The sequence below is a fragment of the Prenolepis imparis genome, unplaced genomic scaffold, assembly GCF_030444845.1.
Source record: "Prenolepis imparis isolate NDT839.2.m4 unplaced genomic scaffold, iyPreImpa1.0 SCAF_199, whole genome shotgun sequence".
NCBI lineage: Eukaryota > Metazoa > Arthropoda > Insecta > Hymenoptera > Formicidae > Prenolepis > Prenolepis imparis.
The window spans coordinates 1-66,712 of NW_028141357.1; the positions used below are offsets into that span (position 1 = coordinate 1).

The 66,712-nt window shown below is 40.2% G+C and overlaps 6 protein-coding genes and 1 pseudogene across 6 annotated transcripts; 6 read left to right on the forward strand and 1 right to left on the reverse strand.

Annotated features, from left to right (window-relative positions):
• The first annotated feature begins 7,430 nt into the window (after window positions 1-7,430).
• Window positions 7,431-8,852, forward strand: LOC145947971 (uncharacterized). Its single transcript, XM_083057737.1, has one exon. It carries the CDS (start codon window positions 7,431-7,433, stop codon window positions 8,850-8,852), a length of 1,422 nt encoding a protein of 473 aa, XP_082913863.1.
• Window positions 8,853-16,284: 7,432 nt separating this feature from the next.
• Window positions 16,285-17,169, forward strand: LOC145947972 (uncharacterized). The gene has a single exon (XM_083057738.1). The coding sequence runs from the start codon at window positions 16,285-16,287 to the stop codon at window positions 17,167-17,169; it is 885 nt and encodes a 294-aa protein (XP_082913864.1).
• A 356-nt stretch (window positions 17,170-17,525) lies between these two features.
• LOC145947973 (uncharacterized) lies at window positions 17,526-20,564 on the forward strand. Its single transcript, XM_083057739.1, has one exon. The coding sequence runs from the start codon at window positions 17,526-17,528 to the stop codon at window positions 20,562-20,564; it is 3,039 nt and encodes a 1,012-aa protein (XP_082913865.1).
• Window positions 20,565-22,800: 2,236 nt separating this feature from the next.
• Window positions 22,801-26,790, reverse strand: LOC145947974 (uncharacterized; annotated as a pseudogene).
• Window positions 26,791-37,952: 11,162 nt separating this feature from the next.
• Window positions 37,953-39,272, forward strand: LOC145947975 (uncharacterized). Its single transcript, XM_083057740.1, has one exon. It carries the CDS (start codon window positions 37,953-37,955, stop codon window positions 39,270-39,272), a length of 1,320 nt encoding a protein of 439 aa, XP_082913866.1.
• Window positions 39,273-40,855: 1,583 nt separating this feature from the next.
• Window positions 40,856-41,885, forward strand: LOC145947976 (myb/SANT-like DNA-binding domain-containing protein 3). Its single transcript, XM_083057742.1, has 4 exons — window positions 40,856-41,026; window positions 41,310-41,523; window positions 41,604-41,819; window positions 41,875-41,885. The coding sequence occupies exons 1-4, from the start codon at window positions 40,856-40,858 to the stop codon at window positions 41,883-41,885; spliced, it is 612 nt and encodes a 203-aa protein (XP_082913868.1).
• A 13,347-nt stretch (window positions 41,886-55,232) lies between these two features.
• On the forward strand, window positions 55,233-56,606 carry LOC145947977 (uncharacterized; the record flags this gene model as incomplete). Its single annotated transcript, XM_083057743.1, has 2 exons — window positions 55,233-55,991; window positions 56,436-56,606. Coding segments are annotated over exons 1-2 (930 nt in total), but the record flags the coding sequence as incomplete, so codon positions are not given.
• Between the last annotated feature and the right edge of the window lie 10,106 nt (window positions 56,607-66,712).

Here is a 66,712-nt window from a genome sequence, read left to right on the forward strand (position 1 = left end):
AAGCAGTGGTATCAACGCAGAGTACTCTCTCTCTCTCTCTCTCTCTCTCTCTCTCTCTCTCTCTCTCTCTCTCTCCTTCGCAGTGTCACCGTGAAGTGATCTCTCGCTCTCAACTGCATTCGCAGCTCTCTCAATCGTTATATCAGTGCAACCGTTAAACATTTAAGTTTGAACATAGTGCTTGTGACCTTCTTCGGAACGTTCTTCTTCAAAATGTCAACATTCGCAGGAGTTGTGGAAAAACAACATCATCTTTTCGGCGTTATTGTTGGTGCCTTTGACAACGCGAAGAAACTGGGCGCGGACAAATTCAACAAATTTGCCATTGAAGCTCGACTGCAAATTCTTGAGGCGAATTGAGATAAATTCCAGTTCAACCACGATAAAATCATCGGCAGTCTCACCGAAGAAATGCGTAAGCATGCATATTTCATAGACGATCTGTACTCAAAATGTGAGGAAAGTACTGGACTCAAAGTCATGTCTAATGCAAGCTCGAGAACAATTTCTCGACCATAAAGACGCAAATGACTCTATGAAGTCTCAAAGCTCACATTCAAGCGCAAGTCGCTCGCTGCCAAAAATAAGTTTGCCAAAGTTCACTGGCAATTATCATGAGTGGCCATCATTCCGCGATCTCTTTCATTCAATGGTCGGATCGAACCGAGATATCTCGTGCGTCGAAAAGCTGCACTATCTAAAATCTCAGACCACCGGAGAAGCAGCTCGATATCTCGCCAACATTTCGGTAACAGCAGAGAACTTTTCGCGCGCCTGGCAAGCGCTTACTTCACGTTATGAGAATCGGCGCATCCTCGTGTCGACTTATCTGGATCGAATCTTCGAGTTGAAGCCGCTAACGCAAAAATCCAGCTCCGATCTCAAGACGCTCTTGTCAACGGTAAAGGAATCGCTTGGCGCTTTGCAGTCTCTCGGTGCACCTACCGAGTATTAGGACATCATCATCGTGTACATTGTCTCGCGGCGACTCGACACGCATACGTTGGAAGCGTGGGAGCTTGAACGCGGAAATTCCAAGGAACTCGCGACCTTCGAGCAACTCGAACTCCTCGAAGGACGCATACGGGCGTTGGAAACAGTGCAATCTCGGTCTTCCAAATTTTCATCCACAGGATCAAACCCGACGTCGAAGAACAAGCCAGCCGCTCGTACGCACACAGTCGCAAGCTCAACCAAGTGTTCGTATTGCAGCGCATCTCACTACATCGCGTCGTGCTCAGACTTCGCTGCGAAATCTCTCGGTGAGCGACAAGAATTCGTTAACCATAAGAATCTTTGTTTCAATTGTCTCGGAGCTCACCGTCTCAATGAATGCCGAACGTTGAAGAGGTGTCGACATTGCAGAGGTCAGCATCACACGCTGCTTTATCGCGACTTCGGATCGTCAACCGTCGCAACCATCTCAGCGACTATCACGACGACGTCCAACGCAAAGCCATCAGGAATATCCGCCGTCAACACAAATCAATCGCACCACGCCGCCGTATCATTCGAGCGTCCGCAGGTCTTACTAGCCACCGCTTGCATGACTCTCGTGGCTGCACACGGTGAGACTATCAACATTCGAGCATTGCTGGATCAAGACTCTGAAGTCTCACTCATCCAGGAATCCTTGGTCAGTCACTTCGTCTGTCTCATTGTCGTGCGTCAGTTCCCATCATCGGTGCCGATGCTCAAACTGTTGGCTCCATTCGCGGCGTCCATTCTCGCTAAGACTTCGCTCATGTATCGATCCTTCGATCGAAATCAATGTCGCAGCATTCATTCTACCTCGAGTCACTGGTCGCGTTCCAGCGCAAGCTGTAGTGACGTCAACCTGGACGCATCTCGCCGGGCTGCCATTAGCTGATCCAAAATTCGCAGTCCCCGGTGCAATCGATCTCATTTTGGGCGCAGACGTTTATGGCGCTCTTCTGTGCGGCTCAATCAAGCGAGGACCTGCGAACTCTCCTGTTGCCCAGGAAACAACTTTCGGATGGATTGTATCGGGACTTGCGACCTCGTCTTCGGAAACTCCATACGCGACTTCGTTCTCCATCCATTCGTCCAAGGACATCGATCTCCATGAAGAACTGCAACGATTCTAGACTCAAGAGGAAATCGCCTCATCACCATCTAGTCATCTCAATCCAGACGAGCTTGAGTGCGAACAGCATTTTCTTGAAACACATTCTCGAGATCAAAACGGGCGATACATCGTTCGCCTGCCTTTTCGATCAACCAAAAGGTCCTTAGGAGAATCGCGATCGTCAGCTGTTCGTCTGCTTGAACGGATACGTCATCGCATCCAACGCGATTCAGATTTCGGCAAGCTCTACGTCAATTTCATGAAGGAGTACGAAAACTTAGGACATATGCAGCGAATCTCGCTTCCTCAAGCTCATATAATTCCAGTTTATCTTCAGCATCATGGCGTTCTTCGTGAATCAAGCTCCACGACAAAGCTGAGAGTCGTGTTCAATGGCTCATCTCGTACGTCAACCGGAGTCTCGCTCAATGAATGTCTTCATGCAAGACCCAAATTGCAGCTGGATCTCGATGCCGTTCTTCTCCGCTGGCGAACTCACGCGTTCGTCTTCGCTGCTGACATTGAGAAGATGTATCGGCAGATTGTGATACATCCTGACGATCGAGATTATCAACGCATTCTCTGGGGTGAAGCAGAATCTCCGCAAGACTTTCAACTCTGTACGGTGACTTAAGCCGGGATTACGATGAACTTAACGTAACGGAACGTAACAGAACGCGACGGAACGTGAAGTAACGTAAAACCTAAAACACATTGTTTTATATGAAGCTAATTACGATCAACTTTATGTAACGTAACGTGAAGTATCAAAACTTAACGTAACGTGAAAGCTTGCCAATGTCAAACGTTTGCGTTCACGGAACGCCTTTCACGTGACGACTCAACACTTTTTCGACTCTTGTGCACGCTGCACTTGAGAAATTTACATTGAAAATTTTGTTGAAATTAAAGAAAAATTTATTGAAAGTTTTATTTAATTAATTAATTTATTTATTATTGAATAATTATTTTATTATTATTATTTAATAATAATTATTTAATTAATCAATTTTATTATTTATTTTATTTAATTTAAATATTTTACATTAAAAATGTTTTAATGTTTTTTTACTTTCCGTTGTTTTTTCTTGCGCGCGCTGCACTCGAGTTTGACATTTGACATTATGTTGCGCATTCTGAGCACGTTGTAGAAGATGTCGATCAATGACACTTTATTGATAGAGTGTGTGCGGGCACATCCCGAAATATACGATAAAGGACATGCAGGATTCAAAAATGCCGGAATAAAAGACTCCGCATGGAAGATTGTCGCCGAAACAGTAAATGGTAGGTTATATTGCATATATGTTTTTTATTGTTTATATACATTTTCTATATCTTTTATGTCATGATTTCAGCATCAGTGACAGATTGTACGGCCAGGTGGCATACCCTTCGCGATAGATTTGCTAAGCAAAAGCGTATTTTTGAACAAGAAGGAAGGTCTGGAGCAGCGGCTTCAACCCGTCCAGAATGGTCCCTATATAGTGTGATGTCATTTCTGACACCTCACATTAGGAAAAGAAAGTAAGTTTAATATATGATGGTTTGTTCTACGTATTTTCGAATGATTGCGGTAAAATTCTTTCAATTATTTCTGGTTGCAGATCTGTGGACAATTTTCCACCAAAGACGTTGGTGCCTGCACCCACACCTTCACCAACATTATCATCAACAGATGAAGAAGTGTTTCTGTCAGTATCTCCATCAGGCAGCACAGAAATGATATCGGACGAGCAGACTTTGAATGATAATAGCGCTCTATTTAAAGTTATTGCTACCTATCCTCCCATCTCGTCGCCTTCACCTGAGTGCAGCTCATCATCAGCTGCAAGTATGCCCTACTTAGGGCCTACGAGTCGATGTAAGAAGCCAAAGATGGACGAAACGGCTGAGATGTTTAAAGAGACTCTTGCCAATCTAAATAAATCCATAGCTGCATCCAGTGTTCCTGTTCAACCACTATCACCACCACCACCATCACTTTCAATTGACATTAATGATTCAGACGTCTTGATTGGTAAAAATGTTGAGTCTTGCCTCAAGAGTCTAACAAATATGGCACTAAAATTGAAGTACAGGAGAAAATTTAGATCGATCATTCCAGATTGTGAGGAGGAGACTGAAGGTTTAAAAGTATCTGATTAATTACGTGTTAAAGTATTTCGTTGTTACTAGTATTTCGTTGTTACATATTATCTGTGTTGATTTGAAAATAAAAACGTTTTATTCATGTTATATACTTTGATTTAATTCATTTTAAAACTATCTATAGAAATTAATTGTTGCATAGAAAGAAGCTATAACTATTGGTAGTTATCGTAGATCTTGAGGGGGGATAATTCCTTGCCGGATTCTCACTATAATATCTTGATGGCGTATAGCCCCAGGTCCATTCACGAATTCTTTTAGTGCATCTCTCTGTTGTAAAATTCGAAGAGCAGCATTTCTTGCACCCATCCGTGGACCATTAATAATAGCTCCATTCTTTCCAGCGATAATGTCATGCCATTCTCCCTCTATCAATTCGCCAGTTGGCAATTCAAAATCAATTAAAGAAGGGGGGCAGTACTCCAGGTTGAGTTTTCTGTCGCCTGTCTTGCGGATGAAATTGTGGAGGCAAACAGCACATTCAATAATAGTTTCCACATTGTTTTCTGAAGCAATAATAGGGTGACGGGAAATTCTCCAACGAGCTGCTAAAATTCCAAAGGCATTCTCAATAACTCTTCTTGCTCTGCTCAACCTGAAGTTATAAACAAACTTATCATGGGATACGTTGCGTTCGCCATAGGGTTTCATGAGGAAAGGCTTCAGAGGGAAAGCTGCATCTCCGACAAGGAAGTAGGGTATGTCAATGTCAGTTCCTGGTAGATTACTTGATTTTGATAAATTAATGGAGCCATCATTCAATCGTCGACCCATTACAGACGATTGAAAAACTCCGCCATCACTTTGTGAGCCTTCTGCTCCTACATCCAGCATAATAAAATTGTAATATGCATCACAAACTGCCAGTAAAATCATACTAAATGTCTTCTTGTAATTAAAGAAAACACTTTGTGAAGCTTATGGGGCCTGCATTTGAACGTGCTTCCCATCGATGGCGCCCACACAATGGGGAAACTGCCATTCTTCCCAAAATCCAGCAGCCACCTCACGCCATTCCGCTTCATTTGCTGGAGGCTTCACATATACATTCTTTAAAACACTCACAAGTGCTCGAGTGGTTTCAGCCAAAATCTTAGAGACAGTGCTCTGGCTACATCGATAAGAAAAGCTCAGAGTACCCTGACTGTCTCCTGCTGCCAAAAATCTACAAATCAAACTTACAAATTGAATTGACTCTGAGAAATTGATAAAGAGTTAAATAAAGTAAACATTGGTCATCTTACCTTAATGTCATAGCAAGCCTCTGAGCGGATAAAAGAGCAGTATACATATCTCGTTTTTTTAACAGAGGACCAACTAAGCTCAAAAGGTACTCGAATCTAAGAAAGCAAACATATAATTTGTAAAAATAAACTCTGTGCCAAAAAATCATTAATCTTTGCGCTTCTTTATTAATAGACCTAGCGAGATCAAGAGGTACCAGCATGTAGGAAAGCAGACATATTAATTTGTAAAAATGATTATATTTTGTGCCAGATAATCATTAAATCTTACCTTTCGACATTCATCCTTGTGTAAATAAAAAAAAAAGTGGGGATCACTGAAACGGAGTTCTTCTAATAAATTATGTCCATCACCAAACTGGATTCTTCTCCGAAAAAACTCCCTCACACCAACGGTTCGCACTCGTTTTCTTTTCCGCAGTTGCATATATAAATATACAGCCGAAATTAAATAACAAAATTGATAATTCCTTATGTTAGAATTCATTTTTGAATTGTCTAACAGAAACTATCAACGAGAATGACAATAAGAAAATATTTATATGAGAAAATTTTGACACTACGCCTTTACAACGCTATTAAACAACTTTTTTATACGGCACGTTATGGCGATCGTAATTTCACAGATAAGTTCAACCGATACGTTCACGTAACGTCACTTCACGTCCCGTCGCGTCCCGTTACGTTAAGTTCATCGTAATCCCGGCTTTACGGCCTTACATGTGCTCCGTATCTGGCGCTTCGCGTCATCAAACAGCTCGCTTCCGACGAAGAACATCGATTTCCGCAAGCTGCAGTCATTTTACGGAAAGAAACGTACGTCGATGATATTCTTTCCGGCGCTGATACACCAGAGGATGCTCGAAGCAAAACAGCTCAATTAAATCAGCTTCTCATGGCGGGCGGCTTCCGCCTTCAAAAGTGGGCATCGAACGAAGACAGCATCCTCACAGGCATCTCCACATCGCACGAGCAATCATCTTCTCGAGATCTTCCAACCGAAGCTCGAACCCTCGGTCTCACGTGGCATCCGGTAACCAATACCTTTCATTTTCAGCTCAGTCAATTCAATCATTCTCACACGCTTACGAAGCGATCAGCGCTGTCTCGAATCGCTCAGATCTTTGACCCGCTCGGATGGCTCTCTCCAGTTACCATAATCGGCAAGGTCTTCGTTTAACGACTCTGGAGATCTCAACTTGACTGGGATGATCCACTGCCTCCAGCTCTCGCCAACGATTGGGTCAACTTCGAATCAAGTCTCAAGGACGTGCCACAAATTGTAATCCCTCGTTGGATAGGCACTTCGTCATCTGCCCGAGGCGTCGAAATTCACGGATTCTCGGACGCTTCTCAAGATGCCCTCGGAGCAGTGATCTACATCCGGATTTTAAACGATTACGTCGACGTCAAGATCTCTCTTCTCGCATCAAAAAGCAAGGTCGCTCCTGTTAAGCGACAGACAATTCCTCGTTTAGCTGCTGCTGTCGTGTTAGCTCGTCTAACCTGCCGAATTCGAAGTCTGCTCGATCTTTAGCATGTTCCTGTCCACCTGTGGACGGACTCCAGCGTCACCCTCGCGTGGATCAGAGGGCATCCTTCACGATGGAAGGAATTCGTGTCAAACCGAGTAGCCGCTATCCAAGAGCTGATTCCTGATGCACATTGGCGTCACGCTGGAGTGGAGAATCCGGCTGATTGCCTGTCGCGTGGCCTCTCTCCGCTTCAACTCCATCACCATCACCTTTGGTGGCAAGGACCAGCATGGCTTCAAGGCCCTTCCGTTGGCTGGCCCTTAGGAGTTCCTCCGATCGACCACGCAATCGATCTTAAAGAGCGTCAGCAGAAGCTTGCACTAGTTTCCATTGTACTAACCACCTGACTCATGGGAATTAATCGATCGGTTTTCGCAGCTCTATCGGCTCCTCCGTATCACGGCTTGGATCATGCATGCCACATCTCGATTTCAAGGACTCAAGTGTTCGGACTCCTTGGGACTAACAGCCGAAGAGGTTCATCGAGCTCGTTTATTCTGGCTTAAAGAAACGCAGAGAAATCACTTCTCCAGCGAACTGGATATCTGCTCTCAACGAGCTACTCTTCCTCCCTCTCATCCACTTCTTAAGCTCTCGCCTTTCGTGGACTCCGACGGCATTCTTCGGGTCGGCAGCCGTCTGAAAAATTCATCGCTTGACGCTGACAGTAAACATCCAGCAATATTGCCCCGCGACTCTTCGTTCTCACGCCTTGTTATTTCAAATCTTCACCAACAGACGCTTCACGGTGGAGTTCAGGTCGTGCTGGCAACGTTGCGTCAGCAGTATTGGATCCTCGGCGGTCGCGCTCCAGTAAGCGCCTTCATTCGTCGATGCGTCAAATGCATTCGACATCGCGCTGTCACCGCCAGCGAAATGATGGGCTCTCTCCTGAAGTCCCGCGTCACACCAACGTGCCCATTTTTCAACTCAGGTGTGGACTATGCAAACCCATTCAACCTTCGCACCTGGCGTGGACGCGCTGCTCGCACTTATAAGGGCTATCTAGTGCTCTTCGTCTGCTTCAACACCTCAGCGGTCCACCTCGAGCTGGCCACGGACTACTCGACTCAAGGCTTCATCGCCGCGTATCGCCGCTTTATCAGTCGACGCGGTCGATGCAATTCGCTGACGAGCGATTGCGGCACCAACCTTGTCGGCGCCGACGCGGAACTCCGTCGCCTCTTTAATTCCGCGTCGAAAGAAGTCGCCGAACTGTCGCACCTTCTCACTACCGACGGGACGAAATGGCAGTTCAACCCTCCTTCCGCTCCACACTTCGGTGGAAAATGGGAAGCCGCGGTGAAATCGACAAAGTTTCACCTTCGACGTGTTCTCGGCGAATCCGTCTTCACGTATGAGGAATTCACTACGCTTCTCGTACAAATCGAGGCCGTTCTAAATTCGCGACCAATCTCCGAGCTCTCGGATGATCCCGCCGACGTCACCGCGCTAACACCCGCGCACTTTCTAGTCGGCGAATCTCTTATCGTACTTCCTGAGCCGTCGTTAGCCGAAACGCCGATCTCGCGGTTGTCACGGTGGCAACTTCTTCGCCACACGGTCGAACGATTCTGGTATCGCTGGTCCACCGAATACCTCCAGCATCTGCAGACCAGAAATAAGTGGCAACAATCGTCAAATGCAATCTCGATCGGCTCTCTCGTGCTAATTCTCGATGAACGATATCCACCTTCCAAGTGGCCGCTCGCGCGAATAACCGCAATTCATCCGGGATCTGACGGTCGAACACGCGTCGTGACTGTACGCACTGCGACGTCAGAATTAAAAAGGCCTATAGTCAAATTGTGTCCACTGCCGATCGAAACGTGAGTTGCGCATCACATCGACATCACCATTTGCTTGTAAAAACCGCCTCTAAATCAATTGTAACTCGCATCATTATCAGTTAAGTTTCGTACTTCGAATGTATTTCGCCTTATTGTTACACTCATTCGCATTCATTCTCGTTAAAATTCTTTATTTCCATTTAAATATATATCACGTCTGTATGTCTATTTTCGTATCGCAGCTGATCGATGTATTGCCGAGACATATTTATGTTTTTTCCGCGTCTCGAGCGTCTCGCCGCGACTCTCTCGCGTCTCACCGCGCGCCTCGTCGCACCATGCTGTTGTCAAATCAGCTGGTCGACGATCATAATATGTGAGACCTTCACCGATATCTTTTCCCGAACAAAGGGCCAGAGTCAACGTTCGCTTGTCAGTGAATACATCGTAACGCTTTTCGCTCTCGCTGTTCTCTCGCAATTACTCGCAATTAAATTGGTTCATTATTACTAATCTGGTACTCAGAATAAAACTCTGTTACGTTCAATTCAGTGTTCTTTCAATCATTCTCTGATCTCAAGTCTCTCGCGATTATTTCTTAACAATAACAAATGACAAAAACGGATCTTTTCAGCATTTCCAATGAATCGTGCACATAATTAATTATTAATAATTGTATTCACATGATAATTATTAGCAAAGATACGATCATTTTGAAACGAATTGTTCATCTTGATCAACGCAGGAATTTTTTAAAGGACAATTTGATATAAGAACTCAATTTCATTATCTTACAGCACAAATAATAAACGGTTAAGAATGTATTAATAATAATATAATAATTAAAATACTTTTGAGTCGCTAGTCGAAGAAAAAATATAAGGTAAGAAAATTAGTCGACCAAACTAGCAAAAAATGTATTTATTTAAAAATCACGACGTTTCGACCATGTGGTTGTGGTTCTTTTCAAGTGACAATAAATTTCGTGTAGAATATAAGCTCACAAATCAATAATCATAAATGTCCATTATTAAAAGACTTAATTTGTCAAATTTGAAAGAGAGAAAACTGTCATATTGTTTCAACATATTCGTCAATACTGGTATTCTTACCTTATATTAATAATAATATTATACAAAGATTAAATATCGCGTAACAGTTAATTCGGACCAATATAATAATCTATATTTATGTAAATTAATTACTTAACATTTTATAATATAAATTCTTACATATAAAAGTATTTTAAAATATAAATTTACATTGAACATTTTTGAACAGGTATTTTATATTTCAAATTAATTTTTTCGATGGACCACCGTCACATATAAATCTAATCGTTTATTAAAAGAATAATATGATAATATATATTGTAAACAGTCTGAATTATAATAAAAGAAGTATATTAAACATTTAATAATTATTTTAAATATTGCAATTTTAAACAACACATCTTGTTCAAGAAAGTAGTCGTTAAAATCTGTTATATTATACATAGTTTATCTTCTCGAATATTTCTAACAGCAAAACTCTCCGTTTGAACAACAAGGCAATAGCTTTCTTTGTAGTTTTTCTGGTTAACGTTCTATAGCAAACAGCCAAATTAGTGACAAACAATTTGGTGATTTCGTGATTCATTCAAGATTACACAATCGTAAAAATTATTTTTTCTTTGAAAATCTCTACTTTCTCTGCTTTGAAATTCTGTACTTTTTATTGCCATTTACTCTATTGTATGAAATAAATATACAATAGTTGAAAAGAATTTGTTCGTTTATAGCTCGAAATAATCCTTGAGAAAATATGACCCGCGTATTGCAGATTATAAACACTTTTTTCTTTGTTTATGTTGAAATCTCACATAACAATTCATTTTTTATATTATAAACATTTAAGAAAATTTAAGAATAGTAAAATCAATTTTTCAAAATTTTAATATATTTCCTATATATTTCCTTAGATGTGATGTTATCTGTGATTTATCATGACAGCAATCACTCGGCATAAGAAATCATATAAAAATAAGTAAATAGGAAAAAAATATAAAAATCTTTTTCCAATTATTGTGATTTGTTCGGATACAAAATTAGATTCCTTATAAGTATCAACTATTTCAATGTTTTTTATTTTATATGCTTATGATAATTATAATATTTACTTATAAAGAAGGATACATATTCAATATGTTACATATGCTAAAAAGCAACTTAACACTATTGATTTTGATATGTTATTAATGACGTAAGAATGTTTTAAAAAATTTAGCCATTGTTTGGCCTTTATTAAAATGTTATCGCGTTTAACATACGATTAAATATTCATTTATATACTCTCTATTTATATTTATATTTATATTTTATATTTATAATAAAATAAAAAAATATAAAATTAATCCCTTTTTAAAAAGTACATGTTAAGTCGATTCTCGAAAGTCTCGAAGTATTGTTGCCTCTTTTTCGCGTTGCCAATTGGTTTTGTAATTGCTCTTATTTCGTGAACGGCATTGCATATTTTGATAGTTGTGTGCATAGAGGGGTTAATAGTGTATTAGAAGTTATGTGTATCAAGGGATTTTGTATATAATTGCAATTAACGAATAAATTGTTAAAATCTGAAGAAGACGTATTTATTAATTTTGCGATTGAGTAGTTTCGATTACAGTTTCTCAATTAGAAAAGAAAAAACATGTAATAACTATACTTTGTAAAATGGAGTAAAATTGAAAAGGATTGTTTAGTATCTCAATGCAGTTATCTGAGAATTTTATTAGAGATAATAGATTGCTTTGGACTTGAAGAAATATATTGGAACTTTGAGTGATTTATATATTGAGTAATTTATTTATAATTGTTGCAATAACAATTATCTATCACTAAACCAATGTAAGCAAGAAAATGTTATAAAGTATTTTACAGTATTTTATATATATTTAAATATATGAGATGTATATAAATATTAATCATTTTCAGTAGAAAATTGAAAGTTAAAATTGCCAGTTTAATTCCTATGACACCTTTCAATTTTCTACTGAAAATGATTTAATATTTATTATATCTCATATATTTAAATATATATAAAATACTGTAAAATACTTTATAACATCTTCTTGCTTGCATTGGTTTGATGATAGATAATTGCTATTGCAACAATATAAATAAATCACTCAAAGTTCAAGTCAAATATATTTCTTCAAGTCCAAAGCAATCTATTTTCTATAATAAAATTCTCAAATAATTGCATTGCAATATTAAACAATCATTTTCAATTTTATTCCATTTCACAAAGTATAGTTATAATATTGCATGTTTTTTCCTTTCTAACTGAAAAACTGTAATCGAAACCAATCAATCCCAAAATAAATAAACACGTATTCTTAAGATTTTAACAATTTACTCGCTAATTACAATTATATATACACAAAATGTTGATACACATAACTTTCAATACACCATTAACTCCTCGATGCACACAATTGTCAAAATAATGACAGCCGCTTACGAAATAAGCGAAACAACAGAACCAATCGGCAACGCGGAAAAGAGGCAACAATACATTTCAAGATTTTTGAGAGAACTTCGATACTTTCAAAAATCAATAATATGCCTTTTTCAGAGAGGGACTAAAGAAAAACATAAGCGCGCGCTACGAGCGCGTCATTCTGCGATCTTATATTAAAAAGAAAAATAATATAAAGTTTATTAAAACTCGATTAATATTTTTTGACATAAATCAGCTAATTAAAGCGTTAATTTGCTAATTAAACTTTAAAATAAAAATATGTTATAGAAATTAAAATAATAATGTAAAATAATAATGTAGTAAATAATATATTATAATATTATAAACTCGAATAATGTTTTTTGATAGAAATCAGTTGATAACTGTCAAAAATATTAATCGAATTTAAAGTATTATAACATATATTATTTAAAACATATTATTTCATTTAATTTTATTTTAAACAAACTGTCCAACTATTAACTTTCGCGATGACAGCCTCTCGATGCTACAAATATAACGCACAATGCGAATCGAGACAGTCAATCAGCATCGCGAAAAAGATGCAACAATACTTGTGAGAATCGACTTAACATGCTTTTTTTAGAAAGGAATATTATAAGAAATATTATAATTTTTTTCAACTCGATCGAAATACACAAATTCTCACTCACCAATACGTGCATGCAATAGCAGAGTTGTAGTATACAGCACACACAATGATCTGAAAACAACATATGGTAATTATTCAGTTTAGCTGCCTCACGAGATATATCAATAAATTTGCACTCATTCGACGCGTTTTTGCTTAAAATGAAAGAATCTGGCAGAAAAAAGCGTCGCTCTGTCCCGCAAAGCGAAATATTAACAGTTAAAGTTGACTACTTTTGGGTTAGGAAATCTGTCATATCGACATGATGAGTACTCTCTACGGTCACATGCGCATGCTCTGTGGTATAGTAGAACAGCTTACACCACACACACACACACACACACACACACACACACACACACACACACACACACACACACACACACACACACACACACACACACGCGCGCGCGCGCGCGCGCGCGCGCGCGGGGTCCGAAGGACCCCCTTGCGCCCCCCCCCGTGTGTGTGTGTGTGTGTGGTGTGTAAGCTGTTCTACTATATGCATGATGTACATACGCGCCTACAACAATAACTATTATTGTAGACGCATATATACATCATGCATTGTTGCGTTTAAATTTCGTGCACTGTAGCAAAGAGTAACCAAAACGCATGCGCATGTGGTCACAGAGCATGCGCATGTGACCGTAGAGAGTACTCATCATGTCGATATGACAGATTTCCTAACCCAAAAGTAGTCAACTTTAACTGTTAATGCTTTGCGGGACAGAGCAACGCTTTTTTCTGCCAGATTCTTTCATTTTAAGCAAAAACGCGTCGAATGAGTGCAAATTTATTGATATATCTCTGAGGCAGCTAAACTGAATAATTACCCAAAATATTCAAATTATGTATTTACATGTGTGTGTGTGGGAGAGGGGGAGGGGGGTCTATGTGTGTGTACAGGTGTTTTCAAAAGTCTGAAACGGTCGAATATCTCAATATAGTTTAGAAAAAAATATATTTAGATATTTTGCATACCTCACAGTTGCCCCGCTGTCGCCCGATGCCACTACGGGGCTCCTCCTCCTCTCTTGGTCCATGGTAGCACTCACGACACTCGCGAAAACACGAATAATTACAATCGCCCGACACTTTACACGGCACTTCCGACACGCGAAACTTCACACGGCACTCCCGACACGCGAAACTTTACACGACACTCCCGACGCGACGCGTGAATCGCACGCGTATTTCGCATACATTGCACAATGAGAAGAAATATTTCGAAAACTATAATCGCACGAATCAACGTCCGATCGACACTCGAGAATCTCGCAGTCAAGCGCGCAGCTTATCAGCAATGCTATCTGTAACAAATAAAATACAAAAAAATATCATAAAAGATACCCATCCAGGTAGGCTAGAGCCCTCCCACCACGTCAAGGTGTACCCATTGGGAGGGGGGTATTATTGACGATAATCCCCTCGACAAGTGAGAATAACATATGTTACATTCATGTGAACGTATGTCTCTGTCAAATCGTGAATAAGAGTCGAAACTCAAAATCACGAGACTCGAGGACGTTTGATCATAATAAATAATTCGCCCCAGTGCTACTGCTGGAATAATAGTTACTGATACTGTTGCGGATTAGAGAGAAAGAGAGATAGAGAGAGAGATAGAGAGATAAAGAGAGAGAAGGAGAGGGTGTGCTCATATGTGTGTGTGTAAGGTGCAACGCGGATGCGCGTTCTCTTAGCAACGAGCGCGCATCCGGTTGCGACAATTAACGCGCTCATATTTGGCGCGGCGACACGCGCTTTCCGCCCGTGCGCCAATGGCACCACGGCGCGCCCCGCTATATCGCGTCGCAGCGCGCGGTTCGCGCGCTAAATATCACCGCCGTTTAATCGCTCACGAGTAACCGTTCCGTGGGCGAAAACAATAACGACGAAAACAAACGGCTTTGTCCTCCGACTTTCGAGAAGATTCGATATCTTTATATTACAAAATCACAAATACTGTGATTTTGTCTCAGAATCTTCTCGAAGGTCAGCGGGATAAAGACCGTTTGTTCGGCGCCTTTTACTCGCACTCGTCTTGTCGATTTCTACACGCACAGACCGAGATTAGTACGCTTTTGCTTTTCTTACGCTTTTTCACAAGCACTTTCGATCGTCCTATCGATTGCACTTCTTGCAATCGTCGTGCGCTTTTCTGTCGCTACCTTCGAACAATATTAAACGCACTTTTGTATATAGTGGACTGTAAATATATTCTCGTCGTGTGAAATTTATCTTCTTCCTTTTTTTGTGCCGTGCTGTGCCGTCTCCTTTGTCTAACTCGCTCGCGCACTGACCGCGCTCCACTTGCCGCGATATTGCACATTTGCTGGTCCTTCGAGCCGGATCTCCGCGTCTTCGTCGCGTCCGGCACCTTTTGAACTTCGCCGTCGGAGTGAGTGCGTGTTCCGTAACCAGGTGCGTGTCCAGTGACCTGTGACAGAAAATGGAGATGGATCAGATGATCGACGCGCAGCACGATCTTCACGCGCGAATCCTGCGCAGTATCGAAAACCTGAAGAAGATCGGGGCGGCCAAGATAACCGTTCACGTCGTCCGCACCGCGATTCGCGTCCTGGACGATAAGTGGGCGAAGTTCGTGGAGCAGCATGAAGAGCTCCGAGCCGCCTTCTGGAAGCAGCTCAAGGAGGACGACTACACGACGGACGACCTGCCGAGTAAGGTAGAGTCAGCATATTACTCGCAGCGCTCTGAATTGTGCGAGCTCGAGGAAAAACTCACCAAGCCGAGGGAAACTGAGCTCGCCGAACGGGCCCGAGACACCGCGCCGTCGCGCAGGGCCTTGCCGCGGATCAACCTGCCTCAGTTCAGCGGCAAGTTCGAGGACTGGCCAGCCTTCCGGGATCTGTTCCGCTCGATGGTTCTTGAGGAGCCATCCTTGTCCAAAATTGAGAGGCTCCACTACCTAAAGACAAGCGTCAAGGGCGATGCTGAGCAACTAATCAGGAACCTGCCGTCCATGGAGGAGAACCTGGAACAAGCGTGGGACCTGTTGAGCACCTATTTTGAGAACAAGCGCCTTCTAGTCAGATCTTACCTGACAGCGTTTACCTCGTTGCCGCGGTTGAAGACTCCGTCAGCCGACGGACTACGCCGACTCTTTCACGGCGTACTCTCGACAGTCGGCGCTCTCAAGGGCATTGGGCGTCCAATCTCCGATTGCACCGACCTTTTCGTGCACCTGGTCATCGAGCTGCTAGATGTCGAAACTCGTCGGGAATGGGAGAGCTCCCTCGGCAAGTCGTCCGAGCCGCCTTCGTATGACAAGCTCCGAGAGTTCCTACAGGAGCAGCTCATGACGTGGGAGGTCCTCCAGGCCGTGAAGTCCGGGTCGTCAACCAAGTCTCCGGAGAAGACTAGTCGCGCCTCTCGCAGCAGTCACGTGGGTACCAAAGGGTCAGATCCAGGCCGCAGCTGCCCACTCTGTAAAAAGGACCACTTCATTGCATACTGCGAGCTCTACAAGAAGAAGACCGTGCAGGAAAAACGAGAGGCCGTTTACACTCACCAGAGGTGCTGGAACTGCCTGGGTCGACACCTGCTTGCCGACTGCAAGTCGTCCAAGGCCTGTGCCACGTGCTCCGGGAAACATCACACCACACTGCATGACGCCTTCACAGCCGAGGCCCTTCCTGCTGCCGGGTCATCTTCATCGGTGACGGTCCACGTTGCGCGACGGCAGCCAGTGGAGTGCGGACCAGCGCTGCTAGCTACCGCGCGCGTGCTAGTAGCCGATCGCGCGGGCACTCGTCACGCGGCCCGCGCCCTGATCGACCCGGGTTCGGAAACGTCTTTGATCGCGGAATCTTTGGCGCAGCGGCTTCGCTTGCCGCGGACACCATCCTCAGTGGCCATCTTCGGAGTGGGTGGCGTCCAGACGGGAGCCTCTCGCGGTCGAGTGGCAGTCAACGTCTTTTCTCGCGACGAGCGCTTCGCACTCGCCGTCTCGCCGCTCGTGTTGCCGCGCCTCACCATATATGGCGGTACTTCAGAGGGTGAGGCTCGTTCGTGGCCTCACCTTGATGATCTCGACCTCGCTGATCCTGAATTCCACCGCCAGGATCCTGTGGAGCTGCTACTCGGGGCCGACGTCTACCTGGACCTCGCCTTGCCGGAAGGTCTTCGCCGAGGAGGCCCTCGAGAACCAGGTGCCCAGCTGACTCGCTTCGGCTATTACTAGGCTTAGTCGGAGCCTGCCACGTCGCGACTCCCGTGTCATCGCTTCAGTGCTCCACCGCAGATGACCTCGCTGACCTCGTACGCCGCTTTTGGGAGGCAGAGGAGCCTCCCCGTGCCGTCCTTCCGCTGACCGCTGACGAGCAGGAGTGCGAGGACCACTTCGTGCGCACGCACGAACGGCTTCCAGGCGGTCGCTACCAGGTGCGACTTCCGCTTCGCCAGGGGCTGCCGGACCTTAGCTCCACACGCCGAGCCGCATCTCGCCTCCTCGACGTCATGCAACGTCGCTTCGACCGCGATCGGGACTTCGGGATGCTGTACCGCGCCTTTATGAGCGAGTACATCACACTCGGACATATGTCGCCAATCGCCGCCGCGCTGTCATCACCAAGGGACCGAATCAGCTTCCTGCCGCATCACGGGGTGCTCCGGAGTTCAAGTGCCGGCTCTAAGATTCGCGTGGTCTTCAACGGCTCCACACGCACGGGCGCCGGAGCGTCACTCAACGGTCACCTACTCATCGGACCTAACCTGCTGCCATCGCTTGCTGACACGTTGACTCGATGGCGGCGGCATCGCTACATGTTCGCTGCCGATATCCAAATGATGTATCGGCAGATCCAGCTTCATCCAGATGACCGGGACCTGCAGCGGATCCTGTGGGGAGAAGAGGGTCAGATCCGCGAATACCAGCTCAACACAGTGACGTACGGCCTAGCGAGCGCGCCGTATCTCGCCGTCCGCGTGCTGCGTCAGCTCGCGAGCGACGAGGCTGACCGCTTCCCGGGCGCCGACGTACTGCAGCATGACGTATATGTGGACGATATACTCACCGGAGCGGCCAGTCTGGAAGCCACGTGCAGCTTGCTAGACCAGGTGGTCGCCCTCTGCACGGCGGGCGGCTTTCCACTAAGGAAATGGGCCGCCAACGACGATCGCCTCTTGGAGAAGATCCCTCGCGAGCACCAACTGGGCACCACGACGGGCGCCCGACTGCCGACGGACGAACACTCGGTGCTGGGCCTCCGCTGGAACCCGAGGGATGACGCCTTCTCGCTGTCCGTGCGGCTGACATCGACCGTTCTACCCACGAAGAGATCCGTGCTCTCGCAAACCGCACGTCTCTTTGACCCGCTTGGCTGGCTGGCGCCGATCGTCGTGCGTGCGAAGCTGCTGATCCAGTCTGCCTGGTTGCAGCAGCTAGACTGGGACGCACCATTGGCCGGGGAGGACGCCGCCTTGTGGACCAGACTCGAAGAGGAGCTGCCAGTGCTCGAAGACATCAGGTTGCCTCGCTGGTTGCACCACGACACTCCGCACAGTTCCTTGGAACTTCACGGGTTTTCTGACGCCTCCGAACGTGCCTTCGCCGCCGTGGTTTACATCAGGGCCGAGACTAACGGAAGGCCGAGCGTGAGCTTGGTGGTCGCGAAAAGCAAGGTCGCACCATTGAAGCGTGTATCGCTTCCCCGCCTGGAACTCTGCGGGGCGGCCCTCTTAGCCAAACTAGCCGAACATGTCCGCGTCTCCCTGGGCCTGGAGAAGTCAGCGGTCCACCTGTGGACGGACTCCACAGTCGCGCTTGGCTGGATTCGAGGACACCCTGCAAGATGGACAACATATGTAGCGAATCGAGTCGCAGAGATCCACCGCGAAAACCAGGAGGCGCGATGGCGGCACATACCTGGTCTGGAGAACCCGGCAGACTGCGCCTCCCGAGGGATATCGCCCAGAGAGCTGGTGCGTCATCCGCTGTGGTGGCGGGGACCTGATTTCCTCTGCAGCCACCCGGACACTTGGCCGAGGGGCGTCGGCCTATCAGATGAGACGAATCTCCCGGAGCAGCGACCTTCAACATGCCACGTGGTCGCCGAGGTGCGGGAACCTGCGGAGCTTTGCCGTTTCTCTGATCTGCGTCGTCTACTTCGCGTGTCGGCCTGGATCTGGCGCTGGAGGAGTCGGCAACGTCGCGCGGCAAGCGGCAAGGTTGCGCCTACGCTTCTGGAACCGGAGGAGCTGACGATGGCACTATCCCGCTGGATCCGAGTGGCCCAAGCCTTGGGCTTCCCTTCAGAGCTGCGGGACATCCATGCCGGAAAGCCATTGTCTGCCAGGAGCCCGCTTCGCAAACTGGCTCCCATGTGCGACAAAGAGGACATCCTGCGGGTTGGCGGGCGGCTGAAACATGCTGTTTTAGACTTCGACCAACGACATCCGATGATTCTGCCGCCGGAATCTCATGTCACTAACCTGATAATCGACGCCGCCCACAAACGCACTCTTCATGGAGGAGTCCAGGCGACCGTGAGCGACATCAGGCAGCGATTTTGGATCCCGCGAGCCCGCCAGCTGGTTCGCCGCCATATCCACCGCTGTCTTCCCTGCTTGCGATGGCGGGCGGCCACTCCGCAGCCGGTGATGGGCGATTTGCCGAGGACGCGCGTCACGCCGAGCCGACCATTTGAGCATACCGGCGTGGATCTGGCAGGACCTGTCTGGCTCAGGACAACAAAGGGCCGCGGTCACAAAGCCTACAAAGGCTTCCTTGTTGTTTTTGTGTGTTTTAGCTCCCGCGCTGTACACCTGGAGGCCGTCAGCGATTACTCCGCTGAGGCCTTCCTCGCCGCCTTCCGCCGGTTCATATCACGACGGGGGCTGTGCACGGTCGTCCACAGCGATTGCGGCACGAACTTCGTGGGAGCGGACCGGCAGCTCAGGGACCTCTTCAAGGCGAACAGCCGCGAGGCCCAATCCATAATCGGACGACTCGCAGATGAAGGAGTCCGGTGGCGATTTAATCCGCCGTCGGCTCCTCACTTCGGCGGCCTGTGGGAAGCGGCCGTCAAGGCCGTCAAGCACCACCTGCGGCGCACCATCGGCGAGGCCCGGCTCACCTTTGAGGAACTTTCCACGTTCCTCGCACAGGTCGAGGCATGCCTAAACTCAAGGCCACTCGGGGCCTTGTCCGATGATCCGGACGACATGGGCGCTCTAACGCCCGGGCACTTCCTGGTGGGAGGCCCTCTCACCGCCATCCCGGAGCCATCACTTTTGGAGGCACCTTCCAACCGTCTCACCCGGTGGCGACTTCTCCAACAGATGCGGGATCACCTCTGGCAGCGATGGACCCGCGAGTACCTACAGGGGCTCACTCCGCGGCCCAAATGGTGGGCCACCCGGGGAGCCATCCGCAAAGGCCAGCTGTGCCTCGTGAAAGGCGAGAGCACCCCGCCATGCCGGTGGCCGCTCGCCCGAATCACGCGTTTACACCCGGGAGAGGACGGGCAAGTACGCGTGGTGGACATCCGCACCTCCGTCGGCGAGCTGACCCGGCCAGTGGTTAAAATCGTACCACTGCCGACGGCAGCCGCCACGGATGCAGGGCCACCCGCGTAGACCGCGTATCGCGAGTCCCATCGCGCCTGTAAATAATGTACATTATTGTAAATAGTTTTAACTCATATTTTTCTACATTGCGTCCTCGCGTACTCACCTGTCTCGAGAAATCTCGTCCTCCGGCGTATCTCCATGCTCTCAGCACGCTGCACACGGGGTTCCTAACCTCGCCTGTCAACTCGCGAGCGCGCGCGCGACCCCCCCGGTTCGCGGCCGCGATAACGCACTATCAGATTTATTCCCCAGTAAACCCTAGACTCTTTCGTCGTTCGCATCCCGACGAGGCGGGCGGGATGTTGCGGATTAGAGAGAGAGAGAGAGATAGAGATAGAGATAGAGAGATAGAGAGAGAGAAGGAGAGGGTGTGCTCATATGTGTGTGTGTAAGGTGCAACGCGGATGCGCGTTCTCTTAGCAACGAGCGCGCATCCGGTTGCGACAATTAACGCAAATCATATTTGGCGCGGCGACACGCGCTTTCCGCCCGTGCGCCAATGGCACCACGGCGCGCCCCGCTATATCGCGTCGCAGCGCGCGGTTCGCGCGCTAAATATCACCGCCGTTTAATCGCTCACGAGTAACCGTTCCGTGGGCGAAAACAATAACGACGAAAACAAACGGCTTTGTCCTCCGACTTTCGAGAAGATTCGATATCTTTATATTACAAAATCACAAATACTGTGATTTTGTCTCAGAATCTTCTCGAAGGTCAGCGGGATAAAGACCGTTTGTTCGGCGCCTTTTACTCGCACTCGTCTTGTCGATTTCTACACGCACAGACCGAGATTAGTACGCTTTTGCTTTTCTTACGCTTTTTCACAAGCACTTTCGATCGTCCTATCGATTGCACTTCTTGCAATCGTCGTGCGCTTTTCTGTCGCTACCTTCGAACAATATTAAACGCACTTTTGTATATAGTGGACTGTAAATATATTCTCGTCGTGTGAAATTTATCTTCTTCCTTTTTTTGTGCCGTGCTGTGCCGTCTCCTTTGTCTAACTCGCTCGCGCACTGACCGCGCTCCACTTGCCGCGATATTGCACAGATACAGTAAAACTATCTATAAAAAGCAAATTTATATTATGTGCATACGTCTACCTTCAATTGTCGATATAAAAGGCAAATTTATATTATGTGCATACGTCTACCCCCTTTCTGTCGACATCACGTGAGATTCTGGCAGACACCACGACGACGCGAATGCCGATCCGCGAAAATGCGTTGACTAACACGCGCGATACTTTTATTCATGACGACGCGAATTCCGATCCGCGAAAGTGCGTTGCTTAATATGCGCGATACTTTTACCGGCGTTCCCGAATTTTACGATCGGAGCCCGTTTTACGCGAGAATCACACATGGATTTAACAAATCGGGATAACATACGAACGTATGTCTCAGTCAGTCGTGGAGAGCCTAAACTCAAAACCACGAGACTCGAGAACGTTGCATCATAATATATATTTCACCCCGGCGATACTGCCGGAACAGTAATTAGCTATAAGGTGAAATATTTATTATGGGCATATGTTTACCCCTTTCTGTTGATATCTCGTGTGATTCTAGAAGACACGACAACGCGAATGCCGATCCGCGAAAGTTTATTCACTAATATGAGTCATAATTTTAACGTAACATCTGCTCTTAAAAATGCGATTATAAAGGTGTTTCAGACCACCCGTACCACCCATTTAAAAACTAGAGAAGTGGTTATTTCAAAAAAGTAAAAACATTTTCTTTATAAATCGGGTGCGCTCTATCGAATGGTGATATTTTCAACTTCTGGTTCCGGCCGGAAATAGGCGATTCAGACCGGAAGTGCATTTTTTAAAATGGAACATGGTATTTTTTATTGCAGATTCGGATTCTATGCGAAAAAATATGAAACTTTTGTACCAAACATTTTTTCGAAAAATGTCATTTATGTCCTTCACACAACCTTCAAAATGTGTGTTGGCGAAAATAACGTTTTTGCATTATCTGCTCTCGGCATAATCCAGGATCTACGACGAGGACGTGGCAGATATCAGATCCCGTGTGTAGGTGTGTGTGTTTGTGTGTGGGTGTGGGTGTGTGGGTGTGTGCGTGCGCGCGCGCACCCCGTAGGGATAAGGACCCTGTGGTTCGTCGCTTCCACAGTAGTTAACGACTCCAAACCCTCCCTACGGTGCATGTGTGTGTGTTTTTGTGTGTTGTGTATGTGGGGGGGGGGGGTGCGCTGATATGGCTAGATGTGATTAGGCCTGATGTTCGAAATGTCCACCGTTTGCTTCAATGCAATTAAGTACTCTCTTTTCGAAATCATTTGTAACATGAAAAATTTCATCAGCATCTAGAGAACCAATAGCGTCACGTATTCTACGAATCATATTGTTACGTCCGGCGGACTCCACGATTCTTTTCTTTCCCACGACCAAGGAAAAGGTTGTTGTTAGGTAAATAAAAAAGGAAGAAAAGAGATAATAATAATCTAAGCGGCACGTATATAATAAAACGTGTCCAGCGAAACGGACAGCTGCAGATATCGTGAGCGACCGATAAATATTACAAAATCGGTAAATAAAAAAAGACCAGGCGGAAAGATGCCGAAAGCGGATTCTTGCCGACACCCTCGCGAATAATAAGTTAAAATCACATATCGGCAAAACACAAAGACGGCGAGAGCGGGCCGAAAGCGAGCCCACCTTTGAGGGGAAAACTAGAACAACAAATTGATAAAATTAAACGTGCCAAGCGCAGCGGAAACTCTCGCGAGAAACCGACAAACATTGTAAATCGGGAAAACACAACGACGGCGGGAACGCACCGAAAGCAAATCCTTCCCTGGTAAGATTAGGGGAAAACAAATAATGAAAACGAAAGTGTGGAAAATAAGATAGCACACCTGCGGGTATTTTCGCGAGGAAGCGGCGAAAAATATAAAGATTAAAAAGATGCCACACGCATTGCCTCTCAGCAAACAAGCTCTAAGCCGCACGTGAGGGCAATAAACCGAGAACCCGCCGATAAAAGCGGCACTAACAATCGCCAAATATCGCGATATAGGAAAAACTAACAACAAACACCGCCGCCGATATCGAAATCTCGAGACATCCCCGTTTTTGGGAAAGCGAGCTCCGATTCGCAGACGCCTGCACTAAACTTTTGATTCGTCGATCCTTGCAACGCTCCCCATAGAAAGGGAAAGTAAAAATATTAAAAACGCGATTATGAATTTCTATTCGCAGGATTTTGTCAAAAGGCGGAACGGAGGGCGTGAATAAAAAACCGGGATATAAACGCGAACTTCTCTGCGGAGCGTCACTTATCGTTCTTCGTCGAACATCCACAGTTTTCCTTGCGTTTTCACCGCAACACTTAGTGCGCGAAAGAATTCTCAGTGCGAATTCTCAGTGTGAGATCAGCGTGAACACTCAGTGAGAAACTCTGTGAACTTCCGGCATAACAACAATCGGATATACCAGCCAGACCTAGAGGCCCACTGATCCTAAAACGGGCCGATCTTGAACCGAACATTTTATCGACGCACGCCATAAATAGTAAGTGACCCTCTTAAATTCCTAATTTTATTTTTTTTTTATTTTTAATTTCTTTATTTTAAAAGGAATAACTCTCGGATCTTTCAATTATTCATTTATCTAATTTTTAGCGCAATCATTTACTTCTCTGAAAATTATCTTAGAATCCCATTAACTCTATAAATAATAATAATGGAATATAGTGAAAGGCCAACTAACGAGCAAATAAATAGATATAATATAATATAATAAATTCATTTAATCATGCTCTTAAAATTAATAACATGTAAATTCTTAACTTGTAGACGTTTCGACTTACTTAGTCTTCCTCAGTACAAATTCTAACTTAAACAAACGCTTATTAACTCTCCCCCATTAACTCTCCTCTTTTTATAAATCACTCAGGATTCTTTGTGTTAGCAAAGTAATCCGTGATTTTTCCTCTTTCTCAAAATCACTCAGGATTCTTTGTGTTAGCGAAGTAATCTGTGATTTTTCCTCTTTCTCAAAATCACTCAGGATTCTTTGCTTTAGTAAAGTAATCCGTAAGTTCTTTTCCCCACCTCGCTTCTTTTCAACTTTATTTAATTTAAAGAACAGAGAAATAAATGAGGAAACATTTATATAAAAATATTTTACATTATCCCTTGATCTAAGAATTTCCGAGAAATATTCTTGATAAATCCCCCTTATCAGTTATTCCTTATTTCGTTCGTTCCCATAGTGAACGAACTCCGCAAACGATCCTCGCGAGCGGCAGCTAAATCAGCGCGAAACCGTCGAAACCGTCGGTTGAGGCGAGAATTGGCTCGGGCTACTGCGGGATTGCGCGACGATCTCCATCTAACTCGCGAGACACTAGAAAGATGGAGTCAGGAGCACACTAGCATATCCAATAACTTTTCGAATACCACATTTAATATATACACACCCATATCTCCCTATCAACCTAACACCTCCTCCATTTCCAATCCGGAAATCCAAGGAACTCCACGAATCCCCTCCCCCTCCCCACTCGAACTAACAGAAGGAGATTCCCGATTTTCGTTCCCTTCTTATTCTCCCGAACCACCCGCTAAATTTCAGCGCATTCCTTCCCTCTTTTTCCAAGATCCACCTGAGTCCCCCGCTGAGTTTCAGCGGAGTCCCTCTCCCTTCTTTCGCGATTCACCCGAGTCACCCGACGAATCTCAGCGGATCTCATCCCCGCTCCCCCCTTGTTTCTCCGAACCACCGAGGTCCCTTTTCTCAGCTCCTTCCACTATCATCCTCGGGGATTCTCCTCCTCCCTCCCCTACTTCCTTCGAACCTTAGGAAGAAACCAAAGAACTCACGGAAGAAGAATTCCGAGACTGGTTAATTGACCAGTTACCAGAATTAGCAGATGTCCCCGAGGATTCTTTCGTAATCGGACCGGGCCCAGTAGAACATGAGGCCCTGCGTCTTGCTTTAATCGACGCACCTATAGATAGGATAATCCCTTGGTATTTTCCTGGGCTCAAACGTCCACTAGGGGTCCCCGTTCAGCTCCTATTAAGGTTCTATCCCCGCTCCACTATCGAATTCCTCTCGTAAAATCCGTGGAACACATATATACACACACACACATGCATATGTACACATAGATATCCATGTTAGATAAAAATAATTGTATCAGCCAATCGAGACCTTAGAATAGTCAACACAAAACACTTTCCCTCGTTGTCTCGATTGACGCCTTCCGTACTAATGTATCACCCGCGACCCATACACATACACTCACACTTTCATTAGAGAACATCTCTGATTATCATTAATATTATCATTATGTATAGAATTTCGTTTGTTGCGTTATTTAAAATAAAGGTATAATTGTAACGTAAATGGTTTCTGTTAATTTATAAACCGTTCCCACTTATTTCCCGTAAACCGAGATCGCACAAGGTCCCATCCTGCGCAAAAGAGATTAAATTCTCTTGCCGAAAAGGGACCACCGAGCGAACGGCCCTTTAAATAGAGTAAGAGCGACCCTTGCGGTCGTTGATCTATTTGGGCCCAGACGTTCGTTCGGCTCGAACAAACGCACTACCTGGCGTTGTTCGACTTAGGTAGTTACATCCTTCCTTTCGACTCTTCCTTCCTTGAGTCTGAACGTAACAATATCATCTCTTGTCGTAGGGCGTTCGCGGTATACCAGATCTTTTACTCTTCCCCACAAATAGTAGTCGAGAACAGTTAGATCCGGTGATCGTGGTGGCCAATTATGTGGGCCATATTTGTCCATTTATCTGGAAACATGTCGTTTAGTCGTTCACGGGCAACTCTAGATGTATGCGCTGGGCACCCATCTTGCTGAAAAAACATGTTTAGGCGTAATTGTAGAGGAATATCTTCAAGTAAAGGTGGAAGATCATTTTCGAGGAAATTAGTGTACCGAAAACCGTTTAGATTTCCTTCAAAGAAAAACGGTCCAACAATATGTTTTTCAACAATTCCGCACCAAACGTTGATTTTCCAAATATGTTGATGGTCTATTTCTCGAAACCAATGAGGATTCTCTTGTGTCCAGTAACGACAGTTCCAAGTATTTACAGAGCCGTCACTCGTAAATGTGCTTTTATCAGAAAATAATATTTTCTGATGAAAGTTTCGCGGTTGTTGGCGTATCCAGTTGCAAAATTCGAGTCTGTTTCAAAAATCGGCAATCGTCAATGCTTGATGCAGAGTCATTCTGTACGAATGCAGCTTGTTTTCATGATAAATTCGCCAAATTGTACTACGACTAACACCAGATTCTTGTTCTACACGCTTTAAGGATTCATGGGGATGCAATTGAGCGAATGCAAGAATCTCTGGCGTCCTTTCGTCCCTAACTTGACGTCGAATTTGTCTACCTTTATTATGATCAGGTTGAATAATACCTTTATTAGTAATTCGCTTAGACAAACGAGAAAAAACATTGTGCGAATGGGGAGTGCGATCTGGGTATCGTTCTTGCCACAACCTCGCAGCTGCTCTAAATTGACCACCACATTCACCTAAAATAAGCATCATATCTAAAGCTTCTGCGTTTGAATAGGACATGGTTGGTCAATGAGAATTTTGTTACACTATTTATTTTCTGATGAAAGTTTCGCGGTTGTTGACGTATCCAATTTTACTTTTACACTTTACGTGGCAGTATCTGACGTAAAAAACATATCATACAGGACAAGACAAAGTATGAGTATGTATGAAATACTTGTCACGTAATCCAATTAGCAACCTTGTGGTGCGTGTCGGGTAATACTAATGCTGGCGGTAAATGGAAAAAATGTATGGGTAACTTTCATATGTAATAACTCCGCGAAAAAAAATCGTACGAACTTTGCTTTTTTTTTAATTTGTAGTAAAAAGTCCACATTTTACGATAGTTATGATAAGATTTGCGAAAAAAATTTATTCCACTCCGTGGAGTGCGTCAAAGTACGCAATTTTTTAGAGACAAAACACGTCCTTACTTTTGAAGCAGTAGCGTACGGGGGAGGAGGATAAATTAAAAATCTGACGAATGGTTTTTAAAGTAGAAACTTCAAGCTTGACAGTGAAAAAAAATTTTTTCAAATCCGATCATTTTTAGCGGAGTTATGCTTATTTGAAATTATGCGAAATTTTGACTTAAAATACATATGCGTTAATTTTGTTGACGAGTGTATAATGCAAATTTATTTCTGAGTTAATCTCAAAAATCAATTTATATCCTAAACAATATTATATTATTATTATATTAGCGATTTTTATATGCTGGCTAATATATATTTCAAGTAAATGGCGATGATATAAATTCGATGATAGGTATAATTAGTTAAATGAAATCAATTTACTCACCGATCGTTGAAACGCGGTTATATTCTCGTTGATTGTTGCGTCGCTTCGGAAAGTCGTTCCTATAAATAATATTATATTATTATTATATGAGCGATTTTCATATGCTAGCTATATATTTCAGGTAAATGACGATGATATAATCAGGTAAATAAAGTCAATTTGCTCACCAGTCGTTGAAATGCTGCCATATTCTCGTTGATTGTTGCGTCGCTGTGGAAATCGTTCGCCGAGATGCATTTTCATCGACCAGGCATTACTGATTTCGATTTCCCGCATTAAATAATACGATAGAACAATCGCCCGTTACTTTGTACGGCATTCTCGACACCGATTGCACGCACTACGCACCGGATTGCATAAATAACAACGGATAAATAACGACGATATATAACCATCCGCCACTTTTCGCGATATGTAGTGAAGTAGTACGCTGTGAAGTAGTATGTCGTGACGTAATGCAACAAATTGTGCGGCGCGAACTTCGCGTGGTTCGCGCGCGACACAATCATCTGAAAACGATAAATTATGTATTAATTAAATATCTCACATCCAAAATATAGTTTTCCCAAAGCACAAAAGCTTGAACGCGATGCGATTCGTACAAATAAATGACGCGAAATGATACATACCTCTTAATAAACAGAATGTTCAATGAGATCGATCGATTCGGTGAAAAAGCGGCAAAGCGGCGTAGTCCGGCGGTTGCAGACTGTTGTAGGTTGATTAACCGTGATCGCACGAGTTAATTAATACTTCCTATGCTAATTGCCCGTGGCACGATTCAATACTTCCGACATTCGTTTGTACGCGGAATTCATTCTTAACGGGAAAAACGCGTGAAAAATGCGGAGCCGATTGAGCGCGATACCATGACTAGCGGGAGGACGCGAGGGACGAAAGACGTGACGTAGTAAATACGTCAGTCAACACTCAGCGCGCCGCGCGCCAAATTCAAAAACCATTATAGGCTGTAACTTTTGTACTTGAACCATTGTCTAAATTATTACTGTGTATTTAAATTTATATTATATACGATTCAATATTTCGATTTCGTAATCACTGCGATTGTAATTTCAAGTGTGTTATTTATACGTGTGTGTACGGAAACTTGACATACATACATATTAATTTCAAATTTCGAAAGACTGATTAAAGATTAATCGCGATTGCATGTATTAAGTAATATTCCAATGATCGTCCATCAATATTTCTTGCAATTATGAATATCGCTTATTCAAGTTTAACATCGCGTAATAAAATAACATAATGTATCATGCTCGTTAGCAATTAAACAGATTGAACTTATACTTAATATCGTATTTATCATTCAATTAATTAAATTTGATTAATATTTTGTTGCATTTATGATATTTGACAATCATTTTAAGCCGCGAATCCCATACGGCGCACAATTATATTACGTATATTATATCAAAAAGTTTGTAGGCTGGTATGTTGATGGTACCATCATAATGTGCAGATAATGTACAGTTAAAATATATAAAAGATTAATTTTTGGCGCGTTTTAAAATATTCAAAATTAAAATTTTTTGCCGCAAATCTCATACGGCGCACAATTATATTACGTATATTATATCAAAAAGTTTGTAGGCTGGTATGCTGATAATACCAACATAATGTGCAGACAACTTACTGTTTAAATATATAAAAGATTAATTTTTGGCGCGTTTTAAAATATTGAAAATTAAAATTTTTAAGCCGCGAATCCCGTACGGCGCACAATTCTATTACGTATATTATATCAAAAAGTTTGTAGACTGGTATACTGATAGTACCATCATAATGTGCAGACAATGTACTATTGAAATATATAAAAGATTAATTTTTGGCTCTGTTTAATATATTAGAAATCGATACTTTGTAGCCGCGAACTTTTTAAAACTCAGATTCATATTATGTGTATTAAATGAAAAAATTTGTAGGCTCTATTTGGTATAGAAATAATCTGCATATAATGTACTATTAAAAAAAAACAATCAATTTTTGGCTTTTTTAAAAATATTGAAAATCGATACTTTATAACCGCGGATCCTATATAAAGCAGAATTATATTATGTGTATTAAACGAAAAAATTTGTACGCTTGAATCTGTTTGGTATTAGAGAAATCTGTATAAAATGTACTATTAAAAAAAACATTCGATTAATTTTTGGCTTTTTCTAGAATATGTAAAGATAAAACTTTGTAGCGCGAACCTTACACTGCGCAGACTTATATTATGTATATTACATATATAATAATTTGCATGCTCGTATTTATTTAATATAAAGAGCAAATAATTTATCGCTTGTTTTTTTCAATAGTACGTTGTTTGCAGATTATTTTTATACCAAATAGAGATACAAGCGTGTAACTTCTTTTATTTGTACATAATAAAAGTTTGCGCCATATAGGATCCGCTGCTACAAAGTATCGATTTTTGATATTCGAAGAATAGCCAAAAATTTATTGCTTGTATATTTCGATAGTACATATTTTATATATAAAAGTTATCTGCAAACAATGAAATATATTTTTTGAGTTTTAAGTAGTAAACATATTATTTGTAGTATTATTTATAACATTTTCAATTTTTATAACAAATTTTTATTTTAAAATTTAATTAGCAAATTAACGCTTAAATTATCTGATTTCTGTGAAAAAATGTTAATCAAATTTAAACAAACATTATATAGAAATATCATTTTTATAATATCATTCTTTTTAATATAAAATTGAAGAATGGCGCGCGCGTAGCGCGCGTTTGTATTGTTCTAGTAAAAAGAAAAAAGAATATGACTGCGAATATTTCACCTCACTTCAAATTGCAAGTTGACGGATGACATTTGAAGATACTTTCTTCAGTTGACACTGAATGACATCTCCTCTCATCTCACACACACTTAATAATAATTGTTATTAAGAAATTAAAATATCAAATATTGCAACACTAACAATAAGTAAAGAATGATCATGAATGAAGAGAAGATAGACAAATTTACAGTCGAGATGGAAGCGAGGATGTACGCTTCTTTAGAGTGGGATATGCAAAATACAGCGATATGCAAAATCATACTTAAATAGGTATAAACAATAGAATGCAGGCATATTTTTATCATGATTTATCGTACGTTAGGCTTTCTCGATATATATTGGAAACATCGTGAATGGAAAATATCGACTCGTTCGAGCAAGAATAAAGCTATTTAGCAGGTAAGCTATTTTTTCTGATGAACACACATATTGGTTTGCTTTCTTCATTTTTAATAAAAAAAAAACACAAAAAAGCATTAAAAGATATTTTTAAGGTAGTCGTCTTCCGACAGTACAATTCAAAATTTTATACTCTAACATAAGTCAAAGTTAAAACATCTGATTACCTATGATGATATATAAAAACTTCAAGTAATTTTGTTCTTCACACACACAGAACAATAGCAGCTCATCCTTTTCAATCGATCCTCCACGTCGAATAACCATAAAAAAGAGTTTTTTTATTATTGTGTTCTTCAAAACTAAACGGTTAATAATTTCCGTTTTTTTTTTTTTTCATAATATTCCTAAAGTGTAATATTTCTTCCATATATCTGTTTTTTATTATTTTCTTATTGTTCCTACTAATTATTATTGTTTGGCGCTCACTTTAGTTAATTAATAAGTAATTAGAAATAATTTAGGGTCGGGTTTTTTCTTTTCTGTATTTTGTCTATCGTCGTTAATAATTTAGATGTAAGGTTAATAAATATAGATTTACTATATGTTATCGATTGTCACGAGAAGTCGGTGGATCGCGATCGGCTGTGTAATCAATAATTCGACTCACTTATCGGTGCTGCCATCGTCGATCCACCGATGATACCTCGTGAAGAATTTGCGAGCTTTTTGCTGGGTCTGCTATACGCTTATAGGGAGACTTTTGGAACTCACTCTCGCACGGACCGCTCTCGTACTCACTTGCGACACGGAGCTCTCGCATTGTGGATGCCCGCTCTTTTGTCAATTACGCATGGAATTCCTGCTTGCTTGCTTGCATGAGCTCTTACCTTGCCTGATAGCTTTGCTGCATGGAATCAAAGCAAAGAAGGACGAGAATCTAAAGTTTCGAGGAACCACGAGGACCGAACAGCGAGATCCCAGGAAATATTTTTATCGGCTCTCAGTATTTAATAAATATAATAAATTTCCCGTTGTAAAGTTCGAGGATTATGAATTGATGGAACTTAGTAATCTCAAACCAAGAGATACAGTTCTAAAAATTAGAATTAATTTTCGTGCTTGGCTCTATTGGTCGTTTTAAAAAATCATATTTATTTATTATATTTATTAAATACTGAGAGCCGATAAAAATATTTTTTAAATTTATTTATTTGCGTCTGGGCCTAATTCATGGCGCTATTTACTAACATCCATTATAAGGCAAAATGAAAAATATAGGATCGAAAGGGTCTGAATAGCTTAGTTGGCAAGAGCAGTCGCCCGGCAAACGAAAGACGCGGGTTCAATTCCCGCTTCAGCGGGACTTGAAGGACCTATATTTTTCTCGCCTATTTTCCCGTTGTAAAGTTCGAGGATTATGAATTGATGGAACTTAGTAATCTCAAACCAAGAGATACAGTTCTAAAAATTAGAATTAATTTTCGTGCTTGGCTCTATTGGTCGTTTTAAAAAATCATATTTATTTATTATATTTATTAGTTAGAATGTTTTTATAAGTTATTTCGGTCTCTCTCATTATAATTATTGTCATTATTCCATATTCGTTATTATTGAGTTATGATGAAAACTTCTTTGTTACAAAAAAATAAGTAAGAAATAAATATATTTTTTATTTGAGTAGTGCAGCTTCTTATTCTTATTCTCAGACTTATTATCAAATTATATCAAGTAAATGATTATTATTCTCTTATTTATATATTTTTAATAAAAATTATATTTCTTAAGTAAAAAAAAAAAAACTAAAAAAATTACATAAATTTAATTTTAACAACATAATCAAATATGTATAAAATTCTTATTTGCTAAAAATATAAAAATCAAGCGATTCAATAACTTCTTAAAGATCGTGCGTCAAACGATTGAAAAGACATAATTTTAAGAAAAATGCTATTCTAATCAAAGTTTCTTACGTATGCAAATATAACATGAAAAAAAGATTTATCGATTTATCGAATTTATATAACAAATTCTTTATTAATTCAAACAAATTTTATTTTGATTATTTATTTGTAATTTATGAGCACAGTGCATTTTTTAAAATGCCACTTGGCTCAACATACATCTTGCTCGAAAATCTCTGCTTGTGTGATTACGAAATCTCATTTAACGATTCATTCTTGATATTATAAACATTTAAAAAAATTTAAGAAAAGTAAAATCAATTTTTCAAAATTTTAAAATATTCCTTTATATGTGATCTGCTATATTCTTGTGATATTCAGCAATTACTCGGCATCAAAAATTAAATATTAATATAAGTAAATAGAAAAAAGATATATAGAAATTATTTTACAATCCCATAGAGATTTGTTTGAATACAACATTAGATTCCTTAATCAACTCATTCAATTTTTTTAAAATATATATTGGAATAATATAATTACAATATTTATATATAATATTATATATATAATATCTGGCGGCATACACTTGCCACATGTTTTAACCGTCAACTTTTAACGTATTAAACTAAGGCCCCGCTTTTAATCGCTTAATACATACGGTGGGCCCAGCGGGATACTTTGAATGACTCACTCAAATATTTGGCGCACTCATTCTCAAAAGCAATCACTTGGAACGAAAAGGTGTTTCGCCTGCTTTCGAAGGAAAGTCTCTTCTTTCTACACATAAAATGTACTCAGCTCGCGATGTAGCAAAATCGCACATCCTCGGATCGAGAAGTTTCTTTATTAATAAATAGCTTTATACCCTACGCAGTACAATCTTTGATGCATAATCCTGCCCCGCGCACGACAAATACATGTACAATATGTTAAATAAATATGCGTAAAAAAATTAACACTATTGATTTTGACATGTTACCAATAGCATGTATATAATGTTAAAAAAATTTTAGCTGTCATCTGTATTTTATTAAAATATTTCAGCGTTTATTGTATCTTTTTATATACGATTAAAAATTTATTTTTACATATATAAAATTTAATTCTTGAAAATAATATAAAATAATTAATGTCAAGCTATGTATTCGTAAATTATTATTATAATTTGTCGAAATAAAACATTTGCAAAAATGTATACGTTTTAATGCGTAGCTGAAGCGTATCCAGATTTCGTATTTTACTTCAATAAGATCATTTTATACTACTGAAAATTTGCTTAAAATAAAACTTTTGTTTAAACCATATTACATACATATACCGCATTTACGAGAATTAAAATAAAATCCTAATTTTTCCTTTATTTTGAATCAATTATAAATTAATAACACATAATTAACTTATTTACATACTTGATTAATTAAATTGATTTTATATCCGTTCTTGAAAAGCTAATTTTTAACAATTTCTTAACAAGCTTTTTCAAATTTATATATTTTTATAATTTTTTTTACAAAATTTTACAAATATAATATTTTTTTTTAAATATTTTTTTTTAGGGATTTTACACACACATATATTTTCTATAAGTTAGTGCTTGTGTCGAACATACACCATAGCTATCTCCCACTTTGTTGTTTCCCCACTGTTCGCTAGTTTCCCCGCTGTTCACTGTTTGTACCTGAGTGGAGAGAAGTAGAGTAACTCTGCCATAGCCTGTCCCAAGCCAGGTTGAGAAAGGAGGAGGGTTGTGCGTGGGGCTAACAACCCCACCCAGTAAAAAGACAACATATTAAGAAAGCTAAACAAAGCCTCGGAACACGGACGGACTTACGAAGACAAACGCGGACAAGGAATGAGGAAGATCTGGCGAGATTGCAGGAAGAGTGGCGACGAATAGTACAGCAGGCCGAGGCCTTTCAAGGACTGTAGAGCCAATAGAAGAAGAAGAAGAAGGAGGGAAGAGTATATAAAAAGGTCAAAATTTCTCGGGCTTTTATTTCTATAACTATAACGCATAACGTGTCCTAGCTACATCATAGCATTCTATCGTGCAAAGTGTATTGTTACCGTATATTATCAGAAATTTTCGTAATATCTATTATTTTATTCTCTTACAATAAGTGAACTTCGTTCGGTGAACAAAAATCCAAAAAGAAAATAATAAAATATTGTAGTAGTGTGTTTCGTGTGTTCTTTTTTTTGAGTGTTAGTTATTTTCATTGATAAAAAGATATGGAATTCAATCCGGAGCTGGCCATAAAAGAACATATGCTGAGATATGCTGAAGAGCTAATGAGAATAGTATCACAAAAAAAACTATTCTCTGTTCCAACAAAATGTATGGAAGTGAATTGTGCTTTTGGAAATATCACCAAAAATTATTTATTGCCAAAGCTTGAAAGTAAATCGACAATAATAGGTAAGAATATAAAGAATAAATTATATAAAAATGTGTGTATAATAATAAATTTTAAGACAAAATTATTTTTTCATTCTCAAATATTGCGTATTACTTTAAGGTACCGATAGTTCAGAGAAAATGATACAATATGCGAGAAAAACATAAAAGCAGCAAAGAAATTGATTTTGAAGTATTTAACATTCAAACTAAGAATCTACCCAAGAAATATGTTGGTCATTTCGATCACATTTTCTCTTTTCCGACGATACTTTCTCGCAATGATATTCTGTAAGCATAAATTAAATTTTATTATATAAAGAAGGAAAGTTTTACAAAAATTGTTTTAAATAAATAATATTTTTATAGAACCTTTTAAAAATTTTCACGAAATTGCTCTTTTTTTTTATTTTTATGTTGATATTTATGCAAAATATTATATATAATGATAAAAAGTACAACATTGAAACAATAATGCTCTATGTTAATTGATTTTGGTGCAACATTAACATAAGATTAGTATTAAATAAATTTTTATAGTCCAAAAATATTATAACACATACATAACTGTTAGAAATTAATTATATATCTATACTAATATATAAAATTCTTACGGGTGGTGTATGTTTGAACGTTGTTAACTTAAAAATTACTGGATCGATTTTCTCGAAATTGGTACCAAAATTTTGCAAATTTTTCGGGGATGGCTACTACGGGGGTGGTTTTTTTAAATAATACACCCCCTCACCCCCCTCACCCCCCTCACCCCCCCCCTCACCCCCTCCCCCCACACACACGCACACGCAAACATATACACACACGCGCGCGCGCACACACACACACATGGACATTTTTAAAAAGCGCGGAAATACATCAAAACCCACACACACACACACATACGTACATTTTTAAAAAAACATGGAAATACATCAAAACAATTTTCATAAAAAATGAATCTTTTCAACGATCATCGCCAAATTCAATATCAACCATCCTTAAAGGATCTTTGTCAAATTCAATATAAATCATTATTTAATGATAGTCTATTTATATAAAAAAATGTATCTCGATATCTTAAAATTTACGGAAGCATTTAGAGCAACCACAGACATTTTTCAAAAAATTTAACCCGTGTTCGCGCGTATATATATTAAAAAGTAAAATAAATATAAATAAATATAGATTAAAAATTTAGAAACAGTATCGCTATGATCGATTAGTTTAGAATGAAGTATATTAGATGTAATTTTCATTTGTTAATGTCTGATGTCAATGACTATGTCAATATTAACTGAAATGTTTAATCGAAAATATTTTTAAAGAATAAATAATATTTTGGTGAAATATTATTTAAAAATAAAATAAAAATTTATAGATTTAACTATTAAAAATACAAATCCGTTCGATATTTGGCGCAGTTTAATCGAGGTTCGATATTTGACGAAGATTAATCGAGGTAAAAATTTATATTGTATATAAAATTTTATTTTTTTATATGGATCTTTGTCAAATTCAATACAAATCATTATTTAATGATAGTCTATTTATATAAAAAAATTAAATTAAACATTTTGTTATCGGTTTTAGGAAAAGATGTAAAATTAATGACGAAGTATCTCGATAAGAAAGAATAAAAGTTAAAGATCCGTTTCCGGTTTCAAGAAAATTGATTCATTAATTAGAGAGAGAAAAACAGATAAGGAACTTATTAATATAATAATTAATCAACAAGGTAGTTAAATTAATCGACCAAAACTAGCCAATAAATTTGTCTAAGTTACAACTTTTTCGACCATATGGTTGTGGTCCCTTTAAAGTATAACTGAGATATTAATTAAATTTTTTAAGCGAGAATTGCGTTTTTTAAATTTCTATGTAGGTATTGTGACACCTACGGTAAAAAATTCGACGCTTTAAAAATTTTAGAAGGAATTACTTTATTTGTTTAATATTTTTCACTACTTTTTTTGCTGTAAAGATTTTATCCCGCGATTATAAGATTTTAGAATTTACATACATTTTTTAATAATGGATTTTGTATAATACTTTTTAATACTTCTTTAGTTGTAAATATAATTATAGGGAATTATTTTGTTTTCCTTTAATTACTTTGTACATTTTTTGAAAATGCCTAAAGTAAAAAAATCACAACTTTCCCGATCGTCGTCCAATGCTCGACGTTTAGCACAAGCTAGAACGTTAGAGAAAGTGTTTCTCAAAGGGAAGCACGATTGTCAGACTCGCGTTTACGCATGTCTCGAGTTAAAGTTAGCGAATCAAATATTGAAAGGGAAGAGTGCTTAGAAGAAAACCGATTGCGAATTGCTCAATTCAGAGTTTCTCAAACGAATGCTGAAAGAGAAATGCATTTAGAAGGAAGAAGAATTCGATACACCATGGTTAGAGTTGCCGAGACTGGTTCGGAGAGAGAGAAACGCTTAAAGCGTCGACGATGTCAAGTAAATCAGGCAAGAAATGCATCCAATTCTATCATTGGACCTAGATCTGCGTTTTGTTACCAACCAAGTAATGATTATTTGGTTCATTCCGCTTTTTCTATGGGAAAAATGGAAAAAGTTTATAATCATTGTGGCGCCAAAAAATGGTCCAAAGAGCCATTGGGACTTTGTTGCTCTAATGGACAGGTCCAACTAAATGATATTGATGAACCACAAAGAACTCTGAAAGAATTACTTATTGGAACGGATCCAAGATCAATACATTTTCAGAAGAACATTCGAAAATACAACGGATGTTTTGCAATTACATCTTTCGGAAGTAAAGAAGTTAGAGAAGGTAACTATATGCCAACGTATAAAGTGCATGGCCAAATTTATCATTTGATTGGCAGTCTACTACCTCCATCAGACACAAGAGCTCAATTTCTACAAATTTATTTCACTCTTGAAGACGAACAATTAACTTTGCGACATGATTCTGCACCATCCCTCAAAAGAGAAATTTTGCAAACCTTACAACAGATTTTTCGTGACAATAATAGTTATGTGCGTAGCTTTACAACAGCTATTGAACAAATGCCACCTAACAAAAATAACTATAAAATTGTAATTAATGCCGAACAGCGGCCGCTTGGTGAACACAGAGGTCGGTATAATGCTCCAACAACTAGCGAAGTCGCAGTGTTGATGGTTGACGAAGACTGCGGATTTAGAGATATAGTGCTGCGATCACGCGATAGTACATTTAAAAGGATATCTGAACTTCACCGCTCTTACGATCCAATGCAGTACCCTCTTATATACATAAAAGGCGAAGATGGTTACAACATCAGCATTCCACAAATAGTACCAATCACTGGACAAAATAATCCTCGCAAAACGGTATCCTGTATGCAGTTCTATGCGTATAAACTTATGGTGAAAGAAAATAGCTTTAACACGTTACACAGATATGGCCAGCTATTCAATCAATATTGTGTTGACATGGCTGCAAAAATGATTACTGAACGATTAAATTTTATTCGGGCACATCAAAAAACATTACGAGCTGACAATTACATACACTTGAGAGATGCTGTCAATGAAGACTCTAATCCGACGGATATAGGGCAACTAGTTATTTTACCATCCACATTTACGGGATCGCCTAGATATCTCCATGAGCGTACACAGGATGCCCTTACATACGTTCGTAATTACGGAAAGCCTGATTTATTTATCACCTTCACGTGCAACCCAGAATGGCCTGAAGTTAAAACAGATTTGTATCCCGGTCAATGTCCAAGTGAAAGACACGACATTGTTTCGAGAGTGTTTCACCTAAAAGTACAACAACTTATGAACATCATAACAAAGAAGGACATTTTCGGTGCTACATGTTTTCAATCGAATGGCAGAAGAGGGGTTTGCCTCATGCTCATATTTTAATTTGGTTAGTCGACAAAATAAGATCTGATGAAATAGATAGCATTATTTCAACTGAAATACCCAATAAAAATGAAGATCCATTACTTTACAACATAGTATGCAAGAATATGATCCACGGTCCATGTGGAGCCGTCAATTCCTCCTCACCTTGCATGTCAAACGGTACCTGTTCAAAAAGATATCCACGTGAGTTTCTTCAACATACACAAACTGGCGATGATGGATACCCTAAGTACAGAAGAAGATGTCCGGTTGACGGTGGACACACTTATACTATATCGCATAGTAACTTCATAGTTGATAATAAGTGGGTAGTACCATATTGTCTGATTCTCTCCAGATGTTTTGTTGCACACATCAACGTTGAATATTGCCATTCCGTGCAGGCAATCAAATACATATGTAAGTATATTAATAAAGGTAACGATGCGGCTACGTTTACCGTTGAAAATAAAAGAGATGAGGTTCAGAACTATTTGAATGGCAGATATTTGAGTACCTCTGAAGGTATCTGGAGAATACTAGGATTTTCTATTCACGAGCGCTACCCTACAGTTGTCCATTTATCCGTCCATTTAGAAAATGGGCAAAGAGTGTATTTTACTGAAGGAAATCTACAGCAAGTTATAAAAAATCCACCTCAGACCACTCTGAGAGTCTTCTTTGCTCTGTGTGTGGTTGATGAATTTGCAAAGACTTTGCTTTATCACGAAGTACCGGCTTATTATAAATGGTCTAACAAAAAATGGCAACGAAGAAAACGAGGCCAAGATGTAGATGATTACCCAGGTATAAAGCGGGACACAGCAATAGGGCGAGTGTATACTATACACCCTAATTATTCAGAATGCTTTTACCTAAGACTACTCCTACATCATGTCAGGGGACCGACATCTTTTAATGACTTAAAGACGGTGAATGGTGAAATAATGCCTACTTATCGCGCGGCGTGCCAAGCCCGGAACTTGCTTGAGAGTGACACTCACTGGCGAGACACTTTGTCAAATGCAGCTATTTCGGAAAGTGCACACAAAATGAGAGAGTTATTTGGCATTATGCTAATGTTTTGTGAAATGTCTAATCCTTTGGAATTATGGAATGCATTCCGGACACACCTATGCGACGATATTTTACATCGGGTTCGACAGCAAAGAAACAATAGTGAAGTTTAGTTCACAGAGGAGATTTTCAATGAGGGGTTGATTTTTCTTGAGGACATAGGCCCGTATTCATAGTCCGTTCTTAAGCATGGACTTAAGAATTTCTTTATTAAGATCGCCTTATTTAAATAAGACGATCTTAAGACGTTGTGAATTCATAATCGTGAAATAAGATTGTCTTATTTAAGAAAATGGAATGTTTTAACCATTAAGAATTTCTTAACCGAGTAAATACTTAAGATGATCTTATTTTATGTTCGGCCGTTTCCGGAATTTTTCTGATATAACAGCCAATCAGATAATAGTAGCGTCGGAGAGTCCGAGGAAACTCTTATGTTTTTGTATCCATGCCCACATTAGTGTCATCGTGGTGTCCTACAAGAAGAAAAAAATATAAATAAATAATTTTATATTATATCAAAGATGTCTACAAGGAAACATTATACGGATGTAGAAAAAAGATTTTTTCTGCAAATTGTAAAAAAATTTGCTCATATCATTGAAAAGAAAAAAAGTGATATTACTACAATAAAGGATAAGGAAGAAGCCTGGAATAAAATATGTGAATTATACAATGCATCGTCATTAATTTCAGTAAAGATACAGATTTTTATATTTTTAACAATTAAAACTGTTGTTTAAACGGCACTTTATAAATTTTTGAAAAAGTAATTTTAACATAGCATTATAGGTTAAGTAAATATGTATAGGTTACTATTTATATATAAATTATGTTTTACTCTAGAAAACCCCCGGATTACATATTGATTACATATTTACATTCTTAAAAATTGCAAAAATCAAATCATTCACTGGCAAATTTTGCTAGCTTTACACTCATGTTAATAATATTATTTATTATACTTTATTATTGCAGCGAAACGTCCAACAATTAAAAAAATTTTGGAGTAATCTAAAGTCTACACAGAGAGATGCTATTACCAAGGAAAAACAGGCACGATTAGCAACAGGTGGTGGCCCAGAACCCACCTCGGCTGAAATTGATCCTGATATAGCGGAGATAATACCTCATTTAATGGCCACAGCACCAGTTGTCTTCTCATCAAATATGTCCCTTGAAATGTTAAAAGGTTTTTATATAAAATATTTTTTTTAATATTATAAATGGGAAAAAATAAAACAAATTGAGAACAAATACTTATTTTTTCAGATCGGCAAGAGATAATTGTTGATGAAACGCTTACTCCAGAACAATTAATAGAGGAAATTAAAGATGACAATAATTTCATTAATGATAATGAAGAATTGGTAGATATTGACAAAGAAAATATTGAAAATATTTCTTCGGATACTTTTTCAACTGATTCGAATACTTTGACAACTAACTCGACTTCAACACGTGCGATAGAAGATGTTGATAACATTGGTAAGAAACGTTATAAATATATATTTAATATTAATATATTACTGTTTTAATATAGACTTACTGTAATTATACATTCTAGTAATGTCATTGCGAAAGAAACAGAAAAATATGCGAACAACATGCGACAACAATAATGAATCAATTCTTAAGGCGGAGCGCATTGAGCGCATAATGCATAAAGAAGAAGAATTAGCAAAAGTGAAATATAACCATGAATTGCAAAAACAAAAAATGGAAATAAAGGATCTTACAGAAAAGTATGCTTTAGAAATCCGTACAGCTACTGCTACTGCAGAGTTATCGGAATTCTTATTTAAAGAAAAAAAATATTAATTTGATTCTTGAAAGACTATATTTATACAGAATTATTATTTTTTTTGTAACTTGGTAACATTAATTTGTTAATCAATTAGAGTTTATAAGGAATACGTTTATTTAATAGAGTTTTCGTTTCAGTTACTGAGGGTATAATATAATTTAAAAGTTTATTCAAAGTTTTTTTGACACCCGGAACAATTGTTTGTTCATTAATTAAAGAGTTTACAAACAATGTGTTTATTAAATAAGCTTTTTGTTTTTGTTACTGAGGATGTACAATTAATGTTATTTATTTTTGTATTGCATAAAATAAATTTATTATTTATATAAAATCCAAATGCTTTTTTCACAATTACTGTTATTTTATTTATATGAAAGTCTTATTAATATATTCATTATTAGATATTAACAGCATTTCAACTAAACATACGGTTAATTAGTGCTTCACGAGCAGCGAATCCATCAATGGCATGAAAATTAGGTTCATCTGGTACATGCATTTCTTCATGAATGTCAAATTCGTCTTCCTCAGGTAATGCATCATTTAATATTAACGACATATTGTGAAGTATAGCGCATGCTACAACAATCGAAGTGGAGCAAAGAAGTTTTGTTGTTAATCCTCTTGCCAAACAAGGAAACCGTCTTTTCCACGTGCCAAAAGTTCTTTCCACGATTAGCCTAGTTCTAATATGTATTTCATTATACCTGCAATATAGTAACATAATTGAAAGTAAATGAATCTTTTATATTTAAATATTTTCAAATATTTTCCTTAAAGCGACTTACCTTTCTTGTTCATTGGTTTGAGCATTTGTGTATTGGTGTCATTAAGAAAGGTAAGCAGGGATATCCTTTATCTCCAACAAGTATACCGTTCAATCGTTGTTCAGTAAGTCGCACATATAATAATGAATTTCGAAAAATTCGGCTATCGTGTGCACTACCAGGCCATTCTGGTACAATATCCAGAAACTCCATCCGAGGACCAACGACAGCCTTTAATATACATATATATATATATACATGTGTGTGTGTGTGTGTGTGTGTGTGTGTGTGTGTGTGTGTGTGTGCGCGCGCGCGCGCCCGCGCGCGCGATTCAACGAGAAAATAGTTTGTGACGTGACGCCTTTTGAGCGCCGTCACAAGGGCAATAGCTCGACCGGGGGGGGGGGGGGGTAGAGCCGTCCTGGGGTTGCTTCTCGCACCCTGAGAGATAGCGACCGTAAAGCGATAAAATTATATTTTATTTTATTTTAATTTTTGTTTGTATAAAATTTCCTGCGTTACCATATTGAGCGAACGTGATTTGAAATAACCGTGAAACGACTAACTGAGTGGAGGATCCCTCACCGAAATGTGCAGCAAGATTCCGGAGATCCAAGGAGGAAACTACCGTACCGAATACCGTGCCGAAGGTCATGTATCGAGTTCCCGTCGCTACCGCCATCCCGAGATATTATCTAAACTATAAACTATTCTAGAGATCTGCTGGAAGCGCTAAAGGATACCGAGGGGCCCCCTCATGCTGCAGAGTGAGGGGAGGGCCCTATGTCAGCCCATAAAAACCTGCGGGGAGGATTGGATGACGGCCCGGCCAGCCTGCCAATTCAAACCCCGGAAATCAAGAATTCTGAGGTGATACCGCCACGATACCGGAAAGAGCGGGAAGCGAGTCTACGAAAATCCCGGTTACAAGGACGAGGGCGCCGAGGGATCGATGGGCGGATCCCGGCAGCCCCACGGCGACCGAATATCGATAGGATGCGCGGGAAATCGGCGCAGAACTCGAGGGACCTAAGGATTCTCTCTCGGAGAGTCACTTCTGTCTGGCGTACCGAACGAGTGGGAAGGACTCCAGGACGACCGTCGATCAGCCCTGCGAAATAATTGTAAGCCGCCACTCGGGTAGTTCGTGAGTAGTAATTGTTCCCGATCCAGCTAGTGTCGTGTATTACCGTGCCGTGGGTTAAAGTATCACAGCATACCGTATCGTTTCGTTTGTTAGAATTCTAAGATCGCGTGAAGGAGCTTCGGAATTTGCGCGGGGTCGCTCTCTGCGAGTTAACGTTACCGTATTAAGATTGCGTTTTACTCTGCGAGAGTCGTACGAATACCGCGAAATTACCGTGTATTCAATTTTCGTGAAGATTCCGTAAATACCGTATTATATAATAACGTTATCAAGTTTTCCGTGGGCCACTTGAGCCTTCTCAAACACACCGTAAGTACCGTTCGACGAATATTCCGACATCCCGATATATCGATTGTGAAGACATTAGTCTCGTGCACGGGAGGAATGCCGCGATCGCATTCCTGAGTTTTTGTATATCGCGCTTATCTTCTCGCACCTATTGTTCGCTACCGTAGTTATTTTCACTACGAATCCGTTGTGTATCGCGATTATATCATCTACCGAGCATTGTTTCCGAGCGAAAATTAATCTGTGCTGTAACTCCATTATTATTATCGTGTAAATTGTGAATGTCCTTATAGTGTGATATATGTTAAATATAAGTGTTTATTAATTATAGAAAAGTGTATATCGAATGCTTTTCCCCCTCCACTCCAGAATCTATCCATTGTGATACTCAAGAATCGCGCCCCTCTGCCATATATGGAGCTGCCGGACTTGTATCCCGTATCGCTAGTATAATATCGTTACCGTGGTGCGAGGAATCGCGCCTGGCGCCCAATAACTAATATCGATTTCGTTATTTTGGATATCGAGATCCCGCCGGATTACCGTTTACCGACTTTTCCGATTTGCTACCGCTCTATTCACCATTGCACGCTGTTCCCTCGGAATCGGCGTGTCCGAGATTGGCAACAGCGTCGCAAATTTTGGCGCCCAACGTGGGGCCCACGCCGTTGGAGACTTTACCGAAGTAGAAAATTTTTTTTGAATAATCAATTATATTGTAGAGAAAGATAGATCTGGAGAGTGAGTGTTGTCCGATTGTCAATTTTTTTGCCCATATAGTGAATACCTATAATCCTTGTGTCTTTGTGTCGTATACTAATCCTTCAATTACAGTGAAAATTTTTTTTGGTGTTCTGTGAGTCCGGTAAAAGGTTAAAGGAGAGATACCGTATCCGTAAGTAAAGTATCTGTCCAATTTCGAAAAATTTATGGTTTGAAAATTTATCTGGTAACCTTGGAATTTGTGTGCCACCCAAAATATTCGCTTTACCGCGCGTTGTGTTGACGCGCGCCGGATCGCTAAGCGGTGTGTTCTTTTTCCTTTTCTTTCTCTCTCTTTCGCGCACGCTGCCGACCTCGGCATGATATAAACATGTAGATAAATCTTTAATACCGCCGAAACGCTACCTTTAGACCAGCTATTCGAATAACCGCTATTATTTATATATTATTATATCTATTATAGTCTTATATATTATCATTTTTTTTGCGCTCTTTCGCTCTACCGATACCGTTTGGTCGTTTATCGTTTCTGTTTGCTTTTCCATCAATAGACGCTTGACTTTCCTTTTGTTACGACTAATACCGATTATATTGAAAGTTTTCGTTCTTTTCTTTTTCAAGTTCACTGCCACTATTATATTATCGATCGCGTTTTTTTTTCGTGTCTTTCTATTATCCTCTCAGACTACCGGCAACAATTGTTTTCGAATTAACATCAAGGTTGCTCAACATTTTGGTTAACGTGCCGGTCGGTTAGCTCAAGTTCACATTGTTTCGAATTTTGTTTTGATCTCGATTATATTTCGGGTTTGTATTTTCTTAAGTCATTGGGTCGTGTTATTGTTTTTTTTTGGTGTCCTCTTTTCCTTTCTAACTTTAACTTTTCGACACCACATAACAGTTTTTTTTTCTTCTCTCAAAATTTGGATACCGCTACCGAATTCGATTTTTTTTTTCTCTTGATACCGTTACCGAATTCTCACGTGTTCGTCGAGATATCGCTTGTACCGCCGAAGAAAGTTATTTACGGGTTATTGAACTACTCTTGGCGATATTGTTTGAGATTCGGAGTACCTTGCCGTGACTTGATACCGAATCGAATTTTTGTTCCCCCTGTCTGCTCTACCGTTCCACATGAGAAAGGATACCGACCTCCACCAGTGGATACACAGTCTAACTGTAGAACAGGCGCGACAACATTTAGAGGATAGGGGATTAAGCACGCAAGGAATCTTGCCGGTTTTACGCGCGCGGCTCCTACGATACGAGGAAGAGACCCACGGTAATTTTATCGCAACCGCGGGCACGATGTCGACCGAGGAGGGCGCCACCCCGAGTCAAACCACCCTCTTGGAGGGAGATACCTCGGCGGATCCAAGGTCACCTATGTTTTTCTCCTATGGAGAGGTGAAAATAGGCGAACCCCGAGGGGAAAGAGACGGTAACCAGGGCCCTACGCGGCAATATCCTTCATTCCGTCCACCCGACTCTCGCCCTTCGCGCGCATCTACCGCGGAAGCATACAATCTAATGCGAAAATGGAACCTGCACTTCTCGGGGAAACGGGGTAGCGACGCAGAAGCTTTCTTGCTGAGAATCAAGGAAGCTCGAGCGATTGTACCGATATCGAATGCCGATCTTTTTAAATGTTTACCGTTGTTTCTATCGGATATGGCGTTGTATTGAGAGCGAAAACTGGCGGAATTGGAATGATTTCGAGGCGGCCTGGAGGGCCCGCTTTGGAGATCCAGATTACCAATACGCGCTCCGCGACGAGATATTTAGGACTCAGGGGGAGTACGAAGCCGCGGTCGATTATTTAACCTGTCTCCGTGCGTTGCTGAATCGGATGGCACCCCCCTGGCCCGTGGCGGAACAACTAAATTTCGCACATCGAAATATGTTACCGCGGCTGCAGATTGCTATTCGGCGGCAAGAATTTACCGATTTTTCAACGTTGGAATATCTGGCCACGCGAGTCGAGAGGAGTCTAATAGCCGAAAAAACGTACCGACCCCCGCTACCGCCGGAACAATCCATCTTTCCGGATTTAGCCTACCATGCCCCGAAAGGCAAGGGGAAGAATACGCCTACCGTTGCTACCGCTACCGTTACCGCTAACAAAAGGGAGAGGAAAAAACCCGCCAAAACCCCGACCGCGACTACCATAACGCCTGATACCGCGACAGTTACCGCTGTAGCTACCGCTTCCGATACGACCATCCACCATACCGCGAATATACCGAACACGATAAAGTGCTGGAACTGCGATAAGACCGGACATCGAGCGCGCGGATGTACAGAACCGCGGCGAAAATATTGTTACCGCTGCGGTAAACGGGAATTTACCGTTCAAACTTGTCCCACGTGTGCGGGAAACCCCAGCCGGAGCCAGTAGAAAGGGTCCCTACGACTCCGAGCCCTGAAAGCGAGACACACTCTCCACAACTCCATGAAAACCGGGAATAAAGGTACTTTACTGCACTCGTACGTAACCTTAGAATACGATACGCTACCGTCTTTGCGATTTTTCCATATCAACCTACGCGGACACCCTCTCGCGGCTCTTGTGGACTCGGGGTCGAACCGAACGTTGCTGGGCCGCGAAGGAATAAAGATTATTCGGGCGTTAGGCATCCCCACTGATAGAAATAGGGGCCTACAGATACGCACCGCGAACGGCCAAATCGCAGAAATTAAAGAAGAAGCCAGAATACCGATAGAACTGGAAGACCGGTGTCATGAGGTTACCGTAGCCCTGTTACCGAACTTAGCAGTACCGTGCATCCTTGGGATAGATTTCCTAGTTAAATTCGGCATAGAAGTAGATTTCGCCACAGGCGAATGGTACTTCGCGAAAACACCGCATATTCGCTACCGTCTCGCTACCGAAGAAGCTCCGCGTGAAACTTCTTACTGCGGATTACCGGAATTAACCCCTGAACAGGAGAAAGTATTGGAAAATTTTTTACACACGTTACCGGAACCCTCCATTAACCCAGGCGTTACCAAACTCACCGAGCACAAAATAAACGTAGGCTCGAGTGCACCGATAAAACAACGTTGCTATCTCGTATCACCCAAAGTGCAGGAAGCCATACGGGCCGAAACCGACAAAATGCTCGAGGCGGGAATAATAGAACCGTCCTTTAGCGAATGGTCGAACCCAATAGTCATGGTGAAGAAGCCCAATGGCAAATACCGCTTCTGTTTAGATTTTCGGAAAGTTAACAACGTATCGAAAAAAGACGCGTATCCGCTACCGAATATGAACGGCATTCTCGACAAACTACGTTCAGCCCGTTATATTTCGACAATTGACTTAAGTCAAGCCTACTTCCAGATACCGTTAGCTAAAGATAGCCGGGAGATTACCGCATTTAGTGTTCCCGGAAAAGGATTATACCATTTTACGCGAATGCCGTACGGTCTCACCGGGGCACCGGCAACATTCCAAAGATTGTTAGATCGCCTGATAGGCCCCGAGATGGAACCACACGCGTTCGCGTATTTAGACGACATTGTTATAGTCACGCCAACGTTCGAAGAACACATGAGTTGGTTAGGAAAAGTTCTTGATAAAATTGTTACCGCCGGCCTTACCGTAAACCTGGATAAGTGCGAATTTTGTTCTCAAGTGCGATACTTGGGATTTATAGTACAACAAGCAGGGCTAACGGTAGATCCCGAAAAGACGCGACCGATCCTGGAATATCCTGCTCCGCGGAATATTAACCAATTACGCCGATTTTTAGGCATGTCCTCTTGGTACCGTCGGTTTATCCAACAATTCGCGACCCTAAGCGAGCCTTTAACCCGGCTTTTGAAGAAAGGCAAGCGCTGGGAATGGAGGGATGATCAGGTTCGCGCCTTTGAACAAATAAGGGAACACCTGGTTAGCGCACCGACACTAGCATGCCCGAACTTTGAGATACCGTTCGTCTTACAGACCGATGCGAGTTCCGTGGGGTTAGGCGCGGTATTGACTCAAACGATAGACGACGAAGAAAGAGTGATAGCCTTCGCGAGCCGAGCCCTGTCAGATCCCGAAAAGAAATATTCCGTTACCGAACAGGAATGCCTAGCAGTTGTTTGGGCGATACAAAAATTTAGACCATATTTAGAAGGATACCGATTTACCGTAGTTACCGACCACAGTAGCCTACGCTGGCTACATAATTTGAAAAATCCGACGGGAAGACTAGCGAGGTGGACACTGGAACTGCTAGAGTATGATTATGAGGTTATCCACCGGAAGGGGACCCTACACCACGTACCGGACGCCCTTTCCCGAATGTTTGAGACAGACGATACCGAAGAAATTGTGACGACCGCGATCAACGCGATCCAGATAATCGCCGCCGTAGATACCGTCGACGTAACGAACACGAACGATGAATGGTACCGTAAAAGATGTACAGAGGTCATCTCGAATCCAAATAAGTTCACGCAGTGGAAGATTGTTGACGGGCGCCTATACTTTTTAAGACCCCGGCGAGTAGTTTCCGAGATAGTGGAAGACCTAGATCGTTGGAAGCTAGTGATACCGAAAGAATACCGTGCGGAAGTTCTGAGAGAATCTCACGACATGCCACAGGCAGGCCATTTAGGTACCGAGAAAACGTATCAGCGCGTCGCCGTTACGTACTTCTGGCCGAACTTATTCCGCGACGTGACCGACTACATCCGAAGGTGCGACCTCTGCCAACGAACCAAAGTCGAACAGGCGAGTCCCGCAGGTCTCATGGGACGCCGCATAGCGGATGGTCCATGGACCATAGTAGCTACCGATATCATAGGCCCACTATCGCGCAGCAAGGCCGGATTCCAATACCTTTTAGTCATACAAGATCTCTTAACGAAATGGGTGGAATGCAAAGCCTTAAGAGCCGCGACGGGCAGTAAAATTAGCGAAGCCTTGGAGGACTTGGTGATCTCCCGGTGGGGCGCTCCCCGATTTCTGTTGACAGATAACGGTACCGAATTTCTGAATAAAGTCATCAAGACCTTTACCGAAGAGCACCACATAACGCACACGACAGTACCCCCATACCATCCTCAAGCCAACCCCGTCGAACGCGTCAATAGAATTCTGAAAACCATGATTATATCATTTATTGAAAAGGACCATCGCGAATGGGACGAGTATCTCCCGGAATTCCGCTTCGCGTATAATACGGCCTTTCACTCTTCCCTGGGAACATCTCCCGCGTTTTTAAACCTTGGGCGAGAGTTGGAACCGATATACTCCTTAAAACGACGCAGTCAGACAGTTACCAAAATTGAGGCAAAGGATACCGAGAGTTGGGGGGAACGCATGAAGAAATTGCAATCCTTACGCGATTGGGTTACCGAGAACTTGGATAGAGCTTACGAGAAACAGGCCTCTTATTATAATTTACGACGACGTAATCGAACTTTTACGGTGGGAGATCTGGTGCTGAAGCGTCAACATATTATCGTCCGCGTCTCAGAATATCACGGCAAAATTGGCATACAAGTTTCAGGGGCCATTTAAGATAGTGCGGGTGATCTCTCCGGTTGTGTACGAATTAGCACAACTAGACGGGTCACACGCGGGTAAAACCCATATACAGGACCTAAAACCTTATACCTCTCCTGTAAATGACGAGTAGATGCCGCGAAATATCATGGATCCGCGGGACCTGAAGCGGATATGGCGCGCCTTCTGGTCTAGACACCGACCGGTGTGGGAGTATATCTTCCACAACGACGAAGGTTTCTGGCTGGACCTGGAGGAGGTGGCCGTATAAGTCCGACGGGCTCGCTGGACTACGGAGGGCGCCGTAGTGCGGGAATTCCCGTCTACGCGGGACGGCCTAAGTCAGACCAACGGGACGGGGGTTTGTGAGAGGGCTACGCAAACCGACCTTCCTCCTCCCGTCCGCGAAATCAGACCGGCGACCGCTCCATCGGACTGAGGAACACCCACAGGGAGCCGGGCAGAGTCCGGGCCTGGCCAACGCGCCCGGGAACGCTCTCCCAGAAGCCCAGCGAGACGGGGACGATATCCCGGTGGATGCTGGAATTGCGGTTCCAACCAGCATCCGTACGCGAGGTGCTCTCTCCCACACATGGGAGAGTTCTGTTACGGCTGTGGGCAGAGGGGGGTAACGCTTCGCGAATGCGGGCGCTGCGGACCGGCCTACCGGACCACCGAGCCGTACCGGACGGGGACCTCGGGCCTCCCGGCCTCCCCGACCAGCAACACGGGATGATGATCCCCTACGGGACGGATGGCCGTGGCAGAGGGAAGTGGAGAGGACCCACCCACCGAGGGATGCCCCCTAAATCCCTCCCGACCTCTCGCTACCTAGTTTTTTGTTTTTGTTTTTTTTTGTTCCATGTCCCTTTAGTTTTTTCTGTTCTTTGTTTTTTTTTTGTTTTTTTTGGTTGAACCTAGGGACCCCAAATGTCCCTGGGGTAGCGTACCCGACCTTTTTCTTTTTTTTCATTTTTGGCTACCCCCGGACCTTGTGTTTTCTCATAAGGATGACAATAAAGCCATTGGCGTATACGGCGGTGCCTACATTTCTTCTCCTTTCCCTTAACCGTGAGTCGTGTCGGGATAGGGGTGGAGTCGTGACCGCGGAAACGGGCCAAGACCCGATACTCGCGGAGCAACTCACGCCGATACCGGACGCGCAGGAGAAAGCCGAAGTCACGAATTTGCTGTCAGATTAACGGACCTGGTGAGGAGATGGGGGGATGGGTTTCGATGGCTGGAGGAGGATGACCTAGGAGTGCTGCCGGAGTGGCGGTCATCGGCACCGGGGCTGAAGCCCAACCCCGGTGCCCCTCTAGGACGGGGGAGTTGTGACGTGACGCCTTTTGAGCGCCGTCACAAGGGCAATAGCTCGACCGGGGGGGGGAGCCGTCCTGGGGTTGCTTCTCGCACCCTGAGAGATAGCGACCGTAAAGCGATAAAATTATATTTTATTTTATTTTAATTTTTGTTTGTATAAAATTTCCTGCGTTACCATATTGAGCGAACGTGATTTGAAATAACCGTGAAACGACTAACTGAGTGGAGGATCCCTCACCGAAATGCAGCAAGATTCCGGAGATTCAAGGAGAAAACTACCGTACCGAATACCGTACCGAAGGTCATGTATCGAGTTCCCGTCGCTACCGCCATCCCGAGATATTATATAAACTATAAACTGTTCTAGAGATCTGCTGGAAGCGCTAAAGGATACCGAGAGGCCCCCTCATGCTGCAGAGTGAGGGGAGGGCCCTATGTCAGCCCATAAAAACCTGCGGGGAGGATTGGATGACGGCCCGGCCAGCCTGCCAATTCAAACCCCGGAAATCAAGAATTCTGAGGTGATACCGCCACGATACCGGAAAGAGCGGGAAGCGAGTCTACGAAAATCCCGGTTACAAGGACGAGGGCGCCGAGGGATCGATGGGCGGATCCCGGCAGCCCCACGGCGACCGAATATCGATAGGATGCGCGGGAAATCGGCGCAGAACTCGAGGGACCTAAGGACTCTCTCTCGGAGAGTTACTTCTGTCTGGCGTACCGAACGAGTGGGAAGGACTCCAGGACGACCGTCGATCAGCCCTGCGAAATAATTGTAAGCCGCCACTCGGGTAGTTCGTGAGTAGTAATTGTTCCCGATCCAGCTAGTGTCGTGTATTACCGTGCCGTGGGTTAAAGTATCACAGCATACCGTATCGTTTCGTTTGTTAGAATTCTAAGATCGCGTGAAGGAGCTTCGGAATTTGCGCGGGGTCGCTCTCTGCGAGTTAACGTTACCGTATTGAGATTGCGTTTTACTCTGCGAGAGTCGTACGAATACCGCGAAATTACCGTGTATTCAATTTTCGTGAAGATTCCGTAAATACCGTATTATATAATAACGTTATCAAGTTTTCCGTGGGCCACTTGAGCCTTCTCAAACACACCGTAAGTACCATTCGACGAATATTCCGACATCCCGATATATCGATTGTGAAGACATTAGTCTCGCGCACGGGAGGAATGCCGCGATCGCATTCCTGAGTTTTTGTATATCGCGCTTATCTTCTCGCACCTATTGTTCGCTACCGTAGTTATTTTCACTACGAATCCGTTGTGTATCGCGATTATATCATCTACCGAGCATTGTTTCCGAGCGAAAATTAATCTGTGCTGTAACTCCATTATTATTATCGTGTAAATTGTGAATGTCCTTATAGTGTGATATATGTTAAATATAAGTGTTTATTAATTATAGAAAAGTGTATATCGAATGCTTTTCCCCCTCCACTCCAGAATCTATCCATTGTGATACTCAAGAATCGCGCCCCTCTGCCATATACGGAGCTGCCGGACTCGTATCCCGTATCGCTAGTATAATATCGTTACCGTGGTGCGAGGAATCGCGCCTGGCGCCCAATAACTAATATCGATTTCGTTATTTTGGATATCGAGATCCCGCCGGATTACCGTTTACCGACTTTTCCGATTTGCTACCGCTCTATTCACCATTGCACGCTGTCCCCTCGGAATCGGCGTGTCCGAGATTGGCAACAGCGTCGCAAGTTATTAAAAAAAAGAAATACATACTTGTACATTAAGTGAAAAATATCCTTTTCTGTTTCTAAAAATCTCATTCATGTTTTGAAATCTAGTAGCTGTCAATCTTATATGAGTACAATCTATAGCTCCAATCACACCTGGCAGACCAATAGCTCCATTTCCTTTCCCAAGATTTTGGTATAGTTGTTGATTTTCACTTTTTGCTTCTTCATCTTGTGGCCATTTAATGTAGTTCCTTATTAATGCAGCAATTAATGTACTTACACGAAAAACTATTTTTGATACAGTCGGTTGAGAAATAGTCATAGTATCACCAAGTATAAGCTGTAAATATAAAATAAATAAATAATGATTTAAACTCACATGTTACCTATTATTTTAAAATAATTGAATAATGGAATAAATACAATTTTGGAATAAATAAATATATTAGACTTTTAAAGTACCTGAAAACTTGCAGTTGCGTAAAACCTCAAACAGATCAACACTTGCATTACTGGTGGAATTGGTAAACCACGATTATTAATTTTTCCAAGTCCTTCAATTTGCGGTAAAATACCGTACAGAACGGATTGTTTATTAAATCTATAACGTTTCTTGAATTCTTTATCATTATAGAACTCAAACGGATTTAGCCCATCACGAATATATCGTTTTCTAACACGTGCTACATATTGAATATCATTATTTTCATCCACTTCAACATCTTCATCATCTTCAATAATGTCTCTGATGTCGTCAATATTATTTTCCAAATCCATTTTTACAACATAAGTCTACTGCGACGTTGACTTGAAAAGCTAACCTTATTTTCCAATATATGAGCCTCGAATCAGTAAAATAAGACAGTCTTATTCGATTATGAAACTACTGTTCTTTAAGAAGTTCTTAAGTTGCAACTCTGAAACACACTCTAATAGGGATTTCTTTTTCAAGGAAATGCTCGAGCAAACGCTCAAACAAATACTTAAATGATGACTATGAATCTAGATGGCATCTTAAGCTCATGCTTGAGGCCATCTTATTAATAAGCTACGACTATGAATACGGGCCATAGTGTTCACTCTTGGAGAAAAGCGCTTGAAAGAGTTTGGTTTGCCTGAACCGCAGCGCAGTGATTCAAATATAGATAACCTGCTTTACTTACAAGAAACAACATACAATATCGACGACTTACAAGCATTTATACAAGAAAACGAAGTAAAACTGAACACAGAACAAAAAATGGTATACAACGAAATAATGAACAGTGTCGAAGATAATAAGGGTAACATTTACTTTATAGATGCGCCTGGAGGCACTGGCAAAACATTTGTTACTTCGTTGATTTTAGCGAAAAGCAGAAGTCAAAAAAGGATCGCTATCGCGGTTACCTCATCAGGCATAGCTGCGACTCTTCTAAGTGGCGGAAGAACTGCCCACTCTACTTTTAAGTTGCCACTGAATGTGTCCTTAGATCAAAGTTCTGTATGCTCCGTGAGAAAAAATAGTGCTACAAGTAAACTTTTCCAACAGGCATCCTTGATAGTTTGAGACGAATGTACGATGTCACACAAGTCCCATATATGTACTAGATGCCGTCAATCGAACCCTTAAAGACTTGAGGACATCAGAAAAGGTAATGGGTGGTGTAACATTTGTCTTTACCGGTAATTTCAGGCAAACTCTGCCAGTGGTGCCTAAAGGTACACGTGCGGATATTATGAAAGTATATATGAAGAAATCTGAGATTTGGCAGCACGTCCAAAAACTTAGACTGACTATTAACATGCGAGTTCATCTACGAGACAAAAATTTAGAACAATTTGCACAGTATCTGCTTAAAATTGGTAAAGACGGTTCTACCTCTATAACTCAGAATAGCTACATTAATATTTCCAATACTGTAGGAACTTGCGTTCGAACTATCGATCAGATTATTGATAATGTTTATCCAGATATTGAGAATTTATTACAAAAAGAAACAAATTGGCTTTGCGAACGTGCCATCGTAACTCCAAAAAATAAAGCCGTAGAGGAGATCAATGAAGCAGTTTCACAAAAAATCATCATCGAATATAAAACATACAAGTCAATAGACACAATGGTAAATGGAGATGAAGCCATCCACTACCCGATCGAGTTTCTCAACTCTCTCAATCCTTCAGGATTGCCTCCACATGAACTGAGATTAAAAGTTGGTATCCCGATAATGCTGATTCGTAATCTTAAACCTCCTCGGCTTTGCAACGGCACCAGACTGCAAGTTAAGCGTCTCATGCCTTATATTATAGAGGCAATCATTTTGACAGGACCTGCAGCAGATGAAATAGCATTAATTCCAAGGATACCCATGGTTCCTACAAATTTGCCATTTGCGTTTAAAAGGCTGCAGTTTCCTGTAAGAATGTGTTTCGCAATGACGATTAATAAGTCACAAGGGCAAATCTTCAAAGTGATTGGCGTAGACCTTCGAAGCGAAGTCTTTTCTCACGGCCAATTATATGTGGGACTCTCACGGATTGGTTCGGCAAAGGACCAAACAATACTCATTCCTGATGAGAGCAATAAAACTCGCAATGTTGTTTTTACAGAGGTTTTTAATAATTAAAAAAAAATTTAAGGATGATTGGTATTGAATTTGATAAAGATCAATGAAAGGATTAGATTTTTATTAAATTTTAAATTTTATGAAAAATATCTGTGGTTGCTCTAATTTCCGTAAATTTTAAGATATCTGGATAAATTTTTTATATAAATATACTGTCATTTAAGGATGCTGGTATTGAGTTTGGCGATGATCGGTGAAAGAATTCATTTTTTATGAAATTTAAAAATTTTTAAGAAATTGTTCAGTAATCAAGGATTATCTCCACACGAACTGAGATTAAAAGTTAGTACCCCGATAATGCTGATTCGGAATCTTAAACCACCTTGGCTTTGCAACGGCACGAGACTGCAAGTTAAGCGTCTCATGCCTTACATCATAGAGGCAATTATTCTGACAGGACCTGCAGTTAGTGAAATAGCATTAATCCCAAGGATACCCATGGTTCCTACAAATTTGCCATTTGCGTTTAAAAGGTTGCAGTTTCCTGTTTTAATGTGTTTCGCCATGACGATTAATAAGTCCCAAGGGCAAACCTTCAAAGTGGTTGGCGTGGATCTCCGAAGCGAAGTCTTTTCTCACGACCAATTATATGTGGGACTCTCACGAATTGGTTCGGCAAAAGACCAAACAATACTTATTCTTGATGAGAGCAATAAAATTCGGAATGTTGTTTTTATAGAAGTTTTTAATGATTAAAAAAAAATTAAATGCGAAACAAAATTAATAAATGCGTGCCGAGCGCGCGAAGCGCGCGAGGAACAAACGCCAGCTAGTATATATATACCCTGTATATATATATATATATATATATATATATATATATATAAAATATTGTTTAGAAACTGCAATAATAATTCAATAAACTTCAAAAAATCAATATCAAATATTTTGTGTCAATAATATTGACTGTCTAGGGAAGTGTGAGGCCATATTAGTCTCGCGACGCGTTGCGCCGTCCTTGCCTGTCCGTTGTATCGGACTCGTAATTCGCTAACTTTTTTCAATTATAACTCAAAAACTAAGCTTCGGACAAAATTTTGCAAAAGGAAAAATCGTCTCAGAATACGTTCAAGAATATGACATTTCAAGGACATCAGGTTGTTTTGAATCACCCTGTATATATATATATATTTTTTTTTTTATTTAATAGACAAAAATTTCGCATTTATAATATGCTGAAACCTGGAGGATACTTCTATGCAATGATGATTATAAAACATGATGCGTTTAACTTTATGAAGTATTACAGTCGCACCCATCTTATGGCAAATACTTTAAGGTACATATACATTTGTTAATATTTTAGATATTATTTTCTAATTGTAAGTCTCCTGTTACATATTTTTAATTATTATTTTTGTATTTTTATGATACATGAAGAAATATACGTCGAAATTTCATGACGCACTTGATGCTAAGTCAGATATAAAACAAATGCTTAAAAACGTGGGATTTGAAATCAAGAAATGTCGTTTTACTTTTGATGTGACACTTTTGTGTAAATCAAAAGATTACACGTAAGTATTTTTATTTTTTACCATACGTATATTAAATATAGATATTAAAATCTTATCTAAGAAATCAAATTCGTTTTAATGTAGCTATTTAACGGTGGTGTGAATTATATTATCAGTAAATCAATTAACTTTTTATGTATGTATATATGTTTTTCATGAGAATTATTATTTATTTTACAGCGTATATGATCTGCGGTCTTCCCTTTATACAGCAACTGAAATCTGAGGAACAAGAAGTGTTAAAATGTCATTTAGAACACGAATGGGATATAATGCCAAAAATTAACGAAGATTTGCCATACAATTGCCTACGTGAAAAGAACATTGGCGCATATGACACATTAGAAATATTTGCGTATAAAAGCTCTATATATTAGATCTTTTACATTTTACATAACAGATTATTATAATATATCATAACATAATAGCTCATCATTATTTTACTGATAGAATTATGGAAAGAAACGAATAATTGTTTATAACTCACTGTATTAATTAAATGTTAATCAATAATTATTAAAAAAATTAATTAATAATTATTTTATTAATTATATGTTAATTAATAATTATTTATATTTTATTTATATATTCTATTTATCTATTTATATTCTATCATATATTATTTAAATTATTACTGAATAAACATAGGAAATATATGTATAAGGATGGACATCCCTTTTTTGTGAAATGTTTTTATTAATACCGATAAAGATGATGATTGGTAATAAATAAATAGATCATGTCAGAGACATTTAAGAATCAATAACTATTTTGAAAATATTGTTCTTTTATATTCTGTCACTGGTAATAATAACTTTATATTATTTACTAGATATGAATTTTATGAAATAAAATTATTTTAAAATAGGAACGAAGTAAAGTCGACCCAAACAACTAGCCAAAATTATATTTATTTAAAAAACACACAACGTTTCGACCATATGGATGTGGTCCTTATCAAGTGTAATATTCATTAGTAGAGGTGCAGCCAAATTAACGATAACGTCAACTTTTCCATAATATAGTTACAACATATTTAAATAAACATAACATAAATTCAATTTTGTCAAAACATTTAAAAGAGAGAAAAAGAGAAAACGATCCTATCGTTATGATGATTCGTCAAAAACAGTTTTTATATACATATATAATTATATAAAGATAAATGTATATTATTATATATGTATATATATTTATATATAATAATTATTGTATATGTTAATCTTTTTTGCATAGCTATAATTATGGCTACGCAGAACTACGTTAAAGCAGCATAGTTATGGCTAGGCAGAACTACATTAAGGAAGCATAATTATGGCTCTGTAGATGTAGAAAAAAGATTATTAACATACATAATTATATATAAATATATATAATATATAATTAAATTTATATAAATGTATGTAAATATACATATATGATTATTTATAAAAAATAATATGACAAAAAAGCAAATAAACATAAATACAAAATAAAAAAATAAAACTTACTTGAATATTGATAACTTCTTAAGATATATTTATACGTTTTATTTAATACTTTATAACATTAATTAACATAACAATACATGTGACACACACTGTGGTGTGACACAAGTTTGTAATTCTGTGTAACCATAATTATGCTGGCTACGTAGAATAGTACAGCATAGTTCTGGGTAGCCATAATTATAGCTACGTAGAGAAGATTATTAATACATATAATTATATATAAATATATATAATATATATTTAATATATGTATTATATATGTATTATATATTAATATACATATTGTGACGTTGCCGTCACGACGCGCGTCCCTCCAGCCGAAATCGCGGGGCAAGGGCCGAGCGGCCGCGCCACGCGAGAGAGAGAGGGCACGAGAGCCACCGATTTTCTCCGGAGAGACGGCTTGCGATACCGAAATTAGATTATTAATTCGCGTTTATTTTTATTCTTTTATCGTACACGGAGCGTGGTTGAGAGGACAGAGTCAAACAACAACGGCGACGTAGAGAGCATCAAAAACATAGTCGGCAACCTTGGAGGGACATAAAAACCGTCCGGAGCCACCGTATTTACGAAAATTGGGAAGTCGGCCGATTCAAGGATACGACCGTTACAGCGCGGATCACGCCAATCCTCAAAACAGGGCAATGACGTACATCGCAGGGGCGAGGAAGTCACCCCGGATCCACGAGGGCGGATCTTATCAAGCTGCAGTTCGGAGGGACCGAAAAGTAATCTCGGACACCCCTCCGGATATTACAAGGCCCGAGGACCGGCGAAGCCGCCAAAAACTCGGCGTAATTGACGCCGACAACAATTATCGCGAATTCTCGATAAGGGCGCTAGTAGTAATACTATGCCGGTTCTAACCCAGGTTCTCTGAGGGGGGTGCGAGGCGCGGGGGGTTCTCGGCGGCGAGGGGTATGACGTCACGCGGGGCGGGGGTATCTCGGTGGCGCGGGGGCTGACGTCACGCGGGTGGAGGGGGATGTTTCGACAAAGGAGGGGGAGTTTTCTGAGTGCAATATTTGTAGATGGTATCTTTACGACTTTTTTATGAGGGGTCTTAGACATTTTCCCCAAAAAGGTATAGAACAAGCGCCGATGATTGACAATTTTGTACCCTCGTTAATATAATTTTATTATGGAAGCGCCGATGTCCGGCTGCTCGAACTTGTCAACGGAGCGTTCTAGAATCCATAAAACTATGTTTCTCATTTTATGGACATTTTATCATTAAGATATTCTTTTGTGGAAATTTAGGAAATTTTGAGGGGGATGAGGCTGCGACGAACATGTCGAAACGTTATTTATAGGTGAAAATGTAAAAGCGTTGACGTTCGGCAGCTTTGTACCCTCGCGGAAAATCTCCCATAAACGAGTGCGAAACATCTTCCTTAATATTTTTTAAGGAAAAATTGCGACGTATCGGCGCCAACGTTCGGCTGCTTGTAACCGGAGCGCTCTAGAAGCCATAAAACTATGTTTCTCATTTTATGGACATTTTATCATTAAGATATTCTTTTGTGGAAATTTAGGAAATTTTGAGGGGGATGAGGCTGCGACGAACATGTCGAAACGTTATTTATAGGTGAAAATGTAAAAGCGTTGACGTTCGGCAGCTTTGTACCCTCGCAGAAAATCTCCCATAAACGAGAGCGAAACATCTTCCATAATATCTTTTAAGGAAAAATTGCGACGTATCGGCGCCAACGTTCGGCTGCTCGAATTTTTATAAACAGATAGCGCTCGATTTTATTACTATGATATTCCTTTGCGATAATTTTGAGAGGGATAGGGCTGAAGCTTATGGAGAGTGGGTCTCCGCGTCAAAAAGTCTTTAGCATTCGACGAGTTAAAGTGTCCTATGCGAAGTGTCAGTGGCACAGTGTAGTGAGTTAAAGAGAAATGGAAAATAATAATTTCGAGAGAATATTAGACGAGTCATCTGATGAAGATCACGAGTTGTCGGATAACAATGTAGACGAATCTGACGAAGATCATTGTTGTTGAGTGACAGTAATTATATTAGTGATCGCAGTGAGGACCTTACGGATATTCACGACAAGGTAGTATCTAATTCACAAATTCTTGCGCTAAACGGACGTACAAAAGTTTGCGCCATATACTTTTATTATTCTACGGGTGGTGCTCTGGCTTTATGTACTTCATGTATGATCTCTATTCAAGATTTCGGACACATGTATGCTGTACGAAAGCATGTGATTAAATTACACAATGCAGTGGATTGTCGATGGTGTTGCTATTGTAGAAAATCATTGTGTCAGATATTTCCATGTGATATGTGTCCTATTTGCACAAAATAAACTTTTGGAGATTGTGCTGGGACACTTAAAGTGAGAATTCTACAAGTGTTGTGAAAATGGCGAGTCAGAAAAAATCGAAGGTGTCTTCGGTGGTACAGTTTCTACGAAATCGTGAACTCGGTGTACAGAAACCCCAAACAAAAGATTTGGCCCATTTTATAGAAATTCATGAAGATATTTTAAGAACAACTGGCGGTTTATCTAAATGCTTCAGAACACACAACAATATCAAATGCTTTCGACGTCGCTATAAAAGCTGTGTGGTTTACTTTAAAGGATCTGAGGACCCATATATTGGTCGAATGGATATGCCATCACCATCGGCATCATGCGAATCATCGGATTATGATTTTTCGGACCAAGATATTGAGGAACCATTATAATTTTTCAGACCGAGATATTGAGGAACCATATTCTCCCTAACCTGTCATGGAGGCAGTATGTAATACTTGTAAGTATTTATTTAAATAAATTAAAATATTTATAAATTAATAAAAAAAAATTTTCTGTTATGCAGAAGGGACCCCTTGCTGTCCCATAATGGTCCTCTACCGCCTCGCTGCCACCGCCCCACCACCTCGCAGCCGCTGCTCAACCGCTTGCCGCCGACGCATTAAAAATTTTTATATTTTGTTTTTTAAATTTATATTGTTTATCTATTTATCTTATTATTTGTATTTTTCTTATATATTCATATTATATTATTATATTTTTTATATTTTTATATTATATTCATATTATATTATTATATTCTTATATATTCTTATATTTTAAATTTTAAATTCACATACACACACATTCATACGCACACACACACACACGCACACACACACACACACACACACACAAAATTATAAATATTACACATACCAATTTTATAAATAAAAAAAAAAAATTATTTTAAACATAAAAACACATATTTTACTTTAGAATAATTCCTCTCTTTCCTCCCATTTATATTAAGAATATTATTATAAAAGAATTATTATTATTAATATTGGAAAAAAATATTTAAAAAAAAAAATCTCCTTCGCATGCACCTCGCGCTATCTCTTTCTTCTCTCTCGCGCTATCTCTCTCACGGTTCCTAGCCTCGCGCTATCTGTCACTCTTTCGTGTACCTCGCCGCGACATATCTCTCCTTCACATGCGCTATCTCTTTCTTCTCTCTCACGCTACCTCTCAGTCTCTAGCCTGGCGTTTCCCCTTCCCCGTATGACGTCAGACCCCGCAAGGACCCCGCAACAAGTTATGTATGAGAGCTGCTTACGGGTGGGAGAAAGATGGAGAATGGAAATGCATGCAAAAATTACATCATAATTTAGACTTTAAAAACTCTTTATTTATATATTTTTTCTTACATATTATGGACTAAAAATTAAAGCTGCCAGCTCACAATCGATGAGTTGATGTTTATTGAAGGCGTCGCTAGCGCGTATTACATTTGATACTTCTTTAGGATTCTCGTTACATTGGACGCGATATTTGAAAATTGTGTAAATTTAACATCGACTGTCTCGGTAATTTTAACCAATCGATCAAAAGATACATCAATGCATGGATCGAGATCGAACATACGGTGTAACGTCGATTCGATCATCATCATGCATACATTTGAAGATTCGAGACTTATGAGTTTGGCGTTGTTAATCGTATGAACTCGCATTGTTAGCGGTCCAACGCTTATAAAACTGTGGACATCATTAGAGTCGTTCCGAAGAAAATTTTAAAGTATCATCGAATATGAAATTTTTATGCTTTTATTCCATATATTCCTACATTTTTTTTTTTTTTGAAGATCTTATATTGAAAATTATTGTACGGAATTCACAAATTTGACATAATAACTTTATAAAAGCGTATTTATTTCGTTTTTAAATCGGATTTTTTTTTTTTTATCCAAAGAATAATATAAAATCGTAAATCCCCTTACTAATCTTGATCATTGAATAAATCTCACCATTTATCTACATTTCCCTTCAATCAGAAATTTATATAAATTTAAAATCATACTATATTATCGTATGCAATTAATTACAATTGCGATTTAGTGCGATTATTTATATTTATAATAAAAAATGGAAAAATGTTTATATTTGTTTTATTTGAATATAAATGCATAACGAGAAGACTAGAGGAGACCGGGGCTAGTAGGCTCAGTTCAAAGATATTATAAAATACCTCTTTTGTTATAAAATATATTTTTTTTTGTTTTGAACACGCGTTTAGATTGGTTATCACTAATTAAATAAAAATATATTATATAACTAATTTTTATCAGATCTATATTGATGTTTTATTTCTTCTAATATAACAATATTGATATGTGTGCAATTGAAAACTATTAAAATCATCAAAAAAGCCCGATCTCTAAAAGTTAATAAATTATATAATTTTTTCCGTGATTCACGTATATGGCACCACTGTGCGACATCTCTCTCGCGCTATCTCTCGTAAACACCTCACGCTCTCTCTCTCTCTCTTTTAAGCGTTCTCATGGTCCTTTCCGCAGGTATAAACAAAACAGCGTATGGCGTATAGCATTACGGTGAGCGCTGATGTCCAACCGCTCGAATTTATAAACAGATATTTATTACTACGATTTATCTGAGGGGATGGGGCTGAAGCTTATGGAGAGAGGGTCTGTCTCTGCGATGTTCATCACAAAGTTTAAAGCAGTCGCTGAGCTAAGTATCGCTAAGTGTCATCGAGCTAAGTTATTAAGTGCAGTGCAAAATGCCTTTTGGATCGGGAGACATTTTGGGCCCAAATTTTTTTTTTTAACAAGAATATCCTTAGGACTTCATGAAATAATAGACATAATATCTTGGAAGACCCACCTGCTAGAAAATTTATTGAGGACTCTGTTCCTTATATTCACAATGCCGGTAAGTTTTTATTATTATATAATAAATTTGTTTATTAATATTATCTACCAAATTTGTCGATTTTCAGAAAATAACCGAGGAATCCATCCAAATCGGTGGATACCTTAATCATCGGCATATAGAACAAGTACGAAATTATCGGTGGTGCGATCGGCGGGAATTGGCCGAGCTATGGGACGACGCGGAGGGGATCGTGGAATGGGCACAGGATTACTAGTGAGATGACGTCTTCTGCCTCAGAAAATTGTTCGGCGAGGAATCATATCCTCCCGAACCTGTCAGGGAGGAATTATGGGTCTAGTGAGTATCTCTTTTTAATTTTAAATATTATTAAAATAATAAAATAATTAATAAAAATTTTAAATTTTTTAAGTTGTTTTTATATCGCTAGTACAATAATCAAAGGGGTAGTTGTAAATTAATCGACCAAACTAGCCAAAATTTGTTTATTTAATAGAAGTTACAACGCTTCGACCATATGGTTGTGGTCCTTTTCAAATATAAACTGAAATAATAATTAATTAAAAAAAAACGGTTTGAATTCAAAAAGCAGTAATATACATAAATGGATTTGCTATAAAATTTTGAGTACACATGTTCTTATTGAAACACTTCACAAATTTGAGTTAAAACAAATCATTAACATCTTGTTGAATTTTAAAGAGAGAGAAACATTGTATCAGTATGAAACTTTGTCAGTGAGTGAAATATAAAAATAGGAAACCAAGCTAAACGACCTTTATTATTTTGTCATAGATTTTATTTAAGCTATCTGTGTCCTTTGTAGGTTGATTGTATTATTGAATTTTTTAATATACATTTCCGCGATTTCTCTCTTTTTCACATATTTCTCATTATGTAATATATTAGGTTTTGTCCAAATCAAATTCATGTCCGAATTCCAACTTATGTTTACTTATAACGGAATGATTGGTTTCATGCAATTTTATATTGTTAAAATGCTCTTTCACTCGAGTACGTAAGCGCCTTTTTGTTTGGCCGATATATGACGCATTACAGTTTTTGCAATCTAATTTATATACAACATTAGTTCTCTGATCATTATGTAAACTATCTTTACCACGTTTAATCAATGTATTTAGTTTTTTTTTTTTTTTGTTATTTTATAGACGTTGAATGCCACGCATAACACGACATAGATCATAACTCACATCTTTAGCATATGGCAATGAAATAAAAGATGTTCTGTCAGATTGTCCACGATTCATATCACAATCATTATTGTGATTACGATTTTTTTAATACATTAATTCTTTTTTTTGTATATGTCGTTTGATGATGGGTTTAGGGAAACAATTATTAAGTAAGATATCATTCACCATCTCAATGCTTTTATGATGGAAAATGTCATTGGATAGTAGAATGACATGATCAACCAGATTATAAATAGTATTAATTTGATATTTTAAAGGGTGGTTAGAAAAAAAAAGTTTATATATCTTCCTGAAAATATAGGTTTCCTGTACCAATTAGTAATGAGTCTATTGTCAGAACGAATGATCGTTGTATAATGGAAGAACTGACTTCAATTTCATATGTGAAATTCAAGTAATAATTCAGGTAATTATTAAAAGTCATTAATATCTCATCTATTTTTGTACGTGGCAATATAGCAAGAACGTCGTCTACATATCTATAATATATGGATACAGTGACACTTAACTAACATAAACATTGTGTCTCCAAATCATCCATCACAATATCTGCTAGGATAGGTGATAAAAGAGAACCCATCGGGCTGCCAAATATTTGTTCATAAAACTGACCATTGAAGCTGAAACTAGTTGAATCTAAAATTAATTCTGTTGCATGTAAAAATTGAGCTAAATTGAAATTTGTGTTCTTAGCAATGTCAGTCCAACGTTTTTTAATGGCATATAAAACCAACTCTTTAGGAATATTTGTGAATAATGAACTAACATCTAAAGATATCATTATATCATTATCATTAATAAAAGTATCTTTAATATTTTTAACGTTTATCACTCGTTTATCGCAGTCTGTAACGCTAACTCAGAAACGACTACGAACGGCTCAGAAACGACTACGAACGGCTCAGAAATGGCTTTGAACGGGTCAGAAACGACTACGAACGGCTCAAGAACGGCAACGAACGGGTCAAGAACGGCTCAGAAACGGCTTTGAACGGCTCAAGAACGGCTACGAACGGGTCAAGAACGGCTCAAAAACGGCTACGAACGGCTCAGAAACGGCTTTGAACGGGTCAGAAACAGCTTCAAACGGGTCTGAAACGGCTTCGAACGGGTC

Bases quoted from the DNA above. Each gene is read 5' to 3' on its own strand.
- LOC145947976 (XM_083057742.1), top strand. From the start codon at position 40,856: ATGTCTACAAGGAAACATTATACGGATGTAGAAAAAAGATTTTTTCTG. The intron at 41,027-41,309 runs GTAAAGATACAG...TTATTATTGCAG, and splicing joins ATGCATCGTCATTAATTTCA to CGAAACGTCCAACAATTAAA. The intron at 41,524-41,603 runs GTTTTTATATAA...TTATTTTTTCAG, and splicing joins GTCCCTTGAAATGTTAAAAG to ATCGGCAAGAGATAATTGTT.
- LOC145947975 (XM_083057740.1), top strand. From the start codon at position 37,953: ATGGAAAAAGTTTATAATCATTGTGGCGCCAAAAAATGGTCCAAAGAG.
- LOC145947972 (XM_083057738.1), top strand. From the start codon at position 16,285: ATGACGTGGGAGGTCCTCCAGGCCGTGAAGTCCGGGTCGTCAACCAAG.
- LOC145947971 (XM_083057737.1), top strand. From the start codon at position 7,431: ATGCATGCCACATCTCGATTTCAAGGACTCAAGTGTTCGGACTCCTTG.
- LOC145947973 (XM_083057739.1), top strand. From the start codon at position 17,526: ATGTCGCCAATCGCCGCCGCGCTGTCATCACCAAGGGACCGAATCAGC.